General features: G+C 37.6%; 3 protein-coding genes across 3 annotated transcripts in view; all 3 read left to right on the forward strand.

The window, feature by feature from the left end:
• The first annotated feature begins 7,912 nt into the window (after positions 1-7,912).
• On the forward strand, positions 7,913-26,803 carry LOC140246854 (uncharacterized). The gene is made up of 4 exons (XM_072326181.1): positions 7,913-7,994; positions 10,418-10,549; positions 24,417-24,460; positions 25,805-26,803. The coding sequence occupies exons 1-4, from the start codon at positions 7,913-7,915 to the stop codon at positions 26,801-26,803; spliced, it is 1,257 nt and encodes a 418-aa protein (XP_072182282.1).
• Positions 26,804-26,922: 119 nt separating this feature from the next.
• LOC140246856 (uncharacterized) lies at positions 26,923-27,999 on the forward strand. The gene is made up of 2 exons (XM_072326182.1): positions 26,923-27,450; positions 27,853-27,999. The coding sequence occupies exons 1-2, from the start codon at positions 26,923-26,925 to the stop codon at positions 27,997-27,999; spliced, it is 675 nt and encodes a 224-aa protein (XP_072182283.1).
• A 40,027-nt stretch (positions 28,000-68,026) lies between these two features.
• The window catches only part of LOC140246857 (CD209 antigen-like protein C), a 22,535-nt gene continuing 18,472 nt past the window's right edge, over positions 68,027-72,089 (forward strand). Inside the window, exon 1 of the mRNA XM_072326183.1 lies at positions 68,027-68,062. The gene's annotated coding sequence lies outside the window, so the exon portion shown is untranslated. The remainder of the gene's footprint in view (positions 68,063-72,089) is intronic.

A 72,089-nucleotide genomic window follows, 5' to 3' on the forward strand; every position in this document is an offset into this window, starting at 1 on the left:
GTAGCATGGGACACGGCCTGGAAAGCGGTTTCCTACGATGGAAGAGACCTAAACAGTGCCGTCTACCATTGAGGTTGTGCGGGAATGAGAGCGTACAATATTCACCAAATCAAGGTTTGCTCCTTTCGCTGCCCCCATCCCATTATTCAATAACCAATTCATCCATCCATCCATCCATCCATCAATCAATCAATCAATCACTCACTCAATCACTCAATCAATCAATTAAACACTCAATCAATCAATCAATCAATCAATCAATCAATCAATCAATCAATTTTTCCTTTCGTCGCTGTCAGTCGCATTCCGAACGCTACGTGAAAATGAATGATGTCGCGGATGTGATCTGTATACGTTAATTTATGGGGTCATCCCACTAGACCGACATCAACAAGTCATACAGCCCCCGAGTTCGACATTGAAAACGGGTCCATGAGTCATACAGCTCACGAGTGATAGAGCCCATGAGTTCGACACCAGGCAAATAAAGCCCATGAGTTTGACACTACGTGGAAACAGCCCACGCGTTCGACAGATACAACACGGGGCTGAATGGGCTGTATGACTCGTGAGCTGTGTAACTAATGGGCTGTATGACTTGTGAGCTGTATAACTCGTCGGATGTATGACTGGTGGGACCGGGTGTCGGTCTCGTGACGTGCACCCGTATTTATACGCACCCAAGCAGAACACACGGAGGTCTAGCGAGGAATCACATCCCGTGCAGAAGCAGACACGTAGGCCATGGGGTGAAGCTGAAAAAGAGGCTTAGAAAATGCGTTTCGTTCCAGCAACACTGGCACTACTTTCTGAATGCGGAAATGTGATGTTTTGTACATCCTAAATATACAGTAAAAAGTTCTCCTCGAAATATCCTGCAGTTTTTGCGAAAATCCATATTTTATAAACTACGACCAGCAGCCCAATACACATATCGTAATGGGGCTGCGGATTGTAGCATTTAGGATCATGACAGAGTAGTATCGCGGACAAACGTCAACCTTAAATCGAACAAAAAATTTTCAATTTGAAGACTTACAAGTAAGGTTGAAGTATTGACAACAGGGTTCGTGCAAGGTTTGGTTCTACAAATAGTCATTTTCTGTTCGAATTGATGACTTAATATGACTAGGTCTAGAGGAATCTGGGAGAGCTACGCTGAATTTACGGTCAGCGCAGGCGCACACATCACTGCACACAAATTTCGAATCCATTGACTGGATATGATGTCTGTGTGCGCATGCGCTGGCCGTCAATTCAGTGTAGCTCTCCCAGTTTCCTCTCGACCGAGTCACATTTAGTCATCAATTTGAACAGAAATGAACTATTTGCAGAAGCAAACCTTGCACGAACTCTGTTATCAATACTTCAAATTTATTAATAAGTCTTCAAATTGAAGATTTTTCCCGATTTTAAGTTGATATTTGTCCGCAATACAATATCCGTCATGATCCTGTATGCTACAGTTCACAGCCCCATGACGCTATGCGTATGGGGCTGCTGGCCGCAGTTATGCGTATGGGGCTGCTCGCCGCAGTATAGTTCCCATAGTGTTTCTAAGCTGAAATACATATACACATTTCTAAAGCACTGCGTTTAGCCATATACCTAGAAAAAAAAAATGAAGTTTTGGTTTAATAGTTGCATTATATCTCATGTTTCAGCTTTTCCTGACGCTGGCTATGCAAAGGAGGACAAGAACAAGGTGGTTCGAGACCATAATGAGAGAGAGCACTGACTGACCGTCAGAGGTCAAGGCAATTGCCTTATATTCTGTTCAAAGACATGTTATTAATCAAATGAATAATCATTCAAGGCAAAAAAAAAAAGAGCGTTTGTTTGTGTGTGTGTCTGCGTGCAAGTGGGAGAATCTTATTGTACACACACACACACACACACACACCCTCACATGCACACACACATACACACACACATAGTTATGAAGATACCCAAGTGTATTACAATATTATTCTACATGCCTTGGCCATTTATCACATCAGCATCATAAAAAAAGATTATCATAAACATGAACACACACAATGATATAATACATGTATTGATCAGTGCATTACACATACACAGGTGCATAAAAACGCTGACATTATATACACTCACACGCACACATACTAACTCATTTACACACATGAGATATTACTATTAAACAGATCATATTGTTTATCAGTAAACATGTTTTTATTTTCTTCTTCTTCTTCTTCTTCTTCTTCTTCTTAAGAAGCTTTAATATATTTAGATCACATAGCAATCACATTGTTCATGAAATATTACAGTACTTTAGAAAATTTAATCTTCATAAAATTTCCTGAAGTTTTCATTGCTATCGTTAGGTTGGTGGGACACTACCTCCTTTCATGTAAGATAGCTCAAAATGATAATCAATCAAATTTTCTAGTTTTAATAAATTTCCTGGAACATTCCATGGTCCAAATATCCTTGAAAGGGTGTAAAGGTTTTGAAGAATGCCAATATATAAAATAAAGGCAATATTATAGTTTACCCATTCATGAGTGAAAACTGTTGGATTAGTTTACCCATTCATGAGTGAAAACTGTTGGATTCTGTATTGGAGGCAATGTGTACCTGAAAATCTTGGAGAGAATAAAACAGGTTTGGCATTAAAACTTATGATAATATTGCAATTAACTTCCAATATCAGAGGATCTGTGCAAACCTGACTCAACTTATGCACAATTTTCATTTGGCTGGTATTAGTTTTAGCAAACTGATTTTGTACTCACACCTACATTGTACTGACCTTTCTACATGAACATTCTGTTTCAGTATTCATAATAGTTACATATCTTTTTCCCCCAGAGTGGGAGAAACAAATTTTAATCGTAGTCATTCAGTTTTATGAAAAAAAAAACCACACTTAGGAAAACATCTTTGTTCTTAGAATAATTCAACCCTAATCAAATAAAAAAAAAATGGGCAGAAATGTTTGCTAAAGGGCGAACAATCACATACTGAGGCAAGGAGTCAAAACATGTTGCATAAACATTGGCATTCAAAATACAGGAAGCAATCTGTATTACAAAGACATTTTATCATGCACAACTAAAGTATTTGTGCATATACAGTACATTCTGTTGTTTCTGAACTTTGCACTGAAGTTCTTTGTGTATGTGTGTGAATGTTTCAGTGGTGGATATATATTGCTCCATTTTATCAAGGACAACTAGTAACATGACAATGTTTTCATTCTTCAATATCAATCATATTGACCTATTTCCCTTGGCAAGTAATGAGCAGGTTGACTCTGTTGCAAATGATGCATTTTACAGGCAACACAGCTGAACCTGAAGAGCTTCCAGAAGAAAATCTTGATCTTGATGTGAGCGTCTTAGGGGAGGAAACAGATGCTCCTGCTGACGGACCAGGCTCCTCCTTCAGCTTTCGTTTCCTAGCGAGATTCAGGCGTTTGCTATCTATAAACCTCTTGTAGCACGTTTCATGGAATCCTATTTAATACAATGGAGAAATGAACAGCAATGATTAGCCATTGGATTTTGTTAGGGGGAAAAAAAGGCTAAACGCTAGGGGGAGGGGTTGAACGTTACACTCAATATATCATTAAATGTACGGTAGACTATTGACTGCCAATATTTGAATCTTGTAATTACCAATAGGCCCCAGTACTATGCCAGGTAATCATTAACACTTCATGATCATTGTCATCATCAACTACTTCAACTTGTACTTGCAGTGCAATTACTGATTTTAAATTACATCTACAGCTTTCAGCACCTGATCACATGCAATATCAATTATCATAATTATGAATACAACTGCCTTATCATCATTAATACTAGTAATCCTTGGCCTTTCACTATCACCACCACCCACTGCTTTATAATTTGGCTCAACATAATGGTAATCGTATGTTTTAGGGAGTTTAATTGTTGAAATTATGTTATTGTCATTGTTGGTTTTTTAGACCTATTTATATCAAACATTAATAAGTTAATTTAATGAGATGCTAAATGTGTGTTTTGAGGGGGGATTCGCCAATTTCGGGGTGAGCGAGAGACAGGATGGATTTTTAATATTAATACTCCATGGCCATGATTATGAAAATATAAATTTACATGCACTTTAGACCTTTTTCAATCCAGTCCTGTGGCTGTGTGTCAAGATTTTTACAAAACAATATCACCGATCAGCTACATCAACCTAACCTGGGCTGTACATAGAACAACATGTATCAGTTCATCTAGGCTACATTATAACGGCGCTATGCCATGCCAAGGTGAAATTCAAGATAATTTATCTAAAATGTAACAGACACGCTATCAAACGGCTAAGCTACTGCATTAGCGTCCATTATAACATACATAAGCAACGTTCATAACATAGCTAACGTTGTACTTGTACTACCGTAGTCATCATGCATGGTCATTAACATTACGCATTATAGAGACTGCACTGCAGTGTCGACTGCTACGACTGTATGCACGTAAACTAACCTGTGGCTATGTAGGTTGCAGTCAGTCCCCCTGAGCAGCTGAGTCACTTCCTTCTGGTCTGCGATTCCACGGTCTCCCCCACTCAATTTGATCCACTCTTTGGCACACAAAATAGGTTTTGTCTATCTTAGGTTTGTCATAGCCGTGAAATTTCCAAACTTCATCGATGTTACATGCATATTATAATAAAACGCATCTTAAAAGTTTCGGCAGAGCAGACGACGTAGACGCGTTGACAGGCTCACAGGGGGCGGCCATTTTGACTCGTAAACAAAAATTCTCGATTCGGATTGGATAACATACATCACATGATCGTTCGCGAATGAATATCGTACACGGCAAAGTGTACATATTCAGCTCCTACGTGACCAAAAAAAAGTTCACTGTTTCCCCCTAAATTACCAAAATACTGCAGGAGGGTTTGTGTCGAACTTTTTCCTGTAGCCTTTTTGGTTATTTGTTTACACGAAGCTGTGGAGACATTTTAGTGCCGCAGTTGTCGGAACGAAACAAGCGAAAAAACCAGCTCACCCCATGGCCTAACGATGAAAGCCTGTCTCCAGAAATCGCATCTAATTGGATTTGATTCGATTTGATTTATTGGTTTCTGTACATCATTGCACATGCACATTATGTACAAGCATAATATACGTTGTTCACAGAATATTTTTCCTTCATTGCCTTTGCACAGCTATGTACAGCAAAATGTACAACAAACATACAACAATGAATAATACAGTGGGGCTACAGCATAAGCGTGGCTTGATTGCGTGCAGCCCCGTACATACTCTCTTTAATATCAAGGCTAAACCACAATCACTTCACAAAACAAATGCATTCTTTTTTAGGTGATAGCTTCAAATTTCTGTTTCCAACTTGTAAGAATGGTTTTAACAGGGGCCGCGGAACGTTTTTCAGTGGGGCTGCGGGCCGGGGGGGGGGGGGGGGGGTGGGTGGTGGCAATGTCAAGACCCCCACGAAGTACTGCAAAGCTGTTATTTAGTATAATTGCAATAGGGAGCTATAATAAACATGTTAAACAATATCTATTAATTTTAAAAGCATCTCTTCAACAGCTTTTTATTTAGATAAAACTTGTGGGAAATTCCAGATATGCAAAATGAAATTGGCATCGTTATCCGAACGTGCTGCCCATAGAAGACTGTGTGTAAGTAACGTTACGCATTGATGATCATGATCGAGCGATGGTTCGCCCGTTCAAACTATCTAACGTTAGATGAGGACTGAGTGAATCTAATCCAAATGTAGATAGACTCTCTTCAACAGCACGCACGATTTTACGCTTAGTAAGATGAAAACGGTACCCAGTACACATAGACTCTGAAATACTAGAACTAGGACTAGGACTAGGGCCTACTTAGCAGTCAAGAGTAGGTTCTACGTGGCAGTCCAAGTTTTGAGAGTAGGCCCTACACCCACTCACCGTCGACATTGCAGCTGTAGGCCCTATGTCCACAGCGCTGATAAGGACACGTAACGTTACAGACCCTGCTGCCAGAACTTGAAGAAAGTCCAGACAAAGTCCAGACTCAGGGCTGCCAACTCTCACGCATTGAGCGTGAGACTCACGCATTTTGGTCCTTTCTCACGCTAAAACTTTATTTCATTTGCATGCATTTCTATTGATCTCACTCATTTTGACTCCTAAATTATAGCATGGCCTATGGGAGTCTCACTCTCAACTAGTTTCCAGTGTTGGCAGCCCTGCAACACTCCAGATCTAGATCAGGCCCTGTTGCATAAAGCCCTTACCGCTGGACATACCGCTCCTTTCTAGCGGTAAGTCTTCAAATTAGCGTAAAGCTTATAATCCTTGATGCTGATTGGCTGTGACGCCTAATTTTGACGGTAGTTACCATTGAAATTCAACGGTAAGTTTTATGCAACGGGCCACTGGACCCTTGTCCTGCAGGCACTGTTGTTCCTGTGCTGGATTTTTCAGGTAAGGTATCTGCTTTATGGATTTCCGACGTTTTGTAGTCTAGATAAATCTCATAGTGGTGTTATTTACACCAAGGACTAATGTTAGATCTAACAGTTTGTTTCGGTAGGCCTACTAGGACCCATATCTCGGAAGAGTGGCCTGACCACGTAGATTCTATAAACACAGTGTCCCCGCTTCGCGATCCCAGCGCTGGTGTAGGTATAGTGCTAGCGTACTTCCGTATCCATGTAGATATCTCAAAATTCACCTTTGCAAATGGCACCAAACTCACAGGAAATACTTTATGATTCATATCCAACAGCTCACGTTAATGGAAACAAATCACATGTCGGGAAGCGTAAGTGTAGATGTCCGACTTTCTGTCGGCGTCGCTAAAAATAATCTGCTCTACGACTAACACGAGTGATTGCGGCCAGCCCTACCTAGAGTGTCTACCTGCTGCGCACGCACAGACTGAAGTTAGCCATTTAATATCATGAGACAAATCGTTCAAGTAATGGGGGCAATAAATAAATTTACAAATTATTTGTGGGTAAGTTGAATGAAAAATGTAGTTCCTATATCACACAAGTCGCAAAAATCATTACACTTTTGAGTTTAGTTCTCGCGTAAATTCCCCGTTCGCACAGTACTAGTCGGCTAACTTCAGTTCTAGATTGTGCATCTTGCGTTCGCCAGAATCTCTCGCGAAGAATGAGTTTTTTTTTTGTTTTTTTTTTGAGTGACGACATGAAAGTCGACGTCAATATTGATACTTCTCGATTACTGATTTCGTTCAAATATAAGAGAATACTTTGAAATATGCTATGAAGTATATCCTGTAATTTTGGTGCGATTTGGTTTAGTGAAATTTGAGATATCTACATGGATAGAACAGTACACAAGCGCCGCCTGCTAGCTAAATTAGGCCTAAGTGTCGTCTGCTACTCGATACGAATTAACGCACGCGTATGCGAGCACTTGTAATCAGTAATAGTGAGAGCACCTGTGACATCATGACATCCGGGCTCGTCAGCTCATTAGCATAATTCTCACCTAAAAAGTTCCATTTTTAACATTAAATGACGGATTTAATCGTTATGAAATTTTGATTCTGTTTGCACCGCTGGGTCTTTTAGAATTAAAAGAAACAACATATAAAAATAAAAAAAAACCGGTACAATGCCCTTTTAAGGCGCCAACAAGGTGTACATTAAGGCTATGTGCACGACGATAATGTATGATGAAATTGTATAAAAATACTAAAAGTTTGACCAATATTAAACAACTTTCTCTTGTCGAAGTGCCTATCATATCCAAGTATAGTTTACATAACAAGCAGATTGATGCATGATGATTAAAAAGTACTGCATGCAAAAACGAAAGGAAAAAGGTCCCTGCACACTCACCATGCTCATTAAGGTTTAATATTTACACAAGAAAATAATTTGGTATGGAATTATTTTCTACGTTTTCTTTTAAAATGTCTGAACTATCATGTGCCCTGGAAGGGGTGACGGATCCAAGTGTTCTTGAGACCACGAGCAGGAGTCGGGGACAAACAGGTGAGTGGTTGTCTTCGCTCTTGAGCCCCCCCCCCCCCCCCAAAAAAAAAAAGAAGAAAAGAAAAGAAAAAAAAAGAGCATTTTGCAGTTTCTGCAAGACCCTCCAATAACCCACTTGGTAAGAACGTAATAATTATGTATAATGTCGGTGTAGGGAGGGGGGATGGGGACCTAGATTACTTGAAATAACGCGACATCTATAGAATCAGTGTAGAAATTCCAGGTGAGTTTGTTGTCAAGAATAAAACTTGATATGGGGCGATGGATTCAAAACATTAAAGCCGGTCAAATTTGTTTGAATGCTTATGACAAACTGATTTAAAATTTGACGGAAGAGACCTCTTCTATCATGTCTTTAATTGTATCTTCAGGAAGATTTTTCTAGGTAAATTTTCAAAAAAAATTACTGAAAAAAAAAATATGTAATTATCTTTTGTTGGTTTTTGGCAGTTTGATCGCTCTTCTTCACTGAAGTGATTTTATTACTTCAATGTTTAAAGTATAATAATCTATTAGGATCAGAACCTGCCAGACAAAAGCACATTTTAAGCCACAAACGATAAAGAAGAAAGAAAGAAGTTTCATGAATTTGGCATGTTATTGACATAAAGAACAAATAAAAGAGGACCTTCCTAGGCTTGGGACTCACCACAGTCAAAGTTTTGCACTGTGGATGTGTGACCGTTAATGAGTGCAAATTGCTTTCGACTGGTAAAGGAACTCCTGGGGGGGGGGGGGTGTTTCATAGTGTCAGTCATTGCTGACAAGTTGTCAGTCACTGACAATTTCAGCAAAATCCTTGATTTTGATTGGCTGAGATGCTCTGGTCACTGACTGTTACTATGGTTATTGTCAGAGACTGACAACTTGTCATCGCTGAATAACTTGATGAAACACCCCCCTGAAACACTCCAAGGCCTTTCTGCGGATACCGTAATATGATAATTAATGAAGTGGTGTGTTGTTGTCGAAGGTATCAAGGCCTTGCATAATTATGTCCAAGAAGATTTCAATTTTGTGATGGAATTTATCAATAGCTTTTGAGACATTATCAAGGAAGGTAAAGATTTGCATGAGATGTGAAATAATTGTTTTAAATATTTAAATATGAAAATATATATGAAAAGTTTGTTCGCAAAAACCGATAAGTCCATATTTGCCAAATGGAGATATTTGCGATTAAAGGTCAATGAAAATAAAGAGAATAATAAGAAAATTTTTGCTTCTTTTGACCATAACTTCAAAAATGTACCTTTATATGTAGTGACCAATATATCATTTAAAAGGTATCATTTTGTACTTTATGACAGAGACCGTACTTCAAAATCTTCAAAATTGGACTTATCGGTTTTGCGAACAAACTCTATATACGAAACACATTAGATACTATTAACTGAACAATCCTACTCATTTTAGATTTCCGTGAGAAAACATACACTTACATAATATACAGATGATAAGTAACATCTGTCATTTATAGCTATAACTTATGATAATTTTCCAAAGCAAGATGGATTTCTATTTCCTCACACAATGTGGATAAATTCTAAACTCTAGCAAATTGGCATTATAGTGAATGTGGATAGTGTTCCAACACTCAAGGTACATCTTCCTTTCAAACATAATTTTGCCAGACGTAAAAACACTTCGCTACACTTACAATGATATTCTTCAAATGTAGATTGCGTGCCTAACCCTTGTCTGAACGGAGGGACCTGCTCTGACAACTTGCATGGAATCACGTGCACGTGTCCGAGGTCATTTATTGGAAACAAGTGTGAAGTGGGTATGTCGACAATGATGCTAGTAGGCGCACAATATAACAGGAGATTAGTAGAATTAATTGCGAAGAGTGCACACTTTAATCCGGCTGCTATAGTTCAAACCTTATTTCACCGTATAAGCCAAATGCTGCGTGCATGTGTGTGTGTGTGTGTGTGTGTGTGTTTGTTGTATGGTTTAAGCCTATTTCAAGGGTGCTGAAATCGAACGTGAATCACTGAGCTACTTTGCCACATGCCAGTATAATGCGATTATTGCATCGTTGACGCTTGCGAGATATTCAAGATATATCACAGTCATATTATTTATTATATATCATAATCTATTATTATAATTATATATAATATATCATATATTGTATATCATATACTATATATTAAATATCATATATCATATCTTTGTTAAGTATATAAAGTGGTGAACACATCGGGACATTTTAGGACTTGCACTATGAAGATTTTGTTTTTTTGTACAAAAAGTTGAAGGCTTAATACAGGCGTTGTCCTATAGGCCCTACAGAAGGTAATTATCGCTATTTCATAGGTTTAGAGATTCTTTTTTTAACTATTTTGTTTATTCATATGTCGCCAATACGAAGGTGTAGTCACACGATGATGTGTTTTGTTTTGTGTGTAATTCAGATATTGTATGCCCTGGCGATGCATCGTCCTCAGACTCCTGCTATCTCTACCGTCAGGACCAACAGCCCTGGGAGGTGGCGAGGGATACATGTGATGAACTGGGAGGCTATCTTGTCGCCATAGAAACGCCAAGTGAGTTGCCCACTATCCGTGAGGACGTCATTTTTCGCTCGAACTATACAAATACGACCTTCCCAGCTATGTGGACTGGCCTTAATGACAGATCGTCCGAAGGCGTTTACACTTGGGAGCGAGTAGGTGGTACCTTATCCTTATTCAGTAGTATGTGGCATCCAGGGCAGCCTTGGCAGGTCACTGCACCCGGACAAGACTGTATATTTTTCAATGGGAATGGTGGGCTGCAGGATGCTAACTGCAACCATTTAAACCGCTATATCTGTGAATTCGAGTTTTAATTCAACAATGTGAAAACCTGTAAGGTGAATATTTTCTATCAACAGTCTCTGACAGGGAATATCTTGATACTGATGTATAAGACACTTATGCAACCTCATCTTGAATAATTATGAATATGCCCGAAAAATGGCAGTACGAGCAAATTTTTCAACCCTATTATGAATCCGTCAGTGGCCATACTTCACGATTAATCGTCTAAATATTTCTCAATTATATAAGCTGCGTGTCTGTTTACTTATATACAAAGATATGCTGCCTCATGCACCTTCTCAATATTGTTCGATTGTATAGCATACACTACAAGCTTACAAGAAATGGACATTTTTTTTTTCTTAGTCATTAGTTGTCGGTGTATCCACTTTCCGCTATCCATACGGGAGTGCAGCTCAACGTAGTCATTCCGTAGGTCTCTAAAATCATTTTTTTTTTTTTGCTGTGTAATACCCCAAATATTATTACGTGTGCTATCGCCGATTTCACAGCTGAATATTATACAGAACGATTATGATATATATTCCTTGCTTAGTTACATTATTTTAGACCCACATATTTTATTCACACTTATAATAATGATATTGTAATATCATGTCAAGATTTCATCTCATATCTTTTATGATGTATAGATAATCGTATATATGTTCATGTTTCTTGTATTGTCAAACTTCAATTTGCAGAGATTTTTTTTTTTTTTAATATTTCACTGTACGTATTACCTTTTTAGAACCTTTGTATCAGACAGGTATCAGATTTGATTAGCATACATGCTCTTTTCTGGCGATGTCTGGTACCTTGTATTCTGTATTCATGCATGTGTCTTTTGCTATGTGTTATGTCATGTAAACATGTGAATATAAATAGTAAACCTTCAACTCCAAATTGCATTGATACGGAAATCCTAAGACCATTGGAATATGAACATCTTGCCTTAGAATTATCATTTTTGGTTGTTTTGGTTGTTGTCGTAGTTAGTGTAGGTAGTGGTTATTCTGCCAGAAGCACTGTAATATCTACAAGGTTTAATATTGTTAAAGGAAACCCAAGCCCAATGAGCAATGTGGACTGAATGAAAGCAGCAACATTAAACACATCAGGGGTCAAAATTGTTAGCCTTAAAGGGAATCTCTCCCCTAAAATATAAATTTGAGAGGTGTGAGAGCATGTCCTAAGAACTCTAGAGAAAATTCTATCCCATCACAAAAAAAAAAGAAAAAGAAATGCCCCAAACTGTTGAATATTGATTTTGAAAAATCAGCACGCACTAGTGCTCGCTGCAGTAGTAGCCAAATCTGAAAATAGTAGCCGCGCGTAGACCATCGGTGTGTGCACGTTTCCTTCGTTAGCCTCAGTCTTCACACAGCTATATCGAATACTGTCTATCGGTATCGCTTTATCGAGCCTTATGCATCCACATGAGTAAAGGCTGCCGCGGCTGCCTGGTCAGTGGCCCGGCGCGGCGCGGTAGCAGCTAGCTGCGTACTTGGACATTTGCGTGCGTTTGCATGTTTTGAGAGTATCGTAGTACACTGATCGTACAGAAAATTATTGAACTACGCAATCGAATGCAGTTGATAAGGCTAGAAGTCTAGTCTTAGATAAAGGCGCATGTAATTTTTGGCATTTTAGAAATTGCTCTATGTCTCTTTATATATTGCTATAATCTCTGTATGTGAGGGACGTTGCACTCTTATATTACATAGGGATATTACCAGTACAATAACCTACAATGTCAGAAAACTGAATTTTTGTGTACAGATACCCTTTAACATAAGTCAGTATCAAGTTGATGGAATGTGCAATTTTCATGAAAAATGCTTTTTTTTTTCTCTATATTGTTGTCCACACATGACGCCATAACCTCTAGTAGTCTCCTCATCCAACGGTTCCAACACAAAAACTTAAAAATGCAAAACTTTTGCATCGATTGTCCGGTTTTCCTCGAACTTTCATTGAGATGTTCTACTAATGTTGCTGCTTTCACTGAACTCACATTTTTCTTTGGGTATGGATTTCCTATAATGTTGGTTTTCCCTGGTCAATTCAGTAATTTTACCGATCAACTTTGTATCCTAGCATTCAATATCACGCATTCCACGCTCGCAGCACTGGATCAACAATAAAATTCAAAATCCAGTCACTCATAATTCACTATCGGACAATCAATCGTTTATTTGAGTAATGAATCAAATCTAAGATGCGAACACCCATTCCACCAATGGGCATTCAAATTCATTTCAAGCCGATGACGGATGCAAAATCGTGAAAAAGGCTATCGTGTTCAAAAATATAATTTCAAATGCATTAAATTTAATAGGTAATACATCAAGGTGAATTTATCAAGCTTGGACCCGTGCATATGTGTCTTTTTCACTCGTAGCTTTGATGAGACTGGGCTTTATGATGAGCATCACTCATTTCGCCGTATAGGTCAATCTGTTCATTCCAAAATTTGAACTGTAGGAGCATAATAACGAGGGGAAAGGCAGGCATATACCACAGACAAATTGGGCACTGTTCACAAACGAGCATGAAAGGGAAGGCTGGTCGACACCTTTAAAAAAAAGATTACTACTACTTTGCGTACTTTAGGTGGACTAGGTGAGATCATTATGTCTCAGTTTGTCTATAAATTGATCCATTGTGTGGTTATTGTTGAGCGTTGTTCTTTTTGCAGTGCATGCGTAGTGTCTCTCTGTTGTTTTGATACACTGCTGGTTGGACCTTACAATTCAAAATTTCTTGAAATTAAAGACCAGAAATACATGAACACAGAACAATATAGAACATTCAAACAATCATGATTATATGTAAGTCTTACTGGTTGTGTATACCTGTGTGCTTGTTAAAAAATACAACCCCTCCCCCCCCAAAAAAAAACAAAACAATGAAAAAGCACGTTGCCCCCCCCCCCTTCATCCTCATCCTCCTCTTCTTCAAAAATCTATTCATTGTCTTCATTGAATTGATTTAATGAAGTAGGAAATTGATCACCTGAAAATGAAATTGAACTCCCCAAACAAGCTCATTGGAACTATCGCGTGAATTTGAAAGCACGAGTAGGGCATTCAATGTTCGCATTTGGAAATTGAAAGCTCATGCGTGAATTTTACTTGACGGAAAAGAAATAGATCTCCCTTAAATGATATTGATCGACCGCATTCTGAATATGAACTCCCAAATATTTTCGCGCGCAAGCGTTGTGGGAATTTGAGTGCACATTCATAAACTGGAAGGATCATTATGAAATTCAAATCACTCTAGTTGCAGGGACTGACATTAAGACTAGGCTTGAAATATGAACAACCTGCAAGAATAATTCTAATTGAACTTCTTTTTTAATGTTCCAGGTGTTTTGATAAACGAAGTGAGCGGTGCCTTTCATAACACTTTGAATGCGCAAACACATTTACCTTTAATAAAAGGGTGTTAAGGAGACATTACAGTACTGCTTGATGTAAGCATTCAGCTTGTAATGTTTCTGGTCAGTTTCCCTCTGATTGCGTTTGTTACATATTCAAAAATCTGCTTCACTTCAGTGATCCCTCGCATTATTATCCCTACGTTGAATTATCTTTCACGGGTTTGTGCCAGGTTTGCGTGTGTGGGTAGTGTGTCACGCACAAACAAACTGCTATAGCTTCTGACCATTCGACCTTTGAGAATTTAGGGTTTCTGGGACGAACACTGAACCAGGGCATTCTATAGTTCAGTTGGTAGAGCATCGGGCTATTAAACATCCGGAGGTCTCGGGTTCGAATCCAATTGGAATCCCATTTTCTTTGCTCATTTACAAAGAATAAAAAAATATCAAAGAGCATAATTCTAAGAAGAATCGAGAGTTTGTTTGGTGAAAATCGGTTTTGAAATGACTGAGAATCCAAAACAATGTAAAACAAAGACATCCTAATAAAAGCCGTTGCCTCTCAATTTTATTACGATCACCATTTTTTTTTTTTTTTTGGGCGGGGGGGGGGGGGATATCTCAGCCATTTCAAGACCGATTTTCATCAAATAAAACGTTAACTCCTTTTTGGAATTACATGCTCTTTCATATTTCAAACGAATTTTCTCATTACCCCACAAAAAAAAAAAAAAATGTTATAAACCTGAAGATAAGTCTCACCTAGACATTCCCTTTAGTTGTTACTACTTAAATTTCCAAAGATATTTACTTTTTTACTTGATCTTATGATGAAGTGAATAATTCCCAGATATAATAGTAGTAATAATAATAATAATAATAATTATTATTATTGTTATTATTATTATTATTATTATCATTATTATTTTCTGAACACATCTTCAGCAGGCAATTTGAATTTCAAAATGGCCGCAGGTAATTGACCGCTTTTGTCCTATATCTTGACATGTAAGGAAAGAAAATCGTTATGAAATGGTATGTTACCCATTTTTATGATACCATGGATCTCTTTTAAATCATCACTTCTGTTATATCTCATAGGCTTGGCTGTCATCTTGAATTACAATATGAACGCCAATTTAGAATAGATTTCATTCGATATGTCGACTGCGTAATGAAAACATTAATGGTGGCAATACCTATGTTTGTAACGCGTGATACCACAGAGTTTATGTAAATCATCATCCACTCTTTTTTTTTTCTCTTCAAGCTTGGCGACAATCTCGAATTTCAAAATTGCCGCCAATGTTAAATAGGGTTTGTCCTGTATCTTGACTTGTGAGCAATCAAAATTATTGCAAATTGTAGTCGTGATACCCATGTCTGTGATACTACAAATTTGATTAAAATCATTAATGTGTGTTTTTCTTTTTCAACTCATCATGTCTGGCTGCTATTTTAAGTTTTAGTATGACCACTAATTTTCAATAGGTTTGTCCTATTAACTTGAGAGCAATGAAAAGCACTTAACGTGGTGGCATTACAAGTGTTAATGTGAAACCACAATGTTTATTTAAATCATCACATTTCTTCTGCCTGAGTTTTGGCAGCTATCGTGAATTTTAGTATCGCAGCCATTCAGGTAGGCAATAATGCCCTAATGTTGGCTTATGAGCAAGACCTATCATAAATATTTTGAATATAGGCGTACCCTTAATAATTATATCAGATAATGCATTTTGTTCCAATGTGCAGCAATTTTGCAATTCAAAATGGTCACCATCCCTACAAGCACCGACACTGTCCGGTTGTAGAGTTGACCCTGACAAGTGCCTGAAAACAAAGAATTCATCATGCGTAATACATGTCTTTCATGGTAGCAATGTGTCGTATAGATCTGTTGCCTTTCTTTATATTCACTATCTGTCTTCACGCTTAATTCATGAATGTTTTAGGCTCTTAAGGGTGCAGCTGAACTCTTAGAAAAGGCCCTAATTCACGAAGGTGGTACACTTATTGAAACCATGTCTAAACCATGGACAATCTTTATGGAGCGCCAAGGGTCGCGTAGTCTATTTTGTTACGAAATCAGTCATTTCTTCGACGAAATGATAATGTGGTTAGGAAATGACAACATTTCGTCGACGAAATAACTGATTGAACAAAATAAGCCATGCGACACTTGGCGCTCCATACAATTTTTAAATGGTTTTAAAAAATGGTTTCAATTGTACCGCCTCCTGCATTTCGGAAATAATGATTATAATCCTCTGTTATGAAGATGATGGTATTTAGATGATGCTTTTCTAAGTTACGACTTTAAATAATTGTACATTTGGCTACAAACGTTAGAATCTCTAGACAAAATCTCTGGAAAAAAAAAGTTTATTTGGCTATACGATCAAAGGTCAAGTGTCAACGGTCAAGGTAAAATCCTCAAAATTTTATTTCCCTCATAATTATACAATGCCTGAATGTATTTTTTTTTTAATCTCACTGTACACACACCATACAATACAGATTCTCTGAGAACAATTTTATGTCAAAATGATAAAATCTTAAAATGTTAGAGTTCAACTGAAAACGCCAAATTTCCCTTCTTCCTCCATATCTTGGAAGTAACTAAAGGTATCATCATGAAACAAAATTTAACGTACATACTGCCTAGCGGTTAACTGTCTTTGAAATTTTGGGGTCTTTCGGGTGTAAGGTAAAAGGTCAAAAGTCACTTTAAACTGCTACAATTTTATTATTTAATGCTGAAATTACACCTTTTCTCTATACCATAGAGAGTATTCAATGCATAAACTGAATAAAGAGACAAAGTTCAAGTCATAGTCATCAAATACCCGCACTCCTGCTCTCTTTACAACAATACAGCTATTCATCCAAATCATACCAAGAAAACACTCAACACGTTTGTGACAAACATGTCATTGTAATTTTTGGCCAGATACATAAAGGTGTCATCACACTTTGAGGTATACAGACCTATTTTGAAAACCATACATTGTGGCAGAGACATACTTGATTGGTCCAGTGGCAAAAGCGACATTTCTAGTTAATGGTACAGTGTGATGCACAAGCACACACGCACGAGTACACGCATACACATACAAATATATTATGTATGAAGAGTTTGTTCGCAAAAACCGATAAGTCCATATTTGACAAATGGAGATATTTGCGATTAAAGGTCAAGAAAAATAAAGAGAATAAAAAAAATGTTTGCTTCTTTTGACCATAACTTCAAAAATGGACTTATCTGTTTTTGCGAACAAGTTCTTCATATATATATATATATATATATATATATATATATATATATACATATATATATATATATATATACATATAATGCGTATGTGTGTGTCCCTACTCGTGGTTGTAATACACCTTTTCTCACTGGTTGCCACGTTTTGAATAAAGATGACGATAATGCTGGACTGTAGCGAGTTCTATTGCAACAATGCACTGATGCTACTCAAACACGGCGAACCTCTTGAAATAAAAAAAAAATGCTCTGCAGATAATGAAAGAGCAGTTCAAGCTCACAGTGTACTCCCTCTTGAAGGTAACCCGTTTATTCGGTGGTAATCGCCACATGGTTGTAAAATGTTAGTGAAATTCGTAACATATGTGTATAAACACACACACACATATATATGAAGAGTTTGTTTGCAAAAACCGATAAATTCATTTTTGAAGATTTTGAAGTACGGTCTCTGTCATAAAGTACAAAATAATACCATTTAAATGATATATTGGTCACTACATATAAAGGTACATTTTTTGAAGTTATGGTCAAAAGAAGCAAACATTTTCTATTTATTCTCTTTATTTTTCTTGACCTTTAATCGCAAATATCTCCATTTGACAAATATGGACTTATCGGTTTTTGCAAACAAACTCTTCATATTACATATATATATATATATATATGTATATATATTTAAGTGTGAGTCGTGTGTATTCAGCTACTGAACCCCTGGGCCGTCGCATCTTTTAGGAGTGTGTATAACGAGAGTAAGGAGGCGGTAGACGTTGCTTTCAATCCCCATGTTTTGTACTTTGTCCGATTTGTCCTCAGTCTTGACAAAGGGCAGAAAGCCCGAAAGCTTGAAGTAAAATCACTTGTGAGGATTCAAAGCAACGTCTACCGCATCCTTACCCTTGTTATCTATAATATATATATATATATATATATATATATATATATATATATATATGACCGTGCATCCCAAAATGAACAAAAAGCGGCACCCCTTGATTTTACATTAGGAATTTAAAAAAAAAGGTGAAATAGGTCAAACGAGTCAATCTTGAGTTCTTATATTTTCTGAAAGAGCTATCCTTCTTCTACATTATTTCTTAGTTTGAGATCATAACATGATTGGGAACGTGTGTTTTTAGCGCGAGAGTTCAAGTTTACTTTCATTACTGCATCACTTAAAACAAAACAAGTTCATACATTCTTTGTCACAAGTAAAACAATGAATAGTTAATTGATCCAGTTTAAATCTTTCATCAACAACAACAACAACAACGACAACAACAACAACAACAAGAAGTTTAACAAATGTGACCGTGCACCTCAAAACGAACATAAAGTCGCACACACTGATTTTGCGTGAGGACTGCAAATAAGTGAAATGGGTCAACCTAGCCGAACTTGACTTTTTCATATTTTCTGAAAGAGCGGGTCTTCTTTTACATTATGCTAAAATTTGGTATCATAAAACGGGCAGGAAAGTGTGTTTTCTTTAGCAGTTTATCTCGAACATTTTTGGTAGAATAGTGTGATTAGGTGTGTCTTTAGAATCCCTTTTTCATTTCTGAAAAACCTTGTCCGCACTCTTCACTTTCAACTCTAATAACTTTTGAAAGAATAGTGCTACTGCTTTGAAAGTCGGCATTAATTATGGACAGAATGTGTTTATGGGGCATGCTCAATTTCAGTTTAATCTGATAATCCCTTCATTGTTATTACTCTGGTGGTTTACTTCCTTTTTTTTGTCCTATTCATCGCACAGCCAGCACGGTTTGGCAAAGATTAAGCGCTTGAATAGACACTGTACTTCAGAGCCTCTTTTCTCAGTTCACACTTTTCCTGAGTTTGTGCTTTCTTTCCAATATTTGGATTAGATATTTAGGTTAGGAGAATCCATTTGATTTGAGTTATACATCATTTTAAAGCTTAAAGTCTGCTCTTTCAGAATATGGTCTTAACTAAAAATTCATGTCTGGCGACTTTTTGTTTGTTTTGAGGTGCAGGGTCACAAATGGTAGTTCGGGTAAATAAAAATGGAATGGAATATTTCATGTACAATTATCTGATCCAAAATATAGATTGTTTGTTTGTTTGTTTATTTTCGATTGGTTGTATGAGCTCTTATCTTATAAAGTCAGGTGAAAAGACCAAGTTTTACCTTTATTTCATTTACAAGCCCAAATTTACGAACACATGATACAGAGAGTTCGATAGAATATCGGAATATTTCAAATAGGATAATATGATGTTCACTGCATAAACAATGGTATCAAGAAATTTCACCGAAACAGAGTGAAAAAAAAAATTCGTGACGGAAACAAAACACAAAGTTAATTGTGCATACTCAAAAAAGTCCATTCTCTAAAATCATATTATTTATCTTAAACGAATGTTCAGATATTTGATTTTTGTCCCATGCTTAATTTGATAAATGTCAGAATAATCTCCAATTTGATATATGTATATTCCATATATCAAGGAGATACTTCAATACATAAATCTACCTATGTGAAGAAAAAAAAAAACCACGCCTGATATGATTTGTTAATGTTGGTATTCAATGATGTTTAGATCAGTAACTAAATGACATTAGTTAAATCAACAGGGATAGCGTTATTTGGGCACTGAAGTGACCTGTTGGTACAGAGGTAACACACTCATCTCACTCGAGGACAGAAAAACAAATATCAGTGCGCTGTGTATAAACATGCGGCAGCTACATCCTCGGCTAAAAAACTCATAGCGTAATGGGGCTTCGTGTTGTAGCATTCAGGATCATGACAGATTTAGTATCACGGGTAAATATCAACTTAAAATCCAAAAATTTCTTCAATTTGAAGACTTACCAATTAAGTGAAGTATTGAAAACAGGCTTTGGGCAACGTTTGGTTCTGCCAATAGTCCCTTTCTGTTCGAATTGATGACTGAATGTGACTCGGTCGAGAGGACCTTGGGATCAGCTACATACACTGAATACTACAGCCAGTGCATGTGAACACATCACATGCGCACAAATTTCAAATCCATGAACGGATATGATGTTTGTGTGCGCATGCGCTGGCCGTAGTATTCCGTGTATGTAGCTCTCCCAAGGTCCTCTCGACCGAGTCACATTCAGTCATCAATTCGAACAGAAAGGGACTATTGGCAGAACCAAACGTTGTCCGAAGCCTGTTTTCAATACTTCAACTTAATTGGTAAGTCTTCAAATTGAAGAAATTTTTGGATTTTAAGTTGACATTTACCCGCAATACTAAATCTGTCATGATCCTGAATGCTTCAATGCGAAGCCCCATTACGCTATGCGTATGGGGCTGCTGGTCGCAGTTAGCTATGCGTATGGGGCTGCACGCTGCTGGTCGCAGTCAGTGGTTTCGTACAATACTACCTCGCCGCCGTACGGCGGCGGCAAACACTGGTACCAAACCCTTATTGCATGATTACTAAGACATGAGAGCACTTTGGGGCGTGTAAGTCTCACAGACAACGTACTTTAACCTGAAACACAAACTAAGACAAGGAAATTCAGGGAAACTTTTGAGGTACCAAAACTTTTTATTATCTTTAAATTTCGCTTCTTCCTCCATATCTCGGAAGTGGCTCAAGGTATCAGCATGAAACTTATTATCTATGCATGTTTTGCTTGGCAGTGATTATCTTGGGAAATTAAGGGTCATAAGGTCAATGGGAAGGTGGTCAAATGCCAGGTTAAAATGCTAAAATTCTACTATTTAATACTAAAATTACACTTCTTCTCCATACCTTGAAATAATACTCAGTGCATAAACTTATGAAATGGTCAAAAGCCAAGTAAAGATCCTGAAATCCCCAAATACCTGCTGTCATATACAATATAACCATTCATCCAATTAAATCTACGTAGTTTTAGGAAAGTGAACAATCAACTCATTTGTGACAAACATGTAATTTTAATATTTTGCGAGTCATGTCAATCTGTAATCACACATTATAAAGACGTAATGTAAACCTATTTGGAGAACCATGCATTATGACGGAGGCATAATAACAAGGTCTTATTCATCCAGGGTAGCCTCTTCAGTGTTGCCATTGCTTTACCAGAGGGCCCTGCCATTGTTATTACCCCAGCGTTGCCAGGTACCCATTTATACACCTGGGTCGAGGGGGACATGGTTGATAAAAACATCTTGTCCAAGGACGTAAGCACTGGGTGGGACTCGAACTCGGGTCCTCTGATTGGGAGTCGGGAGTCTTATCCACTATGCCACAGCACCCATATCATATACCAGTCTCCATACCGACATTTGCATTTTATTTATTTCTTGTTTATTTGCGGTCTTAATATGCTTTCTTCAATATTCGGTAGGTATGTATTTCAATGATTTATTTATGTATCATTACAGTTATTATTATCATTATCATTATCCATTATTATTTCTTTTTAATATAACTACATGCAAAGCTTTAGTTTCGTCGGTTATCAAAAAAAAAATCTCATTATTTTAAGGAGAAAATTCGTTCGCCTTCATCCCTTTCAGAACGGCAATGCCCTGCCCCTCGTCTCCGCTGGAGAGGGACACATCGTAGAAGTTATAAGATTCCGCGTAGTTTGGCATTATTCGGAAAATTAATTTGCCATCCTGGAGGCCAATATGGTATATTGTTTCATCAGATACGGCGAAGTCTATAATGCTCGTCGTCGGCCAGAAGACATTGTCAACCTTTCGAATCATACTTTCGTTAAAACCAGAAGCCCCCAAATAGGAGACAGCCAGGTACAAGTACATATCCCAGATAGTTTTATAGAGAAGGTGGAGCCCTGAAAGTTAATAGAGAGGTCATACAAGACTTGTTTTCTTCCATAATTTATTTTCTCAAGTATCCATATTATAAACCCAAACAAGTTCTAATGAGCATATTGATCACGACTTCCTTCTATACTCACAAATCAGTATAAATCAATCATTGAATTGAAGAAATATTTCCTTTAAAAAAATGTTTACCTTAAAAGAAACAATCTATCCATATCAGAAGGAAGAGTCACCAATCCCTCTCAAGTCATAGAAGCACTTCACGTACAAATAAACAATTAATATAACATACACATTTATCAATATTATTCTATTTATCTACAATGCGTCCAAAAAATAACTAGGCCTACTTTGCCTCTGGGAACCTTATGTCAGTCAGCACTTGCCACACTAGTTGGCTCAGACACTGAGTACAGCATAGTCTTAGCATGAACATAAACCTAAAGCCGAAATCTTAATTTATCGAGTCATTCTACGGGACTGAAATTCATTTTTAAAAAGAGACATAGTGGTATTTCGATGTTTGTACATTGTAGTTGATACAAGATAGGACAACATGTTGAAGAGGAAAAGCTTGTTGACTCAAATGCAGCAGAGGGGTGGGACTCCCGAGTGTAGGTATTAACGGAAAGACCGATTTCGTAACAAAAGTAACACTTGGCGCCCCATACAACGCATATATATATATATATATATATATATATATATACATATATGAAGAGTTTGTTTGCAAAAACCGATAAGTCCATATTTGTCAAATGGAGATATTTGCGATTAAAGGTCAAGAAAAATAAAGAGAATAATAAGAAAATTTTTGCTTCTTTTGACCATAACTTTAGAAATATATCATTATATGTAGTGACCAATATATCATTTAAAAGGTATTATTTTGAACTTTATGACATAGATCGCACTTCAAAATCTTCAAAAATGGACTTATCGGTTTTTGCAAACAAACCCTTCATATATATATATATATATATATATATATATATAGGTAATCCAAATTTGGAGGGCTGCCATTTCTTAATATCAATTATTGTCAGCTATGGAGAGCACAATGTTGGTTGTGAGGAAAGAGGAACTCTTTCCCTTTCCATTGGTACCTAATTACGTTGACAAATGTCATGCATGACTGAGCACATGCACTTTAAAGACAACAATGACAAATTGCCCTAGTGTTTCTTCTCATATTTTATGCTCCATATTAAACTTGCAACATGGCCACCTGTTCGATGACTTTTATAGAAGGCCATTCCACACACTCCATTTTCTCTGTTCATATTCCACGCATAGCTCATAGCGACAAACCGTGTTTTGGAAAGGAAGGGAGAACATCGGTAATGGATTAACTTTTGTGGGAGTGACAAAGTCATCAACAACATAGCCACATTGAAGGTTATGGACCATAAAAGGTAAGAAGAAACCCTAAACGCAAGCCTGCAGTCATGCAGTCTCGCCTGTTAATTTAACCCCTTTCATTGACAGATCTTATCCATCCAGTGAGACATTCATTGTTCCTTCATGTGACGCTCAAACTTGGAAAAAGGGCAATTTGTCATTGTTGTCTTTAAAGTTCGTGTGCTCAGTCAGGCATGACATTTGTCAACGTAATAAGGTACCAATGGAAAGAGGAAGACTTTCTCATTCCCCACAACGAACATTGAGTTCTCCATAGCTCCATAACAATGGTATCATCGTTACCATGATGATTATTTTTAATGAAAACACCATTCAGTCTAACTATTTTGGTGTGAAACTGAAATGCTGTTGATGAGTGTTCCTATTTACCAAATCATTTGTTTGTCATGTGATCAAGTATTCATACAATCTTAGCATAATTCGAAAAGAAATTGTAAAAAATACGTGGTAAGATGAATCCTCAGCCGAGAGAAAATGCACATGTTTTCAAAAGTTTACCTTTACTTCCGATTTGAAGTCTGTTAAGAGAAAGAACTTCAACGGGATACGTGTAGATCTTTTCTGAGGCACCTTCTCCTGTCATACGTTTGCGGTAGAGTTCCCTTCTCTGTGACCAATAAAGGTACCTGCATTCATAGAGGAATTAATAAGCACTATACGTTTGCTGTGCCTTACATGAAAAATCCACTATATGTTTGCTATGCCTTACATTACAACCCACATACATAAATTTCCATTAAGCCTACCAACTGAGGAGATTGCTACGGGGGAATGGTGGTTACAAAGTGAGTCCTCAGCCGACAAAATAGATCACAACGTTTCTTCAAAATTTATCTTCACTTCCGATTCTGTTATGAAAATGCCCTATCAAAACAAAAGCGCGAGCTATCTCTTTCCATCTTAAAAGCAAAACAAAACAAAATCAAAACGTGGATTTCAGTTTTTCATCATTCTTACCGCACAATATACAGCGCAGCACTCGTAAAAGCCACTTATATTGCATATCGATTGGCTGATATTCGGTCTACTATGTGGTGTTGTTTGGCATTTGTTTGAGAATGATCGCCGACCATGGGTAAAGGCATTCCAAATAACCTATCACAACGTCATGGTCATATTTATCCATTATGGACGTCACGAGAGAAAAGACAAAGCAATTTACCCATCTCGATCATTTGCTTCCATGGACATCACGGCAGATCGAACAGAAACAAACTCTCCTAATATTGACAAGGGACATTGAGCTGATACCAGTGACCCCGTCGTCAAACAATCGAAAGATGATTCGATTCTTCGCAGACAAAGCAAGAATTTGACTTCGCTCGCCTGGCAATGTCAAAATAAAAATACATACACGGAGTGATTTCCTTTCAAACGTTTCTGAAAGATTCAGGTGATGTCATAACGTGAGACGTTGTTGTTATGTTCATATACAGTACAAAAAAAAAAATCATTATACATATAATCAGGGCTTATAATACTTTCTCTAGTGTTCATGGCATTAGGTTCATCTTTGTTATGAAACTTTTTTTTTTTAAGACTTTAAGATGTATGCTTATACCACTGACATTAGTACGTTCTATGAAGTTACGTATAAGCTTTATTTTTTTTCCCCCTTCTCTCCCTCCCGGCGTCTTGTTATATAACGCAGCAACGGTATGCTGCACCAAATTTTATATTCTATCCATTCGATTTCATGATACATACATATATAGACACACACACACACACACACATATACACACACACACATACACTTACATGTCTCGCTCTCTCTCTCTCTCTCTCTCTATATATATATATATATATATATATATCACGTGATAAACGTAACGTGATAAACACCAAAGACTTGATCGAAAAGGTGCGGAACATTTAGGTAGAAAACGATGAATGTATTGTTCCCCTGGATGTGTCTGCTCTTTTCACAAGCGTGCCGCCCGACAAGGCAATAGAAACAGTTCGCTCACGCCTTGTTCAAGACTCTAGCCTCATCTCAAGAACCAAGCTCAATCCTAATCAAATTTGTCAATTATTAGAACTCTGCTTATCCACAACCTATTTCACCTTTCACGGCACTTTCTACAAACAGAAGCATGGATGTGCTATGATTGCTCCCATATCGCCAGTCCTCGCCAACCTATTCATGGAAGAATACTTTTGTCATCCTCCATGAAGAAGAGAGTGAGTCTTTCTTCGGTCACATCAACTCCTTGGACACGCACATTTCCTTTACACAAGAAACATGCAAGGATGGACATCTGGCATTCCTAGATGTTGAGGTTCACGTCGATTCAGATGGTACCCTCTCCACTTCAGTGTACAGAAAACCGACCCATACGGACCAATATCTTAATTTCCAGTCACATCACCCCTTGGTTCACAAACTTGCAGTCATCAGGACCCTCTTCCACAGAGCAGACACTATAGTTCATAGTCCACCTGAGGTTGAAAAAGAAAAGACCAACATCAAAAACGCCTTGGCTGGATGTGGATACCCAGACTGGGCCTTCTCTAAAGCCGACACCCCGAAACAACCTAACAAGAACACACGGAGAACCCACGGTGTACAGGGACGGAAAGTCACCATCACTATCCCGTACGTGTATGATCTGTCGGACAAGATCAAAAGGCTGTTTCAGAGACAGGGCATCACTACTGCTTTCAAGCCCCACAACACATTAAGACAGAGATTAGTCCACGTCAAGGATCGAGTCGCCAAAGAAAAACAGAGAAACGTAGTCTATGGCATCCGATGTTCTCAGGAGGATTGCCATGACTTCTACATAGGGGAGACCCAACAATCACTGAAAGCTCGCATGAATCAACACAGAAGACCCAGTAACTCAGATAGCATTCCGGATTCAGCAGTATACACACACATCAACGCCAGCCAACACTCATTTAACACCAATGAAGTGATTATTCTGGATAGGGAATCCAGATGGTTTGAGAGGCGCGTCAAGGAAGCCATCTGGGAACGTGTGGAGAGACCTACACTTAACAAGAGAGGAGGTCTCCGCTTCAATTTATCGCACGCGTGGGACCGGGCCGTTCGCAAAATCCCAAGCCGTCTTTCGCGCGCTGGACAAGGTCCAGTGCGCTCTGCACAATCTCGCACTATTTAAGGGCCATTCCATCATCGGGAGCTTCATTCGCCCGAAGAAGCCAATTGATAATTGGCGAAACGTCGCAAACAGTGAGTTTATTTCCAGTTACTTGATTCAACTAATCTGTGATCTTATTCATGGAAGATTTCGAAGAGAGGGCTCTGAATTCATTCGCAGGCCAATCACCCTCTCACTGGTTTCGGTATGTGGATGACACCTGGGTTAAGATCAAGACCTCAGAACTAGAAGCCTTCTTCACACACATCAATAACTGTGACCCGTGTATTAATTTCACGGTTGAGACAGCAAAAGACAAGCAACTAGCGTTTCTAGATTGTCTTATCACCATCCAAGACGACGGGACGCTCCTTACCTCTGTCTTCAGAAAAGCCACTCACACAGACCAGTACCTTCTATTTGATTCACACCACCCCCTCATTCACAAATTGGGAGTAGTACGAACACTCTTTCACAGGGCGTCCTACATTTCTTCCACCGACGAGGCCAAGGAGAAAGAACAAGAACATCTCCGGGAAGCACTTCGAGCTTGTGGTTACCACGGTTGGAGCATCGAGAAAGCGATCCACCCACGCAAACGGCAACATCGCGATACGGAAACACGTCCAACAGAACAGCGCCGGGGAATAGGCGTCTCGGTGCCCTACGTCAGCGGACTCTCGGAAAAAAAAAATCCAACGGATTCTCTCAGGCTACCGGATTCCTGTCTACTTCACACCGGCTCACACACTAAAACAGAAACTGGTCCATCCAAAAGATAAGGTACCGAAGGAAAAGAGTAGCAACGTGGTCTACGCCATAAGGTGTCAAGGAGAGGGTTGCCAAGAGAACTATATTGGCGAAACCAAGCAGCCGCTACATAAGCGCTTATATCAACATCGAAGACCAGGTACATTGGGCAATGATTCGGCCGTCTTCTCCCACCTGAAGACCTTCAAACATAACTTCAAGGACAAAGATGTGCGCATTTTAGATAAGGAGCCTCGGTGGTTTGAGAGGGGGTCCGGGAAGCCGTCTACGTCAACTCCGAAAACCCCTCCCTCAACAAGGGTGGGGGACTGCGACACAACCTCTCCCGGGTGTACAGCTCTGTCATCCGGATAATTCCTCGGCGACTGACTTCAAACAATAACGTCGGTAGTGCGTCTGCGCCGATTAGCAACGACGCCTTCCCGCCATCAAATCAGACGAGCTGATGAAGTGTCCAGGATCGGACGTGAAACCGTTCTCGGAATTAAAACAGTAAGTCCAGATGAATTGATTTAATTTTGTTCCTTTATTGATCGTTACCTGGATGAATCACAACTTACACCAATTGACATCATTTAAAGATTAAAGTCTGCTCTTTCAGAATCTGCTCTTAACTAAAAAGCCATGTCTGGCTTCTTTTTGTTTTATGATGGAGGGTCACATGTTATCATTTTTACGTTCGTCATTATCCTTTTATTCGGTATGATTTAAACACTTTATAACAAATTTATGTAGATCATCAAATTACGAGGTACATAGTAGAACACTACTACGGTTTATGACTCAATATGCAAGGAATTATCTGGAAAAAAGATACCAGTGTGTATATATATATATATATATATATATATATTGAACGATGTACAATTGCCAATTTTCGCACCTTATGACATTCTTTTCCTTAGAACACGCCAGGATGATCTAAGAAAAAAAGATTTTTTCTTGTCATCTCAAAGATTGGTAAATTCCCTTTCAGGAAACATATGGTTTGGTTGACTTTTGCCTGATATTTTTCATTTGACAAGGACTTAAAGCGTAAAAATAAGGTAAAAACGCTATTTTCACAATAATTTTTGTTTTTCAATCTAATAATGTGCATTTTTCAGCGTACGTGGCATCTAATATCTGACCATGTTCTGGATCTGACATATCATGGGTATGAACCACAAAATTATAAGAACTTTATGAGCACGTATAAAATCACAGAGAACAATTGAAATATCAAAGTCCTAAACAGACGAATGTCCGTGGTGATTTTATTTCTATCGCTGCTGCAAATTCTACTTTGTTGTCCCAACTGTAATGTATACGAAAATTTTGTGTTCCACCTAATGAACATATCCTGCAAAAATTGTACGTCTGCTGGCTGTACATGGGACGTAATATTCTTTTATGCAAAATTATACTCAGTTTTCGTCACGGACGTGCTTCCGCTATTTTCAAATAAAGATCGTATCCCATTAAACGCTATTGGTGATATTGTTCTGAGTCGTAATCAACTAAGATCTAGCCACACGATAATATGTTTGTTTTGAGTTTCTGTCCATCCTTTGTCAAATAGGAACCGAATTTATATTTTTAGACGAACCTCCGAGAAAAAAAGAACGTCCGTGATGATTAAAACGTTTTCGAGTGGGACACCATCTTGCTTTGATGACGAAGGTGCATTTTACCTTTGGCTCTCTAGCCGAGGAGTTGTATGTTATTTTTGGAGCGGACTGAGGCTTGTCCGCAGTTTTTGGACCATGCAATTCACCGAAAACCAAGCAAATAATTAATATTTTCTCTGAAAATTCACCTCCTGATCCCCCTCTGAGCAATACATATGTTGTAAGGATGTCAAATTTCTTATAATTTGCATTGACAATACAATTGACAATAATTTATACAAAAACAGCTAAACACTGAAAACAAAGTTATAGGAAAGTGGAATTTTGCGTAATCTGTAATTTCTGTGCATTTAAATTTCTTTCTAATGAGGATCTGGAGACAATTTGTACTGTTACAGGTTCTGAAAGTTTCGCTCACGGACTCTCTGTCCGAGAAAGGCAATTGCTGATAATTACAAATATATCACTGCACATAAAGTAAATGTTAGTTGAAAATATTACCAAATCACCGAGCCGCTCATACCCAAAAGTGAATAATGTTCAGCACTCAATTTACTTGTAATAACAAAAGGAAAACGTTTTGTTCACGGATGTTCGTTGGTAGAATAAGTCAATGGATTACATAGTAGGAAAAAGAGGATCAGTGCCACTTTTTAGTGACAGGTGCGCCAAGTGTTTATCTTTTGAGTATGGTAGCTGCCGTCTCAAACAGAACACATCCAATTTTGGCCTCCATAACGGACGTTCGCTGTAATTGTCATGATATTAAATGTCTTAATTCATTCTTATTTTTCTCTTCATGACGATTTTTCTCTCATTCCCTCAATAGCCTGGACATGCTGCGACCAAACAGAAAACAGAAACAAAACAAAACAAACCAAAACAAATTCGAAAAGTGCTACGTAATCTCATGCAGGATAATGACGGAAGAAGTCTGTAATGGGCATGTGTTGAACAAAACAATGGAAAAGTTTCAAAAGGACGTGGAAGCAGTTGAATAAATTGACTGAGAAACAGAGAAGGGGTCGAGCTCCAACACACAGAGAAAAGAATTGCCAGTGCACTCCCGTTGTGCCAAATTCCTCTGGAGAAGTTTTTGTTTGTTTGTCTGTGTTTTTTATTCATCGAAATGCCGTCACAAGCGAACACAAATAATGCAGTATACAGTTATTGTCTGATGAAAACAAATCCTCCGCTTATCATCACATGGTGTTGTTTTATACTCATCAATGAAAAGCAATGTTCATTTGTAATTCTTTCCAGATTTTTTTTTTTTCATTTTACATTTAAGAGACAGAGAGATCGTCAATTTGTTTGTGCTTTTGTGCTTATTTTGAAAACACGTGTTAAAAAAGTAATGATTAGGAATAGGTTTAAGGTTGCACTTTGATACGTTCGCTCTTCCTAAGATTCTTTACTACGATGTCCAAAGGTTTGTTATTCCGAAAATGAAAAAAAAAAAACAGTTTGTAGTTAATTAAGGAGGTTTGTTATTAAAAATTTTCTTATTCCGAAAGTTTGTTAGTCCGAAAAATGAATATTAAGGATCATTATTTTAGGTCCGTTCTTCTATTAAAAAGTGGAAAGGGCCTGATATTCGTTTAGGTGAAAACGGTTATTATGAGGTTTTGAAATTTGGAGGATTTTAGTTGTTAACTTGTTTCTATACATTTGGATAAGCGAACATGATTTTTCATGTTCCAATTAATAAACCTTTCGATTAACCTTCGGAGATTCCTATCATTTACCGAATAAAAAAGCTTCATAATTACACGAACTCTATCAAATTTCGCATTGACAAGCTGTATGAATAACAAGCCTCCGAAATGACGCGCTACAAAATGTTTGTTATTACAAACCATATTGTATAATATCGAAGTCACAAACATCCATCCAAGTAATATGGACTTATTGTGTCTTGTTATGACGAAACTTCGCAGTATCGAACCTATTATCATTTCTGACTAATATAATAATACAAATTCTCCTCGGTAACTGTGTGTAACACAAGGAGCAAACATAGAGGGATTTCTTCCCAACGTATTCGTTTGCCCTCCCCAGCTAAACTTCATATTTCTATAACGGAGCACATTTTTGTTGTCTTTCTATGTTAATTCTTTGTCATAATTTTAGCTATGACCATGTTCGTTATAAGCAAATTTTGCATTGTAGACTTTAGATAACAAATTTAGGACGTGAATCTTTACATCATGATAGCGAAATTTTGATAAATATAATTCGTTCTCAAGGGTAGACTACGTCACTGAGATTACACGTACGTTTGTACGTTCATTTACGAGAGATGGAAAAATTGTTTTCTTTGATTCCTCAGTATGGGAAGATAAACAAGCTGATATAATTGAGAATTGGTAATATCTGTTCAGGATTTTGCAGAGGAGTTTGTTCTCGACATGAAATTGCTGTTTGTTGTGAGTAGAATGCATTTCCAACTCAAAAGAGCTGCATCCTGTTTGTTCCGAACGTCCGTGAGCTACATGCGAACCTCCGTGATGAAAACTATGCTATGTTCGTTGGGTTATAGAGACTGCCTAGATCAGATACATCTTAAAAAGGTATGTTATTATTTGGGAGTGGGGATTGAAGTATGGGATAATGAAATAAGAGGTCAAAATATTGAGTTTCTGTAAAATGCGCTTAAAGTGGAGAAAGTGTTTAGCGGAAGAGCAATATTTCAATAGAAACGACGAATTTAGTTAAATCATCAGTTGTCTACCATTACGTACAGGTTAAGAGTACAAGCTTAATATTTTGCAAGCACGTACACATGTCCCTTAAAGGCATAATTTACCATTTGCAGATAAAACAAAAACCCAGCATTAGTGCTTCAAAATAGTGCTTCAAAAATTTGAATCTGTATAATCGATGTTAAGTGTTGTTAAATACACAAAATGTGAACAATAGTTATAATAAAAATGTTTCCAGACTAAACCGTCTATACACAGTTACGGTTTATTGAAAAAAAAAACAAACAAACACTGATATCTCCGTATATTTTAGGCTTCATAGCAAAAATTGTATATGGTAGGATGTTTTGTGATACAACAGACCTACACATATGCATCAAATGTGATATCTTGAACCTTTTTTAAATCACTGCTCCCAAAGGTAAACTGGACCTTTAAGATATTTTGTTAGGATTTTGAACTGAATCAGATCTTTGCCAACAAGTGTACGTGCTGTACTATTCCTCACGGACGTTCGCTGCTCTGGATATGGTTAACTTCAGCAGTGAATAAAAACTTGTTCCTCTGGGAAAATCCTAGTATAATTGGGTTCATATTAAAGCTTGACTTATACTCTTTCAGGTAAGATGAATAATTTGGAGTATTTCCTACTTTGTAAATTTTGCCTTGTTTTGGCTCAACTGTACATCGTTCAAAATTCTGACCCATGTACATATATATATATGAAGAGCTTGCTTCCGAAAGGCCGTATATCAATCATTTTAAGGAGATTTAGCGTCTTATTTATAAGAAATTCAAAATATTTTCAGTCTTCTAGATCAGTAAAAGAGCACTTCACTTGAAAAAAAGATTAAAAAAAAAAGAAAATAATTTATGACTTCAGCCCCCCCCCCAAAAAGACCAAAAAAAAAAAAAAAACCCAACCCCCCCCCCCAAAAAAAAAAAAAACGTGCATGGGGTAAATTATGGCAACTGGTGACACTCCGTTTTGCTCCTGCGGCGATCGCCTCGGTGTTATTTTCTCTAAGTACTTACATGTAGGTCTAGGGCGAGGGTGTTGATAGGATTTGGGGTTTTATGATTCGTATGAGGGTTAGGATTAGGGTTGGAATCATATTTGTTGGTATAGTCTGGTAACATGTTTGGCGTAACATGTAAAAATATCATCGGAGCAATTGCTGCAGGAACAAATGTCATGGCACGGTCATGCGTTGATTAATGGACTCACACATAAGAAAGCATATAGCGCCGCTGCTGAGTTGAGTTTTAAGACTCATATTTATTCAGCTGATTATTACAGTAAAAAAAAAAAAAAAATATGTTGGCCTAGTAATTTCATGGCGTTGGTTTCCTGTATGAAATAACGTTCCAATATTAACTCCTCAATTCTCCACCATGTTGTTGGCATCATTATGATTGAAGTGTTGAGACGGTTGAACGGTAGATTTATTTTCTTGTTGTTCTGTAGCTATAGCAAAGTATTTGATGAAATCATTCATAAAAAATAAAGACCTCACAAATCTATGTAACAACATAGGCAAGCATACACCTCCACATCGACACATGTTTGCATACTTACACACACACACACACACACACACACACACACACACACACATACACACACACATACAAAACACAAATGGTAGAGAAAAAAAAAAACACCCTTGGGTATTTAGGGTTACATCAAACTTCAGATTGTATTTTTAATATCATCCCGGATGTCCCAATAGCTTTATTGATATGCATTTTACAGGTCTAATCTCTCGGATGAATTTAATTTAAAAAAAAAAAAGATTTGTGAGGAACAAGATATCAATCTCAACTGTGTGAACATGCTGGCGACACGAAAATCACAGTTTTGGTACACTTTTTGGGAGAATGGCCCATAAGTTGTTTTTTTTTTTTTATCATATCGCAAAACGTTAAAGGGGTCGTATAGTTTTGGTCGAGACCTAATTTCAGGTTTCTAACTTTTTTGATGAGATAATGAGAAACCTCATATAGAATACGAAAGAGCATGTAATTCCATTAGGAATTTCACGTTTATTTGATGAAAGTGGCTGAGATATCCAAAACAGAGTGATTCTTATAAGTGTGGGACCCACACTTTATGACCATCGCTTTGTTTCACTTTGTTTTTGGATGTTTCAGTCATTCTAAACCCAATTTTCATCAAATAAATTTTGAATTTTTCTTAAAATGGTATGCTCTGTTCTCTTTCATAAGTGTTTTCTTGGTATCTCGCAAAAAGTTAAAAGCCCAATTCTCATCTCCACCAATACTGTACCCTCCCTTTAAAGCCTTAATCCCCATCTCAACCAAAACTGTATCGTCCCTTTAAGACCGCTTAAAACGTTCTAAATTGGCTTTCCCTTCACAGGGCTCCCATGGAGACAGTAGAGAGCGACGCTCTGCTGTTTGTCCCTATCAATTAATTGCACTTCGTTGTTCCTTCTCAATGCAGTGAACTCTTGCACCCATTCATTCGTATCCTTGTTTGTGTTAGGTAAACCTTATCTAATATTTCCATGCCATTAAGTAGATCCAATTGTGGTAAAAGGTGTTTGAAGGTTATTTAGCATCGCATCGTGAATCCGGCGACGCGAACGCTATAAAGACGACACAGCTTCCCGGGTAAAACAATGGAAACTTCTGTCCCGCACGCACATGTGCAGAACACCATTTTTGGCTTAATCGATGTCGTCGTTATTAGCGTTGGTGTAGCAGATGTAAAGTTCGCTAAATTGTTAAATGCATAACAGTGGCTAGTCGTCATCACGTTATCTGACCTCGCAATCGCCTCTTAGTGCAGTGCGCACTCAATGAGTTACACTTTTTATGAGCTCGATTATAATCACTTATTGGCTGTAAACAATTTCAAAGTTTGTGTACAGTGTATTTAGAACATTTCTTCAGCAAGCAAGCTATTAAATAAGGAGTATAGACCACCTTTCTTTTATATTCTAAAGTAACAATATTCGTTTCAACGAAAAATGGTCTTCAATCAAGGAAACACAGCACTGATACAGATCCAATTGCATCAGAATTTACAAACCAAATGCTCGTCTCCGGAGCAGTTAATGTATTGAGGTAATGTTAACGAGGAAAAAAAAATGAATAAGAATACAGGGAAAAAAATTAAAATTGCCAAAAAGAATGTTAAACTAGAAAGAATGAAACGGAAATATGAAGGACATACCGTATTCAAATTGCTCAACATGTTACATCTCACTGCTACTAGTAATAAACAATACCTTTTGGTACATACAATTAGGACGGCACAAACTATCTGTGCTGTTACTTACGATTCTGACATCTGAAAATAATACTATACCCCTCCACATCCCCCGCCCCCAATTAAAAAAAGAAAACAATATTCGCTGGCTTCATTGTACAACATGTCTTTGTATATTAAGAGTAAAGCGGAAAGGTTTGCAGGAATAATCATGAACCCGCTGGGGCCATCTCATGCATGATATAGCCGCCCTGCCACTATCATGTTGTGATGTTGCTTGTACAGCTACACCCAGCATTCCTTCATGATCTTCAAATTTGATTACAGAAATATTCATCCGCCAAAATAGGGCATGATGGAAAATCACATGAAAACAGTGCAATGGGTGCAAGGAGAAATACATCCAATCATGGTCGGTTTGGTTAAAACCTGGAAGAGCGGTGATACACCGACATTTGTTGTTGTTGTTGTCGTTTCCACATATGCTTGTGTTCAAAATGCTTGCTTTCGTCGAAGCTAACATAATAATTATTATATTGTGTGTAGGTGAATATTTACTTTTTTATTTATTTAAGTACTACATTGCAGGCCCAAGGATAGATGTAAGTCTCTAAAATACACAAATGCACAGGCTATCAAATACACGTATATGCCTCATTTAAAGGACTACGCAGATCTTCTGCATACAGTGACAAGGGAAAGACCGGTAAAAGCAAGCAAGCAAACAAACAAACAAACAAACAAAGACAGACATGACAGGAAAAGTGACTATATCCAAAACGACCTCACGGATCTTCCTATTCACAGGTTGCAATTATATTTCACGATGCAGACCCATAATCATTACGCACGTGGGCAAAACGCTTTCACGTTTAATTCGAATAACATATTTGGGACACTGTTTGGTTGAAGCAATTTTACCTAGTAAAACGATAATTACACTTGATGAGGGTTTTTGAATTGATTTAGTTTTGTTTCATAGCAAAACACTTTATGCAGTAACTTGTTATTCAGCTTTCATCATAACCCTTTAAACTGTAGAGATTGTTGGTGTATAGATGATGATCATTTTCCGAAGACTCTTTATAATTATTATTCCTAGAGTATTAAATATAGATACCAATATTGTACAAATCATTATGGCAAATTTGAAAAAAAAAATGATTTGTGTGTGTGTGTGTGTGTGTGTGTGTATGTGTGTGTGTGTGTGAGAGTGGTCATGCACGTTTTACGAGAGACACATACCGCTACTTACATTGAACATAATACAAAGAGATATGTCTGATTGTTGAGGACTATGGTGGTGTAGAAATGATCTTCATTAATAATTTGTTGGCACTGAGCCTTATGTGGCTACCAATATTCCTTTTATCAATAAAATGTAATTAAAAGTAATTGAGAAGGGTTTTTTTATTGGATATGCAAATTTTACCAATGAAACAAGCAGCTGTTTTGATTACATTTCATATTATTTTACAAACGCTAACATCTCACCCCGGTATTGTAGAGGTATATCTGCATGCTGAGAAGAATGGTGATATGGCAATGATCTCTATACTAACGAAATTATCATCATTGAGCCCGATGTGGCTACCAATATTCTACTGATCAATTAAGGTAATCATTTTTTTTTTTTTGCATTTGTAAAGTTTATCTCTTATATCATCACTTATATACTAGTGTATGATACGTAAGCAATAATTCAATATACATGTAATACATTGTATGTATAATAGCGTAGCCTCTCTCCCGTATAGTTAATTGTATAATTGTTGTTTTACAAATATCAAACCAGCCTTTCTTTTTCCGGGTGTTAGAAAGAAAAAATGTCCCATACTGGATCAGGGCAATAGTCAATTTAAATCATGTATCTCTTGTGTTTCTATACAATCTTGAAAAAAAAAAACCCGAACAGTTTGTTCGCAAAAACCGATAAGTCCATTTTGAAGATTTTGACGTACGGTCTCTGTCATGAAGTACAAAATAATACCTTTTAAATGATATATCGGTCACTACATATAAAGGTTCGTTTTTAAAGTTATAGTCAAAAGAAGCAAAAATTTTCTTATTATTCTCTTTTTTTCTTGACCTTTAATCGCAAGTATCTCCATTTGGCGTATATGGACTTATCGGTTTTTGCAAACAAACTCTTCAAATGTTTGTACACGAAGAGTTTTCTTTTTGACGACTTTGCAGTATTGCCATTTACTCTCAATCTTGACTTTTCTGAAAAAGCATAATACTCTTCATGTCTTCAAAAAATATTCCTTGTGTATGATACGTTTCCTCCTCATAGAGGAAACAATCTTGTTCATAATATCCTGGTGTAGTAGGGGGCACATTGATTGATTAACCTTTTTTTTTTCATTCACTTGCGATTCTATCAATTCATCCTATAATAGTCTTTTGTATTATCCTTGGAATATTTTTTTTTTTTCACATAGTGACCCAAAATGATGAATACTGAAAAAAAAAATATTCGGAGAGTCGTTTTACGAAAAGAAACTTTGTTTTACGTGTTAGAATAACCAAGTACACGTTACTTTAACACTATTTTTTTTTTTGATATCTAACGACATCGTCATATGTGACCCTGCATCACAAAACAAACAAAAAGTCGCCAGAGACGGATTTTAAGTTAAGAGTAGATTCTGAAAGAGCAGATTCTAAGCTTTAAAATGATATCTAACTCAATTCAAATGGACTCTTCTAACCTATCTAAATATTGGAAAGAAGGGAAACACTCTGGAAAGTGTGAACTGAGAAAACAGGCTTTGAAGTACAGGGTGCATTCAAGCGCTTAATCTTTACCAAGCTATGCTAGCTGTGGGATGAATTAAACAAAAAACAGGATGTTGACCACCGGAGCAACAACAAAGAAGAGATTATCAGATTAAGCTGAAATTGAGCATACTTTATTAGCACAATCTGTACGTGATTAATACCAACTTTCTATGCAGTAGCTTTATTCTCTCTAAAGTTATTGGGGTTGAAAATGAAGTGATTGGACAGGGTTTTTGAGAAATGGGAAGAGGGTTCTATGAGACACAACTAATCACACTATTCCACCAAAAAGTGTTCGAGAAAAACTGCTGCAAACACAAGTTCCTTTTTGTTTTATGATCCCAAACTTTCATATAATATACATAAAGACTTGCTCTTTTAGAAAATATGAAAAACTCAAGATTGGATAGGTTGACCCATTTCACCTATTTCCAGTCCTCACACAAGATCACTGTGTGCGACTTTTTGTTCGTTTTGTGGTGCACGGTCACATATTACACCGCTGAACCATGTCCATTTAACTAGATGTCTTGGTTTCTACCCATACCTCTAGACAATAAGATGTCAGGAAACTTCAGATCAGTTATCTAAGTAATTTGGTATCAAGAAATGCAAAGAGTGTAAGTGTAAGCATAGTGTAAGCATACCGTCCCCTCTAGCAAGAGGCAAAACACTCTGTCCCTCGGATAGGACATAAAATGGAGGTCCCGTGTATGAGAGAGTAACAACATACCCGTAAAAGATCCCGCTTCATTCATTCATCGCAAAGAGCAGGGTGTTTAACCCGATGAAGTGGTCCCACCTCACATCCAGCTGGAGCCCATGGAAGACCTGCTTAGCGTAGCTGAACATGGGCTATCCAGCCATCTTCTCAGATGGAAAATGAACAAACAAACAAACAAACAAACAAGGAAGGCATTCAATAAAGGCTGACATTTCTGTTTCCTTCAAACACAATGTTTCTATCATATGTGACCCTGCATCAAAAAACCAACAAAAAAGTCGCCAGACATGGATTTTTAGCTAAGGGCAGAATCTAAAAGAACATACTCTAAGCCTTAAAATGATGTCTAACTAAATTCAAATGGACTTCCATAACCTACCTATACTGCCAAGAAAGCACACACTCTGAAAAAGTGTGAACTGAGAAAAGAGGTTCTGATGTACTTTGCTAGTTGTGCTATAAAAGGGACAAACATAGGGTGTAAACCATCAGAGCAACAACAACGAACATATTTTAAGCTGAAATTGTGTCTATCAACACACTTAGTCCATGATTAATGCCAACTTCCAAAGCGTTAGCAATCTCCTAGCTAAAGTTATTAGACTTTAAAGTGAAGAGTGTACAAGGATTTCAAGAAATGAAAAGAGGCCTCTAAGACATACCTGATCATTCTACTCTCCTCCCAAAAAGGGTTGTAGGAAAAACTGCTGAAAACACACTATATCATTCATGTTTATAATTCTCAACTACAGAATAATGTAGAAGAAAGACATTTCTTTCAGAAAATATCAACAACTCAAGATTGACTCGGTTGACCACTTTCTACTTTTTTGAGTCCTCACGTAAAATGAAGGGGTGCTACTTTTTGTTCGTTTTGTCATGCACGGTAACATATTCTACCTCCCTTTAAAACTTTACCCATGGTATTCACTTACGCAATATTTTGAAGAATTATTAATGATTAAAAAAAAAAAAACAGTGAAGACCACAGATAACTGGCGATAGGTTATCCCTAATCAACCATAATAACTTTATTACTTTAGAGTAGTAAAAGAGTTATAAGGTGGTTTATGTCATTCTCACACTGGTATCATATTCAAAATCCGCACACAATAATTTGTGCATCATTATCTATTTTGCTCCTTAGAAATTAAAGTTTTCATCATTAACAATCATTGACCGCTTTATTTACAGAAAATAATCATTGTCATTATTATCACAACTGTTATTATTATTTCATAAGTAATTATACGTTTCCCCATCAATTGAATTATTTTGTCATTCCATTTGATATTAGAAGCATTTATTTTCTATTGCTTTCCCTAAAGGTTTCCTCAAAGTTATATCATCTGAAACACTGATCAGCAAGGCATGACAAAATATGAAGAGCTTATTCGTTACCAAAAAAAAAAAATAAAAGAAAATCAGCATTTTATGAAAATCAATCGATGTATAAGTTACTGAATTGTCAGACCCAATACCCTACACAAAAATAGCGCATACCTTACGCCTAAAATATGCGTATTAGCATTCATGTGCAGAGCAGCTGTTTTGCATTGCCACCTGCACAACTACACATTGTCACTTGCACACACATGCATTCCTATTTACTACTCGTCAATGATGTTGCGTCTTTTTTTTTTGTTGCTAATATTTGAAGAGATCGGTTTCAAAAGGCACTACATCCATAATTTCAAGTTCTGAGAAAAACTTTATTTTTTTTTTGATAGGCATATTAAGCAAACTCAGATGAGAACAACATCCCCCTATACTGCTGCATGATACAACACTAAAACCATACATTCATTATTTTCATGGGTTTATTTTTCTAGCCATGGGAATGATGGGGATGGGATACGAGGTCAAAGGGGCAGAGGTAAGTGACAATGCCCTTTTTTCTGTTTTCTTCCATTTCTCATTTTTCTTTCATTCTCACCGTGTGATTTTTCTTTACCCTTTCTCCTTCTTTTATCGCACTGGTTTTGTTCAAAATTTCTTTAGCGTTTGATCTTTGTGTGGCGATTTAACAGGACGCCAAAAGCCAACTTCTATTTCCACAGATTAGGTCAGTAGACAATCATGGTAGAGCGGTCAAGTCAATACTACTCTCTGATTGGTCAATTTCCCCATGATGTCATTGGAATGGATGTAGTACCTTTTGAAACCGAACTGAGCTTTTAATGTAATTTTTCAACACTTTCTGGTTGGAAATTCAACTTTTTTTGTGTGTTTTTGTCAGGATATGTGTAAAGAGGTCCTAAAAATGAGTACATTAAGACCGAAGAAAGAATTTCGATGAAAAATGGATGTAGTACCGAGCTGAGCTCTTCATTTGAACACTCGGTCACTGTTCTTCGGGAATACATGTATGATATACAACGTTAACTCTTTACGTGCCATGTTCGCATGTCCCACTCAGTCGACGGCGTGCCAACTTCGCATATTCCGCTCAAATGCACTAATCCGCTTAAATCGACCGATAAATCGCCTAATCCCGCAGTACAATGAAAGCTTTTCTCACACTTTTGTTCCTTTTACATACAGCTTGCATTCTATGTGGTGATTGACTATCAAGCGGTTTTCCCAACCAAATTTGCGTGTAAATTCTAAGTTTCTCTCATGGTTTCATGTGCAAAAGTCATGCCTTTACAGTAATGTAGATACTGGTCATTAAAAAATGAATAGAAATAGATTTGTCATGCAATTTATATCAAAGCAAAGCTTGGCATTCCTTTCAACTTTGCTCACTATTATGTCCAGCTTAACAGAAATTTGTAAAAGTTATATAGATTGGAAAAACAGAATTCTTTCTCAAAGCATGACTACCTTCGTGTCTCAGAATAACGTGGCACACAGGGGGTTTCCACCATGGCAAATAAAGAGTTAAAATTAAGAGTTTTGTACATGTATGTAAGTTCATTGGTGTTGTAATATTATTGTGCAAGTTTTCCTCGTCCATGTCAATTTCTGCTTGTGATGTCTTCATTTGACAGTCCCCTGTATTGACTTCTCTTTTTTTTTCATAATATTCAGACGATATTGTTAAAAAAAAAAATACAATGAATACACCCGGAGCAACAACAATGAAGGGATTATCAGATAAAGCTGAAAATAGGCATGCCTTACAAGCACAATATGTGTCTCTCGTGTCTCTCTCTATCTCTCTTTGTAATAAACTGTATTAAAGGCAGCCGGTCGTCGCAGGCGATTCGCAGCTCTGTAGAAAAGCACGACAAGCTGCTCCTCCCGTTATTGTACCCCCGTACGTACCGAATGCCGAACACGACGCTACGCAGCGCACCAGCGAAAACCAGATGGGGCACGAGCGCCGTGCGAGCTGTCCACTGTAATTTCAACATGGACGCCCGAATACCTACCGAATGGGGCCGAATGGGTGCATGCACAAAACCGCACAACAGCCATGCGCATGAAAATCTCTCCCGGTCCGCGACACAACAAGTAGTGAGAGCTGTCGGGTGTACGTACGTACGTATCTTGGCTCCAGTCTCTGTTTATATGCACTATGGTGCCAATTTCAGCAATCTAAGCAATAATATTTCAAAATGTCTGAAAATATTATATAACAATATCATAAATTATTCATATATTACGTTGTTTAATATTTGGTATTTATAAATATGCTTTGATGAAGAAATATTAAAACTCTAAGCTCCATGTATAGCAAGTTGCAATGCATATGGCCATACATATGGCAGGTTGTTATGATCTCGTCGTGCAATGTTGTCTGCTGCGTCAGTGATCAGCTGCATGTGTTATACGTACAGCTTACAGCTAGTACGTTGGGCCGGATCGTAACATAACAAAGATGATAGAAAGTCGTCGGTACCGGTATGTCAATATCAATATTGTGTGTGGTATGCGTGTACTGTTTGCAATAAAAAGTGCTGTACTGTTTCGGCTTAGCTTTGGCTTTGGTTTAGTAATGAAACCTCACAATGGAGATCAAACAGCCGTCCAACTCGAGGCAACGTATCTACTTGTTTGACGCTATCGACGAGTGGAGAACGCAGAGAGACATGTTCTTAGCTGGAGGACAAGTAAGAGACCAGAGGGGGAGGCTTCAGCGTCAGCGTGCCGATGAAAAATTTGCTTTCCACTTGCTGGAGTTGCATGAACAGTTGGCAGGAATTTTCATTTAGAATGTGCAAATTCAGGTTACGACATGCACGGTGGAATTGTGTTGCCACGGCTTACGCCAATCAAGCAACCCCACCTGGCCAAGTCAACAACTTCAAGCAATCCAGATCCAGATGATGTGTAAGTAGAAGTCTACACATGAATCAATGATTGAAGTGGAATGACTTTTTCTAATCTAGTATCAGTAACTTTAGGGCATTTGCGTTTGATCGACAAGTAGGCCTATTTTTCTATGTATAATTCCGCGAAAAACTTCTCTAAGTTCTCATTTATGTCAAATTATGATAATGCCGTAATTGAAATGACATTTGCTGGGTCAGTTTAATGTCATTAGTCCCATTAAATGAGAAGTTTTTCATATCAATCATGTTATGCAAATTCCCCAAGAATATGATTTAGGATTTGCAAATAAATTAAAAAAAAAAATGAATAGATCTATCGCAAGCTCCATCATACATGTAGTCTAACCCAATAGATCTGGTAGAACTCTAACGTTTAAACAGGGGAACTATAGGTTCAAAGATGATAGATCTAACAATAATAGATTCTAGTTTAGGCCCTACTTCGACTTGAAGGTATGTCGGTTGGTGCACGGCCCCCTTCTACCACGGCCACAGGTACACTGTGCAGTGCAACTGTGGCCGTTGGCCCTGCACGGGCACAGTCGCTTCCCCGTCCTGAATTTACACACGCCAGGGCAAGTATGGTTGGACCTACTACTAATCGACCGCCTAATGTTTATCTGCTTGATAAGAATATTTAACACTGAAATTCACGTAAAAAAAACTTGACCTACGTCAATTTTCGATTCGAAGTTTCAGTGCAAAAATATCGCCGACGAACTTGCGTGGCCTCGTTTCCTAGCTCCCCGCGGTAAAATGTTTTTGCATTGACAATGCACGCAAACCGAGTTGTATTGAACACCGTGTTGTACGAAGCTTTTTAGAAGCCTTTTAGAAACTTCCATAGACATTACATTGTGCTGTCATTACGATTCGGTGAAAATATTCATTCGAAATTTTGTCCTTGATTAAAACCATTAATGAACAATGAATTATCGCGTTTTCCCACACCATCCTCATCTACATTCAAAGCCAATCCATTTTTATGTGCTTTGCGCGCAGAGAAGTGCGTACTATTTAGTGTTCAGTGCGCGAATTATACGCGGTCGGTTTAAGGTGGTCGATATGTAGTAGGGCTACCATACAAGACACAGGGTCTCCGACCCAATCGTCCGCGTTCAGAATGGACAACTCGGCGGTAATATCCGCTACCCATGACGATATGTCATCGTCCATGATGGCCACCCTACCTATATATAATCTGATCTGACGATTGCAGTGTAGTTAACGAGTGACGACAATCGACGGTGCGATGAAGAGAAGGCGTACACTGTAGTCGTACGAAGTATAGGCAGCTACATAGCTCATGCGAACATTGCATCACACAGTACATACAGTATACCTTACATTCAATTCACATTACACAAAACGTACTCCCCGCGCTCAGATCAATCAAGCGAGCAAACGAGATACTATAGCGCGATACATTGCTTTAGGGATATCTTGCGCACACACACATTTCGCTTCGTAGCAACTTCGGAAGCGAGTTTACGTGCTGCCGCCCGCGGCTGAAATATGTCCATGTATCCTCGCGACTGGGTGTCTTTAACATCCTTTGATACACAAAGGCGACCGTAACTGGTGTCTATTCATTTGACTCTGAATACTTAAACTTTCAATCCACGTTTAGGTCTGCAAATATTTATCAACAATCTACGTTTTTTTGTAGTATATTCATTTTGTCAGTGTTTCAATAATAAAAGTCGATCGATAATCAGTACCACTCTCAAAATGTCAATGTTAGTAAAAAGCTGAAAAGCATATGTACCCTAAGGATGAGGTTTATGTATTGATTATCAATTATAAATTATTACATTAAACATTGAGGATCTGGCGTGTTAGGTGCCTACACCTGCAGAAAAAGGAAAAAAATCAATTTCATCTCAACTTATCTATTTTTTTCTCCATTTTTCTCGACGGTATTAATACTCATTCTTCACGGAATGTTTTCAACGTGTTCATCAAGGTTAAAGGGTGTGTACAGTTCTGGTCGAGGTGAGGATTTAGCTTTTAACGTTTTGTGAGATATTCAGAAACCACTCTGTGAGATGTCAAAGAGCATGCAGTTCTAAGGGGTATCAAAAGTTTATTCGATGAAAATCTGTTTTGAAATGGCTGAGATATCCAAAAACAAGGTGAAACAAAGAGATCCTAATAAAGTTGTGGCATGTCGCCTTTTATTATTAGCACTTTTTTTTTGGATATCTCAGCCATTTGAGAACCGATTTTCATCAAATAAACATTGAATCCTTCTTAAAGTTACATGCTCTTTCATATTTCATTAGAGGCTTTTCATTATCTCACTTAGGAATGTTCAAAACATGAATCCCCACCTCAACCAGAACTGTACAGTCCCTTTAACACGGCAAGTAACATGAATGTTAGAAATGACTGATTTGATTGATCTATCGTATCTTGTTTTTACAGTTCGTCTTCACTGTTATGTAATGGACATGTATTTTTTTTATGGGGGGGGGGGAGGAGGGAGGCTGCTAGGTTGATGGAGAAATGTCTCCCTCCTAAACGAGGAAGACTTTGTGTTTCGGGCTTTGACGTCTAACAATTATTAAGTATTCGGTTTATATGTTATTCAAATTTTGTTAAAAAAAGAACAAATTCAATGCTGAAAGAAATGAGAAAGGCTTGTAAGAGACTAAAGGCACTAATTAACGAGCAATCCAAATTGAAGTGCGTAATTGCACATCACTTTTAATGCATCGCTCACTAATATCGTTGGAGCGGAGTAACAATAAAAAGGGATAGGTGTTGACTTACGTGTAGGTATTCAAATATTTGATTACAATCTACGGTGTGTTGACTCACGTGAAGGTTAGCAATGTACGGTTGTTGTTTTTTTTTTCAATAGTAAAAGTCCACCTAGTATCAGGGCCACTCTAAGAAAAAAAGTCAATGTTATGAAAAGATGAAAAGCACAATATTAGTACTTAAGCGTAGATACCCCAAGGGCAAGGTTTATTTATTGATTATCCATTGAAAGTGTTTGTTTTTCTTACGTTTCACCACGCTACAATTACACACTCTTCACGGAGTGTTTTGACTATAATTATGTTTACCAAGTTTAACAAGGCAGGTGACATAACTGTCAGAAATGAGTGATTTGATTAATCTATCGTATCTTAATTCTGCAGTTCGTCTTCTCTGTTAAGTAATGGACATGTGTGTGCTTGTGGGGAGGGGGAGGGAGGCTGCTAGGTTGATGGAGAAATGTCTCTCTATCTCAACAATGAAGACTTTGTGTTTCGGGCTTTGACGCCTGACAATTATTTACCCGTTCCGTACGGAAACCTGGTGGCCAGCATATTAAGTCTATGGACATGTCAGAATTCAGTATGGAACGGGTTTAGTATTAGGCCTATATGTGACCGTGCATCACAAAACGAACAAAATGTCGCACCCCTTGATTTTATATGTGAGAACTCAAGAAAAAAAAAAAGGTGAAATGCGTCAGCCAAGTCAATCTTGAGTTTTTCATATTTTCTGAAAGAGCTACCCTTCTTCTACATCATTTTTAAGTTTGGGAACATAACATGAATGGGAAAGGTTTTTTCGGTTTTTCTGTAAAGTAGTGAGGTATCAGGTATGTCTTAAATTGCCCTTTTAATTTCTTGAAAATCCTTTGCACACTCTTCACTTTCAACTCTAATAACCTTTGAAAGATAATGCGACCGCTTTTGAAAGTTGGCATTAATCATGGACATAATGTGCATCACAAACATGAAGCATGTTCAATTTCAGCTTTATCTGATAATCCCTTCATTGTTGTTGCTCCGGTTGTGAACATCCAGGGTTTTTTTTCCCCCATTCATTAAACATCTTGCGCGGTTTGTTAAAGATTAAGCGCTTGAATAGACCCCGCACTTCAGAGCCTCTTTTCTCATTTCACACTTTTACAGAGTGTGTGCTTTCTTTCTAGTTTTTAGATAGGTTAGGGGAGTCCATTTGAATTGAGTTATACATCATTTTAAAGCTTAGAGTCTGCTCTTTACGAATCTGCCCTTAACTAAAAATCCATATCTGACGACTTTTTGTTCGTTCTATGATGCAGGGTCACATATGTTACTCAATTTTCATTCAAAAAGTAAGAACAAAATCAACATTCAAAGAAATGAGAAAGACTTGTAAGAGACTACAGGGCCATATTGACAACCACTCCTGATTGAAGTGCGTAATTATACATGACTTTTAATGCATCGTCCACTAATATCCTCGTAGCCGAGAAATATTTCAAAAGCCTGTTCATGGTTCGAAGCTGATTTTCATCAGCTGATTTTCATTAGCGTGGTAACGCTTGGCGTGTGCGGTACGCTGAGATTGGCGACTTGTTCTTCTTTCTGCATAACACCCAAGAACCAGGAGTTACCAAAGGTAGCGTCTACACTCGTCCGTTCCGTCATGTTTTATTATTCTGTTTTGTTTTGTTACTGTTTTTTCTTTTTTTTTCAAACACATAATCTGATGTCCTTTTTCTTTCTTCCTTTTTTTTTTTGCGTGTTGAATTTGAGTTATTTATTCTTTTACTAGTTATATGTTGGGCACACCCTAGCACATTGAACCGTGTACCCCATCATACGTTTTTTTTTTTTTTTTCATAATAAAAAAAAAATAGCAATTTTGGTCTGTTTGCCATGGTAGATCATTTTTTTTTCTCCGCAGATACTTCATATATACGGTATGTTGTGTCGACACCCGGATAGGTAACAATAATAATGGACGTAACGTATCCAAACCATTCCTACTTTTACAATAAAAAAAAAAATAGAAAGTGGTTATAGTACTACTCAAATTTTCAAGAAACGAGAAGGTGACGATATCAAAAGGATTACTTTATTTTCTTTTTTCTGTTTTTTTTCATCCAGTTTCAAGTGATAACCGCTTCGATGCCCGCGATGCAGTTTTCAGAAGGAATTCATATCTTTTTGATGATTTACATCCTGGCATTTTATGGAGGTGAGTTTTTGAAACATGGGAAAATGATGCATTACAAAAGGTGCACGGATTTACTCTTGAGTCGATGAAACCGGATTTGAATTACACTCGGACATTCAACACTTAGAAGAAGCTAACTTGATAACTTCATTAAAGTCATTTCATTTCCTGAATTCCGTCTCCCTCTATGACACCCCCTCTCGTTGTTCCTTGTTGTTAATCACGCGTCTTTGTTTACTGTGAGAGTGTTTTCCAGTTTTTCTGCTTTTGTTTCTGCAAACTTTTTGTTTGTATTTCGAGTTAGACTTTTCGAGTGGCCCACATTTCTACAAACTTGTCTTTACCGTGGGCCTCTCATTTCCAATAACACATTTTATTTTGGAATTTTTGTATTCACATGTGCTTTTTAACACATATTATGAGAAGTTGATTTCCGAAAGGTGGTGAAATTTCTTGCCTGGAGAGTGTAAGGCCAATATTGGTAGCCCATATTTGAGTAAAGAAAACGCCCCTCGGGAAAAAAATATAAATAAGAATGAAAAAAATAGCATGGGTATTGAAAGAACACTTTGGAGGCTGTGCTTTTTGCACTTTTTAGAACGAAACATCTAAGACTGGGTTAAATATAAAAGCAGATGCAGTAACAAGATTCCGCGGCTTTGTGCTCTTGTCTGGGCTTATTTGTATTCTCAACACATTGTCCTTTTCTTTCCTTCACCTGTAAATAGCATTTGTGGTATGCATATACAAAATATGGAGTAATGAGCAATTTTACAGCTTATGTGCTGTGTTGGACATCCGACGAAAAACTGAGGCAGGAAAAGGAGCTTGGTCTTCATGCTGGAGTCAAAGTGTAGTGAATCATGCACATAATAGGCCTGTAGGTCTTTTAACGGATTTTCAGTACGTCTTACACATTACCGCCTGAAGAGTTGATAAGTAAGTTATCGACATTATGTCACTGATGCTTATCATAAGCATTCTAGACACAGGGGAATTAAAAAAAAACCCTAAAATGATAAATAACGGCAATGATTTTAGCGACACCATAAACACCGTTTCCGGTTCATTTACAACGTTGGGAACTTGGCGACATCGCGAATTACTGACATACTTATTACATTGAGCGTTTAAAACCTGTTCAATCTTACAAATGTTAGAGATGATTTTTTTTTCCATAAAATGTTTTAAAAGACTGAGGACCTTTTAGGTGAAGCAATAACGGTGACAACACACGTTCACGCACACCCACACATATACACACTTTTTAATGATATTTGTTGATTTTCATCCAAATAATCCAAGCATACTCACAAGCACACCCACACAAACATTTTTTAAAAACTTCACCATCAACAAAGCAAGACGTTGTCAATGCTAGGACCTACCTTACTTGCTACATTAAAAGGGACATTTGTAAAGTTGTAAAAGTATGCAATATGTTCGCATTAATCTATTTTATTGTAGTAGTCAAATCTCAAATGATTTCATTGTTATCAGATTTGTCAATTTTGAATTTTTTAAAAATTAATTTTACCTGAAATAGCAGTTCTTCTTCTACATAATTCTCAAGTTTGGGATCGTGAAACAAATGGAAACTGTGTTTTTTAGCAGTATTCCTACAATACTTTTTACATAATAGTGTATACGTGATTAGATGTCCCTGGTCCTTACAAAATTCTCAATTTTAACTCGATAAAAATGATATTAATCATGGATAAAATTTGATGAGAAAGCATACTCAATTTCAGCTTAATTTGATAATATCCTCATTGTTAATGTTTGAGGTGTTTTACATTTTTTTTGCCTCATTCATTGCAAAGAGGTGTGATTAAGTGCTTGAATAGATCCTATACTTCTCACTACACAGTTTGCAAGAGTTTGTGTTCCTTTCCAATATTGAGAAAGGTTAGGAGAGTCCATTTGGAAGGAGTTATACATCACTGACTTTTGAGCTTAGAGGCTGCTCTATCAAAATCTGCCCTTACCTAAAAATTCATGTCTCTTAAGTTTTTGTTGGGTTTGTGTGTATATATAAGTATATATGTGTATTATTATATATATATACAGTTATATACTACAATGCATTTACATTAAACTTGCTACTGTTTGTCACATTCTTTTAAAAGGAAAGGGAGAGATATGTCAGAATGAGCCATTGGTCCTTGAAAGTGTGTGTTCCGAGATTTTCTTCGAGAAAGACGGCAATTTTGTTCGGTTAACACCCAAATACTTCTCATCTGGCCATCCCCACTATGACGTCATGGTCGGCGAATCAGCGATAGGAAAGACCAGTTATTACTGCGCTCCTCCTGGTAAGTTATAATTTGATTTCTGTGCTCGCTCCCATGTTCATTGAAAGTATGTTGCTTTAATGAACAATGTATTGCCCCTATACACAGTTAAAAACGTGCAAGTACTGCCTCAGCTGCCTAGGTATACCCTCGTACCAATTGCGACAGGTCAAGTAGTGCCGAAGGATATGGAACACCGTGTGCACATCGTGCCATAGGGAAGAATAAACAGCGCGTGGTTAATGTGTGAACATGAAATTTTAACTATTTTCATTTCTTTGCAATGTCATATACAGTTAACAACAAAAATGATTCATACCCCTGGGAAATTTTTAGTTTTGAGCAGATTTATTTCTAGTAAAAGATGGAGTGATTGTGATTGGGTGTTATACCTCAAAATTTCTATTTTCATGCAAATGAGGTGAAACTGGATTTAATATCAATTTATAGAGGAAAAATAAGAATAAAAAGTTCACACCCAATCACCATCACTCCATCCTTCACTTGTAAAAAATCTGCTCAAAACTGATAATTTCTCAGGGGTATGAATAATTTTGTTGTTAACTGTATATATTTCCCGCTGCACCCCTCCCCCAACACACAGATATGCACATAATACGTAGTAGAAGGGATAACCGTTGTCATTCCAGGTTTAAGTTTTGAATGTTATCCTCAGTGTCTTACTCTGTAGATCTTACGTACTATCAGTTTGGTGACTGACGTAATAACTGCAACTTGTCGCTTTCGCTACATGTTTAATAGTTTATTGTTTCATGTAAACAGATGATGTGTATTTAAATTTCATTTGGATATCGAAAAGTTATATTGTACTTAATTTGTTTATATGCAATTGTCATATTATATGCTTTGGCCGGAAATATCATAAAAATGAAATGAAATGAAATAGACATGATAATCGTGTATATCGCCCTCACACAAATTGTTAGAATCATGAAAAGTCTTGACACATTTTTATTTTTTCGATGCGTTTTAACCATGACGTTTTCATTACACAAAATAGATTGCGTGCCTAATCCATGCTTGAATGGAGGGATCTGCAGTGAAACTCTTGATCGCTTTACCTGCAAGTGCCCGGAATTATTTGTTGGAAAGCGATGTGAAGAAGGTACGTAAACTGGAAGAAATGTTGAAGAAAATGAGAAGTGTTACTAGCGACAAAATGTATGTATGCATGCACTTAGTACATTAGATGAAATATACTTAAGAAGAAGCTATGCCAGCTGTTTCTTTAGTAAGAACAGTATATTAATGGCAGCAACAACAACAACAGCATCAAAACAACACTTCCTCATTGTGTAGACCACATTTTGTTATGTGAATAAACTTTTAATGTGAATCTTTTAAAAAGGAAAAGATTTTATTGTTGGTTTATTTATGCATTTCGTTTGTTTTGTCGCCTTTGGATGTCCTCGTGTATTTCCATGCGGCTGTACGCTTTGTTTTGTTCTGTTTTGTCTGCTGTCCAGAAGTTGTCTGTCCTCGCGATGCGTCGTCTCCAGACTCCTGCTATCTCTATCACCAGGACCAACAGCCCTGGGAGGTGGCCCGGGATAGATGCAAAGACCTCGGAGGATATCTGGTCGCCATAGAAACGGAAAGTGAGTTTACCAGTCTTCGAAATGATGTTTTCACCTCGCACTACGGAATTACGCCCCTCCCTCTGTGTTGGACAGGTCTGAATGACAGATCGACCGAAGGAGTCTACACTTGGGAGCACGCCGGTGGCACGCTACCTGTCTCGAGCCCTATGTGGCACCCCGGGCAGCCGTATATAGAAACTGCAATTAAACAAGACTGTATAAGCATGGAGGAGAATGTTATACAAGACTCACCATGTAGTAAGCAATGGAGCTACGTTTGTGAATTCAGGCTTTGATTTAACAATGTCAGAATGCACAATATGTCACAGTGGCTGTAAACAGTGCTGGCTACGTAGGGACTATCATCTTTCTTACCTTTCCTATTCATGTGTCTTACATCCTGTTGTTATAATATCTGATTTTATCTGAAGATTAAGGACATTTTTTTTTTCTCCAGAAAATATTGTGATATGAAGATAGTAGTGAGCAATGACAAAAAAAAGAGAGTATAATAATAATTATTATCTACAAGTTCAAATCCCTCCTTTTCTAAATAGTGTAGTTTATCGCGTAGGCCTGCTTAAAGCAATGTAGAATGAGAAGGGAAAATGATCCTCTTGCGAGCAGAGAACCCGCAACACGCATTTCCCATAGACACCTGCCCGAGTATACTCGGGACTCGTCCTCAACGGGTTAACGTGACGATAGTAACCCAAATTATGTAAAGTGGAGTGGTTTTCATAAAAAAAAAATGCTTTATGTTACAATGAACAAGTCCTTAGAGTAAATTGTCCGCTTGACAAAAAAAGAAAAAAGAAAACGCCTCGCTGTTATAACGGAGCAGTTTACCTTTGTTGCCGGAAAAAAAAAGAATGTAAAAAAAAGTTATATTAACATTTGAAGAGTTTGTTTGCAAAACCCGATAAGTCCAATTTTGACGATTTTGAAGTACGGTCTCTGTCATAAAGTACAGACTAATATCTTTTAAATGATGTATTGGTCATTACATATGAAGGTATATTTTGGAAGTTATGGTCAAAAGAAGCAAACATTTTCTTATTATTCTCTTTATTTTTCTTGACCTTTAATCGCAAATATCTCCATTTCACAAATATGGACTTATCGGTTTTTGCAAATAAACTCTTCACTTGTACCGAGAGGGCGATCTGTCATCTTCGCTCACAATTAATGAAGGCTCCGTCTAGAATTCAGATATTTTGATATTGATTAAAATGATACGGAGAGATGAAACTGTTTATTATAGGGTAATCCAATTACTTCGATGCCCTCATGTCATAAGCTAGACGAGCAAGACGTTAAAAACAAGAAGAAGAAGAAGAAGAGAGAAAAAAATAAAGAGTCCTTTACCCTCTAGTCATACAAACAGTCATACAGTCATGGAAACTATGATAGACACCAAATAAAACAAACCCGATTGCTTAAAAACACCAAATATTTTATAGCAAGCCAACGACACTAGGCACGTTTTCATTGGTTTCTTAGATGGCGCTGTTCATCCTGTCGAGCTCGTAAGATTGCCAATGCCTCTTGGACCTGATTTTGTCGACTGTGTTAGGTCGCGGGCTGTATAGTTTGTGAGCTAAAAACTTGTGGACTTGAAGAGTTTGTTCGCAAAAAACCGATAAGTCCATTTTTGAAGATTTTGAAGTACGGTCTGTGTCATAAAGTACAAAATGATACCTTTTAAATGATATATTGGTCACTACATATAAAGGTACATTTTTGAAGTGATGGTCAAAAGAAGCAAAAATTTTCTTATTATTCTGTTTATTTTTCTTGACCTTTAATCGCAAATATCTCCTTTTGGCAAATATGGACTTATCGGTTTTTGCGAACAAACTCTTCACTTGCATGACTTCCCTAATAAATCGAAACCTAAAATTGTCGTCAAAATGAGAAAAAAGAGACTACAGCGTGCTAATATCCCAACATGGAGACAATTCACTAGCATTACTAGCATTACTAGGGGAACAATCATTATTCAAGACATAGAGAAAGTGTATGCCTTCCGAACCTGGGAAACAACAGCCACTTATATGGAATACTAGACTCACATGCGTATTAGCCATTTATTATACCAGTAAACGTATTATGATTATATTTATCTATTTATATATTTGTTTATTGTTCATTTATGTAATTATTTAAGATTTTCACACGGAAATGTGATTTCGTATACAAACTAAGTAACCTTGTACATGATTGAGCGTCTTGAAGTACCAATTTTTAATGTAATATAATTGATTCCAAAACTCATTCTCCAAAGTTCATCACTTAGTCGTTCATGCTCACGAAATGTCTTGCATGTATGTGTACTTCTTACCATGTCTCCCACATAGCTTCACTGCATTCGCGTAATCTTGGAATGCTTTAGAAACATTGTCCGTGTCTCTCAAATAATTATGTATAAACATGGGAAAAAATACTAAAATTGTTCATAATACAGACAACAAGTCTGTACCAGTTACACTCTGCATGCGTATCTCTTGAATATAGTTTTTCCCGGTCAATTTTGCGCCTCTTTCAACCAAAGTCCTTATAGCTGTGATGAAGTTAGCAACATTTAGCGTAGGTGATATGTTCGGTGTTACAATTTTAAGATCTCTTCATTCAAATTTATTTTGGAACATTTGGTTTACCCTTAAACTCATTCTAATCATCAATATCTCGGCTGAAATTCGTATGGCCAACGCTATTTCACTTTTCGATATTTGACCCTGCACCACAAAACCAAGAAAAAAGTCGCCATACATGGATTTTGAGTTAAGGGCAGATTCTAAAATATCAGACTCTCAGCTTTAAAATGATATATAAATCAATTCTAAATGACTCTCTTAACCTATCAAAATATTAGAAAGAAAGCACACACTCTGGAAAAGTATGAACCCATAGGAAAGAGGCTCTGAAGTACAAGGTCTGTTCAAGCGCTTAATCTTTACCAAGCCGTTCAAGCTGTGAAATAAATCGGACACAAACTTGATATAACCAACCGAAGCAACAACAATGAAGAGATTATCAAATTAGGCTGAAATCGGGCGTGCTCTATCTTTCTGTCCATGATTAATGCCAACTTTCAAGGCAGAAGCATTTTGCTTTCAAAAGTAAATTAGAGTTGAAAGTGAAGAGTGTGCAAAGAATATGAAAAGGGGCCTCGAGACATACCTAAAACCTACCTCTACATAAAAAGGGGTTATAGAAAAACCGCTAAAAACACACTTTTTTATTCATTTTATGATCCCAAACTTTGGAATAATGTAGAAGAAGAATCGCTCATTTAGGAAACATAAAAAAAAACCAAGATTGACTTGGTTGACCCGTTTCCCCTCTTTCGAGTCCTCACGTAAAATATGGTGCGAATGTTTGTTGGTTTTATGACTCACGGTGACTATACACCATAGACACTTGGTCACGCACGCAGCTGTGCTCGTTCATTTGAAATAATTTTGGGGTATCCAATTTAACATGCACTGCAGCCGATGAGCAGACATGTGTATGATTTTCTTCTATTCTCCTTTTTCTCCATCAAAGTTATTACTTTTGAAGGATCATAACATTTCATACTTTTGTATTCAGTCTTTATTCTAATAGTATCTTGGAAAAAGTTGCTACAACGTGCATATTGGTTCTCCAGTCGGCGAACTAGAAGGTTGTATGTGGCCAAAATTGATCTGACCCTTGAACGCTTTATTTTGAGTGTGTCGGGCAGTTCTATGTAGCTAATGTTTCGACCAGCAAATGCTGGCAATCTTTCTCTGTCTCCCTGAGATATAATGGCAATCAATGTTGAGATCGCTGGATTTTGACTATAGCTGGCCCAATTTGGGTGTCATATGGTGTAAAACAAAAGAGCTCATCTATTCATATCTAAATCCCGATTGATATTTCGCACTGTTCGATGGCACACACCGGTGACCGTGAAAAGCCGATACATTAAAGGCATAATTTACTATTTGCGGATGAAACAAAAACCCAGCTTTAATGCTTCAAAGTAGTTGTAAAATGTGAGTTAGGGATAGAAACAACCAATGTAGAAATTTGAATCAATAAGATTAATGTTAAGTATTGTTAAATATACAAAATGTGAACAATAGTTATGATAAAAATGTTTCCGGTCTAAACCGTATACAATTATGGTTTGTTGAGAAAAATAGTGATATCTCCTTATAATTTAGTCTTTATTGCAAAATTTTTACATTGTAGGATGTTTTGTGATACACCTGGGGGCATTTCATCAACGAGTTCGTTGGAGGTTTTCACCGACAAATTTGCTATCAGCCAATCAGACGCAAGGATTTCAGTAGCTTTTAACAGTTGTCGGTATAAATCACTGGCAAAAAGTTTCATGAAACGGTCCCCTGGCCTCTACATATGATTCAAATGTGATATCTCGAACAACTTTTAAATCACTGCTCCCAAACGTAAACTGTACCTTTAAGGCCCCAGTCAGCTAATGCTCTTCGTCCGGCGTTAATACGTGCCCCCCCCCCCCCCCTTCATTTTTCTTTTCCTTCGGACTCTCGCGGATCCCTCGCTGCTGCCATAAAATTTTACCAAAAAAAAAAAAAAAAAAAAAAAACAGATACGACCAGATCCGGATACTTTCGTCTTCTCGCGGATAAGCTTACGATTTTTATTTTTCTTCGACTTGCGTTAACTTTGCGATATCTATGGACACATATTTTACGTAGAATACTTATGTGGAGCTGCAAATATTTTCGGATATCTACGAATAGTAACGTATAGTTCTCATTACTATAGAAAATAAAGAATCCATGAAGATTCCTGCTCATTCAGTGTATTATGGTATATTGTATTGTATTGTACTGTATTGTACCCTGGGGAAAAACTGCGATTATATCAAGTTCAAGTTGTGAAAACTTTCGTATTCTTGTAGTTTAAATACATATTTAATTCATATATTTCCGTAAATTAAAAAAAATATATTATTCTATATAAATACATTTCATTTCTTTATTTCCTTTAATAAAAGAAAAAAGAAATTTTGAACTTGAAGATTGAATTTTATTTGTGCAACTCAAATATGAATAAGAAATTATACATTATATTTGATTTGATTTTATTGGATTTCTGCATTTTTCAAAAAGTATAATTATACTGTACAACGAAACAAACAATTTTCCATTACTGATCGTATTTTATCCAACACAAAATTAATACGAATATAGCCATAATGTACTAATAGTGAAATATTGTATAGGTGACTTATAGTCAAACAAAACAAGTGGGAAACCATTGATATTTCGAATTAATACAAACAAAATGCAGAAGATCATCATGTTAAGGTGAAACTTGAATTTGATGACAGCCTCTGGAAAGCATGTGACTTATAACAAAATAACAAAATATAACAAAATGCATCACTGCAAAGGTGAGTGAGGGTGTAAGTGCATATGTGACCCTGCAAACAAAATGTCACCAGATTTTTTTTTTTTTTTTGGTTCTAAAAGAGCAGACTCTACGCTTTGATAATAGATGTTCAACTTAAGTAAACTAGACTGTCCTATACGCTATCTCAATATTGAAAAGAAAGCACACACTCTGGGAACATGTGAACTAAGAAAAGAGGCTCTGAAGTACAGGGTCTATTCAATCGCGTAATTTTTAAAGCGGTGCTAACTGTGTGATGAACGGGACAAAAATAGGATGCAAACCAGAGTAGCAAGAACAATGAAGGGATTATCATATAAAGTTGAAATGGAGCATGCTTTATTAACACATTCTCTCCATGATAAATGTCAACATTCATAGCTGTGAGCAGTAGCATTAATGTTTTAAAAGTTATCCGACTTGAAAGAAAAGAAATGAAAAGGGGCGTCTAAGACATAACTGATGGCATTACTTCACCAAAAATGGTTGTAGAAAAACTGTTGAAACCACTTTTCCATTATTTATGATCGTGAACTCATGAACAATTTAAAAGAAGGTCAATTCTTTCAGAAAATAATTTATAGAAATCCGTCATTGGTTTCTTTATCATGAATATTCATGCCTATTTATGAATATTCAAATAAGAAAATGTAAGATTTGCAAACTAATGGAAATAGATAAAAGACATTGAAATCTAAAGATTTGTGCTGGGTTCAAACTTTCTGCGTTTAAAAATAAACTTACGTACGTTATTGTTAGTTACTCAATTTCAAATTGTGTTAGGAAGAGGTATCTTCATAATCTAGACCTAATTAATGTGTGTGTGATTTAATTTTAGTAACCATGTCTTCATGCATCACAACATTTTGTTGGTATATAAAAGAATGTGATACAGATTTATCAATTGGGAATAGGATGCAGTGTTGGTATAGGTGGTAGGACATAAGGAACAGATTAGGATAGGATTATATAGGATTAGGATTATGGTACATTAATCCCAGCTTGTGCCCGTATAATCACATAACTATATATATGGGCCGTGACGCGAGAAAAGGGCCCTTAGCACCGCTGCGCGCATACGCCAGAAAACGGCGCGGAAGTTTAACAAAGCAATACGCGCAAAAAATATCAGCTAGCTAACTACGCGGAAATGCATAGACGCGTCAAAAAGTGACAGGATTTGGACAAAACATGCTGTTTTGAATGTCGTAATTGGAGCATTTAGGAGTGGAATCTCAGACAAAGGTTTGCATATCCAAATACGTCAGAGTTTCTTCGACAATATTGAGGTGAAAACTCATTTTATGTATATAATGCCCTAAGGGCCCTTTTCTGGCGTCACGGCCCATATATATATATATATATATATGAAGAGTTTGTTTGCAAAAACCGATAAGTCCATTTTTGAAGATTTTGAAGTACGGTCTCTGTCATACAGTACAAAATAATACCTTTTAAATGATATATTGGTCACTACATATAAAGGTACATTTTTGAAGTTATGGTCAAAAGAAGCAATTTTTTTTTTATCATTCTCTTTATTTTTATTGACCTTTAATCGCAAATATCTCCATTTGGCAAATATGGACTTATCGGTTTTTGCGAACAAACTCTTCATATATATATATATATATATATATATATATATATACATATACAGATTATATATAGATTATATCTAGACGGATGTGAAAGGTTGTCTAAACGTTCTTGAAAGGGTCATAAGACATTAAATTCAGACGTTCTTAAAACGTTTTTTTCTTTTTTTTTTTTGGAGGTTTTTCTGGACGTCCACAGAACGTCCATAGAACGTTTTGAATACTCCTAAAAGGTTTTACTGACGTCTACAACGTCGAAAAGGTTTTCTGTAGGTCCTTAAAAATTCCGTAAGGTTTTGAATTGGTTTTTTAAACGTTTAAAAAAACGTTTTTATGACGTCCATTTAAAACGTTTTAAATACGTCGAAAACCTTCCACAAAAAAAGTTCTTGAAATGTTTTGACGAAACGTCCAAATAACGAACTTGGAACGTTTCAAGAACGCTGAGAAAACGTCCAAATGTTAGGTGGGGGATGATCGGCTATAGTCACCATCACATCCAAGCCCATAACCGGAGATTACTAGAGAGCTTTTGCATTTTCAGAATTGAAATTTAGCAATCTGTTGCACACTTTGGAAAGAATATTTGGACAGTTTTCTACCCCCCCCCCAAAAAAAAAAGAGAGAAAATTTCCCTCATCTCGGAAATCATTTGCGGAACAAAATTACATATTTGCCCTCCCCCATTCCCGTCCTCCACAATCGACGTCCCTGCATAGGGGAGGGGACTTTTGCATTTTTCGAATTCAGACACTCAGACGAAAATTTCTTTTAGATGAAACCTTTTGAAATCTGCCAATCTAAAAGTGTACAAAGTCTACAGGAAAAGGACCGAACGGGGGAGGGCATGTGAGGGGATTTTTATTTTTGAAAGTAAAAACTGTCAATGTATTGAAATGAAAAAGCAATGATACTAGGACACTCAACATGAAAATGAAAAAAAAAAATCATTATATGCATTGGGACAATCCATTGGAAAAAGTAGTTAAGTCTACTAAAGAAATGAAACGGTCACATGGAGAAAGCATAGTATTTGAATTGCTTTTCCTTTCGCGGTAATTATTTTTCAGAGACATTCCTGGCTTTGATGTTGTTAAAAAAATGCCGGATACTCCAACAGTCTACCAAGACCCAACATCTCATTACAGGCTTGGCTGTAGTTATGTTATAGTTTGAAAGTGTTTCAAACCTATTCTTGCACGTACGTTGAAAGACCATTGCACAAGGGGAATCTTGTCACCAATTTGACATAAGTGATGTCATTATGCTTCTAAATCCCGTAACTGCGATTAATCGCTTGAAAGAGTGCAGGAAAATTGAAGTTTGAAGTTTGAAGTTTTGAAGTTTATTAGCAACAACATTTTGAACATGTGCATAAAAGAATCATAACACAATTTTATATGTGGAAAAAATACTTATCTGTTACTCAATTACCAACACCCCTGAACAGAAACCAGCCTCGGAACAAGACATGGCACGTATTGATGAGGGTTTCTATAGAAACAAAAACTAGGGCGGTTCTATGATTTTACCCGCATAAAGGCCAACCGCGTGTCAATTCTCTATAAATTGATATTATATGAAAGTTAAGGTAGCTTAATGAAAGCGAGGCTGCGAAGGGCACTGAAAGTCGGCCCAACTGTTACGTCTTTAACAACAACACTCTTGATTGAAACTCCGCACTCTCTTTGATGTTGGTAAAAGATGCCGGCTGCTCCAACAGTCTATCCAAAGCCAACATCTCATTACGGTCTTAACTGAAGTCATGATAAATGTTGTTTTACACCTAATATTGCATGTACGTTTAAAGAGCTTTGCATATAAAGGGGAATATTATTGTCTCCAATTTGACATAAATGTGGTCATCATGCATCTGAATTCCATAACTACGATTAAACGCGTAAAAGAGTGCAGGAAAAGTGCGCAGTACAGGAAACTATAATCGTCACATGAAACCAATGTTTCTCTTCTTTTCATTCCCGATATCCTTCTGTCTGTCTTTCGCCCTTTTTGTCTGTTTGTCTCTCTCTGTACAACTCACGCATTTTTATTTGCATGCACTCGACTTTGACAAGACAGACAAAGCACTAGAAACTTGCACCCACGTGACTAGAAAACAAATACCAATACCCCTGAGCAGAAACCAGCCTCGAAACAATACTTGCCGTGTACTGATGCGGGTTGCTATAGTAACAAAAGCTAGGGAGGCTTTAATATTTAACCCGTACTATGGCCAACCAGTTCTTAATTATTTAAAGGGTTGATATTTGAAAATTAAGGTAGCTTAATGAAAGCGAGGCTGTGAACGGTTTTGAAAGCTGGCCCAACTGTTACTCTGCACTCTCTTTGATGTTGTTAAAAAAATGCCGGATACTCCAACAGTCTACCAAGACCCAACATATCATTACAGGCTTGGCTGTAGTTATGTTATAGTTTGAAAGTGTTTCAAACCTATTCTTGCACGTACGTTGAAAGACCATTGCACAAGGGGAATCTTGTCACCAATTTGACATAAGTGATGTCATTATGCTTCTAAATCCCGTAACTGCGATTAATCGCTTGAAAGAGTGCAGGAAAATTGAAGTTTGAAGTTTGAAGTTTTGAAGTTTATTAGCAACAACATTTTGAACATGTGCATAAAAGAATCATAACACAATTTTATATGTGGAAAAAATACTTATCTGTTACTCCATTACAATAACATGATTAAATGATGATATTTGAGAGTTAAAATTAATGTAATACATGTAGCATAATTTACGAAGTTGCTGTTGTTAACAAGGAAACCAAAAGTTAGCACAAGTGCTAGTCGAGATTGGTCACCTTGATCTTCATACTAAAAGATAAATACAAAGAAAGATTATTACATGGTTAGTTGAAATGACTGTGAATATTTATACATCATTCATTTTCTAACATAGAAAACAAATAATACTTGATACAGTATAATATCTATCAGAGTAGGAAATCTGCAAGGCATTTACGAAATGTAGATCTTTTGCTTTGTTCTTGCATTTCTCGTGACAATGTGTTCCAAAGTTTTGGTCCTAAGTAAGAAATCGAAAATTGTCCCCGTGTGGTTCTAAATTTTGGTAAGTACACACATGGAGCCAGTGTTTTTCTTCTTTTAAATGGCAATTTCCTTCTGACTGTCTGCCTGTTTGTCTCTTTTTTCTGTTTGCCTGTCTGTCTGTCTCTCCGTATTCATCACGCATTTTTATTTTTTGTCTAAGTACATTTGATGAGGTTAAGCTAAGTAACTTAATTTGTTTCTGAAGCAATATAAAGACTGAAACCGAGCATGGAACATGGGGTAAATTGCTAGCGGGGGTAAATGTCTCCATTAAAACTCTCAGAAAATAATATTAGTTGAACGGTAAACGAAATGCATTCCATGGCGTGCAGGCCATTAATGTGTCTGTCTGTGTATGTATGTGTGTGTGTGTGTGTGTGCGCGCGCGCGTATTTCAAACATTATACCCTTTTAATCGCACAGCCAGTTTGCAGGCTATAGCGTGAGGATTAGGCAGAGGGTTATTATTCCGACTATGTTTTTGAACCTGTGAACCAGTAAGGTATGGCTAACGCGTATAAGGACTGCACGTACATCATAATGGCTATGGCATCGTTCTGCAGTGGAAATATTACTCTCACTGAGAGTTCTGCCTGACCTGATTGACATGGGGACGACACTGTTGCCCGCTTGATTATTTGTTTTCTAGATGACTCTTGCAGAGGACGGATCCAGGAATTCCGTGTCGGGGGAAGAGGGCAGTTTTTATTCTCCTATTTTCTGTTGTACCTCGATCCTGATTTATTATTTATGACTTTTCTCCTGCCATTTGAGGTTAAAAATTTGAAAAGCAAAAAAAAAAAAAAAACAAAACAAAAAACAAAACAAAAGCAACAACAAACAAAACAAAAAGAAAACAAGGCAATAAGAAACAAAACAAAACAAATAACGCAAAAAGTGCGCCCCTTGCCCCCCCCCCCCCCCTCCCCGCCCAGATCCAAAACTGCTCTTTACTCCCATAACTCTGAATAGCAGCTACCGCGCTGACAAATCAAGCGCAGGCATGCATCATCAGGTTTAACCTGCCAATTAAATATGACGTTAATGAAGAAAAGCCAGAAATGACTTGATATAACAATGGACATCCACATTAATTTATATTAGATTAAACTCAACATCATAAATGGCAGTAACGGCGGTATGCTTTAAAACAATAAAAAATTAATGCCCACGCGTACTAAGGCCGTTGCCTCCAGCATACACTTACCAGCCGTGTCGTAATAAGGCCAGTACAAGGTGAAAAGTTGACAGTTTCGGCATACCACCATTATGATTGTGTTTTCGTCGCGGACTGGACGATACGGAAAACAAAAACAAAACAAAAAAACTTAGGATTTTTTTTCTTCTTGAAAATTGCGATACGTTTTCATCTATAGTGTGAGTAATAACAGAGACATCTCCATTTATTTATTTGTTTAAAACAAAAGGAATAAAACGGAAAAAAAAATGGGAAGGGGCGTACATGTATGCCCCCCCCCCCCCCTTCACGGAATTTCTGGATCCAACCCTAGTTCATACCTATCAAATTTGCAATAATTATAATGTAATGCGCAAAATTAAAAGCTCTGTATGAACCGCATGAACGCGTTTTCCTTAACCCATTCCATACTCAATTCTGAAATCCTCATAGACTAAATACACAGGTCACCAGGTTCCGTAGGGAATGGGTTAGAAAAAGTCTCTTAAATGCAGAGTAATATTCCAGACGCCAGTTGACGCTGCAACTTGCGTACGAGACACCTGATTTGGTAATGCAGCTTTACGTTGAGAATCAGTGCATTTGCCTGATGACCTTTGTAGAGTTAGGTACTCTCTTGCATAGCGCTACAGAAGAGGATCTACGAAACGGTAGGCATTGTACATTTGCCCACGCTTCCTCATTTTTATCTCTTTTTAATGACGTTTTCACGGTTGATATTTGCAGTTACGGAAATGGTCTTTGTAAGCCAAAAAAGGGGGGGGGGGTGGAACGGTACGTTTTAATTGCATTATTTTCATTTTGTTCGCATGTATTGAAGGATTGCTTGCCCCTCTCAGTATCGAAACGAAATGCATTCCATGGCGTGCAGGCCATTAATGTGTCTGTCTGTGTATGTATGTGTGTGTGTGTGTGTGTGTGCGTGCGCGCGCGCATTTCAAACATTATACCTTTTTAATCGCACAGCCAGTTTTCAGGCTATAGCGTGAGGATTAGGCAGAGGGTTATTATTCCGACAATATTTTTGAACCTGTGAACCAGTACGGTATAGCTAACGCGAATAAGGACTGCACGTACATCATAATGGCTATGGCATCTTTCTGCAATGGGAATATTACTCTCACTGAGAGTTCTGCCTGACCTAATTGGCATGGGGACGACACTGTTGCCCGCTTAATTATTTGTTTTCTAGATGACTCTTGCAGAGGACGGATCCAGGAATTCCGTGTCGGGGGAAGAGGGCAGTTTTTATTCTCCTATTTCCTGTTGTACCTCGATCCTGATTTATTATTTATGACTTTTCTCCTGCCATTTGAGGTTAAAAATTTGAAAAGCAAAAAAAAACAAACAAACAAACAAACCAAAAACAAAACAAAACAAAAAGAAAACAAGGCAATAAGAAACAAAACGAAACAAATAACGCAAAAAGTGCGCCCCTTTGCCCCCCCCCCCCTCCCCGCCCAGATCCACAACTGCTCTTGACTCCCATAACTCTGAATAGCAGCTACCGCGCTGACAAATCAAGCGCAGGCATGCATCATTAGGTTTAACCTGTAGTTTCATTTGTCAGAGAGCAATTTGTTTAGGGTATGGACGAATAGATATTGTGAATAATCCACTTAGTAGACGAGCTTACCAATTAAATATGACGTTCATGAAGAAAAGCCAGAAATGACTTGATATAACAATGGACATCCACATTAATTTATATCAGATTAAACTCAACATCATAAATGGCAGTAAGGGCGGTATGCTTTAAAACAATAAAAAATTAATGCCCACGCGTACTAAGGCCGTTGCCTCCAGCATACACTTACCAGCCGTGTCGTAATAAGGCCAGTACAAGGTGAAAAGTTGACAGTTTCGGCATACCACCATTATGATTGTGTTTTCGTCGCGGACTGGAAGATACGGGAAAAAAAAAAAAAAAAAAAAAACTTAGGATTTTTTTTTCTTCTTGAAAATTGCGATACGTTTTCATCTATAGTGTGAGTAATAACAGAGACATCTCCATTTATTTATTTGTTTAAAACAAAAAGAATAAAACGGAAAAAAATGGGAAGGGGCGTACATGTATGCCCCCCCCCCCCTTCACGGAATTTCTGGATCCACCCCTAGTTCATACCTATCAAATTTGCAATAATTATAATGTAATGCGCAAAATTGAAAGCTCTGTATGAACCGCATGAACGCGTTTTCCTTAACCCATTCCATACTCAATTCTGAAATCCTCATAGACTAAATACACAGGTCACCAGGTTCCATAGGGAATGGGTTAGAAAAAGTCTCTTAAATGCAGAGTAATATTCCAGACGCCAGTTGACGCTGCAACTTGCGTACGAGACACCTGATTTGGTAATGCAGCTTTACGTTGAGAATCAGTGCATTTGCCTGATGACCTTTGTAGAGTTAGGTACTCTCTTGCATAGCGCTACAGAAGAGGATCTACGAAACGGTAGGCATTGTACATTTGCCCACGCTTCCTCATTTTTATCTCTTTTTAATGACGTTTTCACGGTTGATATTTGCAGTTACGGAAATGGTCTTTGTAAGCCAAAAAAAGGGGGGGGGGTGGAACGGTACGTTTTAATTGCATTATTTTCATTTTGTTCGCATGTATTGAAGGATTGCTTGCCCCTCTCAGTATCGAAACGAAATGCATTCCATGGCGTGCAGGCCATTAATGTGTCTGTCTGTGTATGTATGTGTGTGTGTGTGTGTGTGTGTGTGTGCGCGCGCGCGTATTTCAAACATTATACCTTTTTAATCGCACAGCCAGTTTTCAGGCTATAGCGTGAGGATTAGGCAGAGGGTTATTATTCCGACAATATTTTTGAACCTGTGAACCAGTAAGGTATAGCTAACGCGTATAAGGACTGCACGTACATCATAATGGCTATGGCATCTTTCTGCAATGGGAATATTACTCTCACTGAGAGTTCTGCCTGACCTAATTGGCATGGGGACGACACTGTTGCCCGCTGAATTATTTGTTTTCTAGATGACTCTTGCAGAGGACGGATCCAGGAATTCCGTGTCGGGGGAAGAGGGCAGTTTTTATTCTCCTATTTCCTGTTGTACCTCGATCCTGATTTATTATTTATGACTTTTCTCCTGCCATTTGAGGTTAAAAATTTGAAAAGCAAAAAAAAAAAAAGAAAACAAAAAAAAAACAAACAAACAAACAAACAAAAAACAAAACAAAACAAAAAGAAAACAAGGCAATAAGAAACAAAACAAAACAAATAACGCAAAAAGTGCGCCCCTTGCCCCCCCCCCTCCCCGCCCAGATCCAAAACTTCTCTTGACTCCCATAACTCTGAATAGCAGCTACCGCGCTGACAAATCAAGCGCAGGCATGCATCATTAGGTTTAACCTGCCAATTAAATATGACGTTAATGAAGAAAAGCCAGAAATGACTTGATATAGCAATGGACATCCACATTAATTTATATCAGATTAAACTCAACATCATAAATCATGGCAGTAACGGCGGTATGCTTTAAAACAATAAAAAATTAATGCCCACGCGTACTAAGGCCGTTGCCTCCAGCATACACTTACCAGCCGTGTCGTAATAAGGCCAGTACAAGGTGAAAAGTTGACAGTTTCGGCATACCACCATTATGATTGTGTTTTCGTCGCGGACTGGAAGATACCGAAAAAAAAAAAAAAAAAAATTAGGATTTTTTTTTCTTCTTAAAAATTGCGATACGTTTTCATCTATAGTGTGAGTAATAACAGAGACATCTCCATTTATTTATTTGTTTAAAACAAAAGGAATAAACGGAAAAAAAATGGGAAGGGGCGTACATGTATGCCCCCCCCCCCCCTTCACGGAATTTCTGGATCCACCCCTAGTTCATACCTATCAAATTTGCAATATAATGTAATGCGCAAAATTAAAAGCTCTGTATGAACCGCATGAACGCGCTTTCCTTAACCCATTCCATACTCAATTCTGAAATCCTCATAGACTAAATACACAGGTCACCAGGTTCCGTAGGGAATGGGTTAGAAAAAGTCTCTTAAATGCAGAGTAATATTTTAGACGCCAGTTGACGCTGCAACTTGCGTACGAGACACCTGATTTGGTAATGCAGCTTTACGTTGAGAATCAGTGCATTTGCCTGATGACCTTTGTAGAGTTAGGTACTCTCTTGCAAAGCGCTACAGAAGAGGATCTACGAAACGGTAGGCATTGTACATTTGCCCACGCTTCCTCATTTTTATCTCTTTTTAATGACGTTTTGACGGTTGATATTTGCAGTAATCTGCCCCCCCCCCACGGAAAAACGCAGTAACTGACATTTTTATGAATGTTTACTTTTTTGCAAAAATGAATAGTTTACCCAATGCTCTCCAATGTTAATAGGTCAGTTTTGCAAAAAAAAAAAAAAATGAAAATGACCAAAAATGCAATTTTTCACTTTTGCAAAAAGCAGTAACTGCATCCAGTTGATTCAACTTTGCAAGTTTCCCCACGGAAGAAAGCAGTAACTAACAAAGCCCACGGAAGAAAGCAGTAACTAACAATTTAGTCTAATCATTCAGACTCTGTATAGTCCTTCCTGTATATTTTTTCCCTAATACCATTTATTTTTTTCTACTATTTTTTTTAACAATGTAAACAGCAGTTTCTTCCACAATTTAGGGGAGTAGATATAAAAAGATTGTTTCACCAGTAACTTGACTCTGCCCGCAGGGAATCATATGACAAGTTGTAGAAAAAGCTTCTTTCTGGAGACTAGCAAACCTGGCAGACTCAGCGCGCTCAGAATGCAGAATACGCGTGCAGCTAGCTGCATGCGCGTAAATTCTGCTGAGTACAGTAACTAGCTAAACACTGCGTCACATCACAGTCATCACTAACGTTAACGTCTTGCACAGTATTGCAGGTCTGGTACAGTCTGAGTGATCATGCCAGTGCTAACCATGCTGTCACACAGTTTCTGCGGTCCAGGCATGCCTGTAAATCTATCATGAATTGCAGAGGAAAAGTCATGGTAGCCATGGCTTTGGCCAGAACCAGAAAATCTAACGTTAGGTGAGCTGAAAATATATTGAAGGGAGATGAGCACCAGTATTAATACACTAACGTTAGTCTAACGTTAGATGTAGGCCCTATAGGTCTACCGCGTACAGGCCTACCAGATCTCTTGTTAACTGTTTATTGTTAGACAAAATGTCAGTAGGCCTAGGCCTAATCTAACGTAATAGATCTAGGTCTGGCATAACTATACACAGCCCAGTCGCTGTGTACATGGTACGTCGCGACAGGGCTGTACTCGCACGACCACCAACCACTAGGAGAGCGACGTAATCGTATCACGATAGCTTTGACTTTTGATACTTACGATCATTTTTGTCACCTCAAACTCATCGAGTATACTCTTCAATATTTACTCTACATCTGATGATATTAGTATTCAAATGTACGCAATGAAACTTACCGAAATTGATCATCATATCCAGCATGTCCACACGGTACACAATCTTTCACGCCAGGCCAAGTTTAGATATCGGGTGGTCACGTGATGTGAATGCCCTTTCAAAAGGTCGCGCTGTCGACCGTGCTGCTACACTCAAGTAGCGTACGCAAGGTTACTAGTATACAGCTGCGCTATAAACTGTACTGGGCTTGGCGGCGGCTGGCGTCTGGTCGGGCAAACGTGCGAGGAACATTGAGCTCCATACCACGGTTATTGTGTAGCAGACGCCAAGGTTTGTTCGACACTTTCAACGCACACGCGCTCGCTCTGAATCTGGAGCACATCCGGTCACGCATGCGCATAAGTCAAGGCGCCATTTTGAATTCTGCAACGACGAAGCCCGACGGTCAGGAATTGCGCTAGAAAGTGTCATTTATTTGTTCCACGGACTTATCGCAAGTGGTCTCCATGGACCCAGTGTGGCGAACTATTCTTCTATAATAGAAACATGCATTTAACGTGAGTAAAGTATTCTGTTAAAGGAGAAAAGTATACTTGTATGTTCCTAAGTTTTGTAGCTGTGTTGAGGTTCCTCACTTCGAGGCTGCATGCCGTGCTCGTCAGACGCTGTTTTCGCATAGCGTAACAGTGTCTGGTCGGGCTAGGTCTGGCACTAACATTGGGCATAGATCTGTAGTCTAGTTTAAGTGTAACGTCAGAGTTCGACTAGGATCTAAGACGAAGAGACTTGATATTTTATTGTCTAGTCCAGGGTCATGTGTCAGGGGCCAGGCCGGGCACTTCAAAGTTCAATTAGGGTAGGCCTAGGCCTACATGTACCTTATTTTTACACAGAATGCCATTCAATCGACAAGACCTAGTCTACGTCTAGCGTTAGGTCCTAGATCTTATAGATCTAGACTAACCAGAAAGTAGAAGAACTTTATAACCTGGTGGTGGTAACAATTCTCCATGGGGAAAACAGCAGACTCCTTGCCGTCTGCAGTTACAGCTTTTTTCCGTGGGGAAACCCAGTAACTGCATTTTCCTAAATAACATTTAAAAAATAACGGAAACATATTTTTTTCCTAGGTATTGTTAGACAACTAGGTATGGTGTATAATCATACCACAAAATTATTTTTGAATGTTTCTGTGTTTTTAAAGAATCTGCAAAAAACACAAAATCGCATTTATCTCAGCTCAGCAGCTATGCAGTTACTGCTTTCTTCCGTGGGGGGGGGGGGGGGTGGGCAGAGTTACGGAAATGGTCTTTGTAAGCCAAAAAAAGGGGGGGGGGGGTGGAACGGTACGTTTTAATTGCATTATTTTCATTTTGTTCGCATGTATTGAAGGATTGCTTGCCCCTCTCAGTATCGAAACGAAATGCATTCCATGGCGTGCAGGCCATTAATGTGTCTGTCTGTGTATGTATGTGTGTGTGTGTGTGTGTGCGCGCGCGCGTATTTCAAACATACCTTTTTAATCGCACCGCCAGTTTTCAGGCTATAGCGTGAGGATTAGGCAGAGGGTTATTATTCCGACAATATTTTTGAACCTGTGAACCAGTAAGGTATAGCTAACGCGTATAAGGACTGCACGTACATCATAATGGCTATGGCATCTTTCTGCAATGGGAATATTACTCTCACTGAGAGTTCTGCCTGACCTAATTGGCATGGGGACGACACTGTTGCCCGCTGAATTATTTGTTTTCTAGATGACTCTTGCAGAGGACGGATCCAGGAATTCCGTGTCGGGGGAAGAGGGCAGTTTTTATTCTCCTATTTCCTGTTGTACCTCGATCCTGATTTATTATTTATGACTTTTCTCCTGCCATTTGAGGTTAAAAATTTGAAAAGCAAAAAAAAAAAAAGAAAACAAAAAACAAAAAACAAAAAAACAAACAAACAAAAAACAAAACAAAACAAAAAGAAAACAAGGCAATAAGAAACAAAACAAAACAAATAACGCAAAAAGTGCGCCCCTTTGCCCCCCCCCCCCCCCCCCCTCCCCGCCCAGATCCACAACTGCTCTTGACTCCCATAACTCTGAATAGCAGCTACCGCGCTGACAAATCAAGCGCAGGCATGCATCATTAGGTTTAACCTGTAGTTTCATTTGTCAGAGAGCAATTTGTTTGGGGTATGGACGAATAGATATTGTGAATAATCCACTTAGTAGACGAGCTTACCAATTAAATATGACGTTCATGAAGAAAAGCCAGAAATGACTTGATATAACAATGGACATCCACATTAATTTATATCAGATTAAACTCAACATCATAAATGGCAGTAAGGGCGGTATGCTTTAAAACAATAAAATATTAATGCCCACGCGTACTAAGGCCGTTGCCTCCAGCATACACTTACCATCCGTGTCGTAATAAGGCCAGTACAAGGTGAAAAGTTGACAGTTTCGGCATACCACCATTACGATTGTTTTTTCGTCACGGACTGGAAGATACGGGGAAAAAAAAAAAAAAACTTAGGATTTTTTTTTCTTCTTACTAACTGCGATACGTTTTCATCTATAGTGTGAGTAATAACAGAGACATCTTCATTTATTTATTTGTTTAAAACAAAAGGAATAAAACGGAAAAAAAATGGGAGGGACGTACATGTATGCCCCCCCCCCCCCATCTTCACGGAATTTCTGGATCCATCCCTAGTTCATACCTATCAAATTGGCAATGTAATGTAATGCGCAAAATTAAAGGCTCTGTATGTACCGCATGAACGCGTTTTCCTTAACCCATTCCATACTCAATTCTGAAATCCTCATAGACTAAATACACAGGTCACCAGGTTCCGTAGGGAATGGGTTAGTAAAAGTCTCTTAAATGCAGAGTAATATTCCAGACGCCAGTTGTCGCTGCAGCTTGCGTACGAGACTCCTGATTTGGTAATCAGTCAGTCCGCAGCACCCGATAATTCGCTCGTATTTGTTCAACTCGTATGCAAGCCCGCTCTAGGCTTGCATACGTAATGAGCTGCGTAAAGGGATTTTGTCCTTGGGCTTTCGGCAACAAAAATACACCTTATGTTCACAAATTTGGTATCAAATTCAAGGAAAATATGTAAACTATCATCACATATTACTCAAATTATTGTAAATGACAAATATCATAGCGTAATTTGAGCTTGAAAAATGATGAAAAAAGTAATTCGTGTAGTACACGTTCAAGACGTCAAAAATATCAAATTCACCTTCGTCTCAATGAAAATGCTTTATTTGGTAGTCCATCTCCTAATCTTTGTATCCATGTAAATATCTTGACAATTAGTTGCTTAATCCGGTCAGGAACCAGTAAAATATACATCGATGTCAGTGCTGATCAGCTTGAAACCGTGCAATCTCAAGAGTAAGCTCTCTCATTGGACAGCGCTTGCATTCAGCGCTTGCATTACGTCATTACGCTGCTACATAACGGTTTCATGCCACTTGCGGTTTCTTGGCACGCGTGTAGTTCAAGCGCTGAATGCAAGCACTGTCAATTCAATTCAATTCAATTCATTTATTTTTTCATTCTTCTTTTTCCAACAAAACATAACGCATAATAAATTTGGAATTACATCATAAACATAAACATTCGACTTTGCAAAAGATAAATGATACAGATAACGAAAGAACACATACT

Source organism: Diadema setosum, chromosome 3 (assembly GCF_964275005.1).
Source record: "Diadema setosum chromosome 3, eeDiaSeto1, whole genome shotgun sequence".
NCBI classification, from domain to species: domain Eukaryota; kingdom Metazoa; phylum Echinodermata; class Echinoidea; order Diadematoida; family Diadematidae; genus Diadema; species Diadema setosum.

Coding starts and splice junctions, on each gene's coding strand:
- LOC140246854 (XM_072326181.1), top strand. CDS start 7,913: ATGTCTGAACTATCATGTGCCCTGGAAGGGGTGACGGATCCAAGTGTT. Junction 7,995..10,417: donor CAGGAGTCGGGGACAAACAG/GTGAGTGGTTGT, acceptor TGTGTAATTCAG/ATATTGTATGCCCTGGCGAT. Junction 10,550..24,416: donor TGTCGCCATAGAAACGCCAA/GTGAGTTGCCCA, acceptor ATTTCCATTAAG/CCTACCAACTGAGGAGATTG.
- LOC140246856 (XM_072326182.1), top strand. CDS start 26,923: ATGGAAGATTTCGAAGAGAGGGCTCTGAATTCATTCGCAGGCCAATCA. Junction 27,451..27,852: donor TAGGCGTCTCGGTGCCCTAC/GTCAGCGGACTC, acceptor TCCCTCAACAAG/GGTGGGGGACTGCGACACAA.